The sequence below is a fragment of the Neltuma alba genome, unplaced genomic scaffold (assembly GCF_004799145.2).
Source record: "Neltuma alba isolate B1F8T4 unplaced genomic scaffold, ASM479914v2 tig00008056_pilon, whole genome shotgun sequence".
Lineage (NCBI taxonomy): Eukaryota > Viridiplantae > Streptophyta > Magnoliopsida > Fabales > Fabaceae > Neltuma > Neltuma alba.
In genome coordinates this window covers 4,292-67,624 of record NW_021634936.1, presented here as the reverse complement: position 1 = coordinate 67,624, position 63,333 = coordinate 4,292, and the positions used below count along the sequence as shown (strand labels likewise).

The following is a 63,333-nucleotide window of genomic DNA, read 5'->3' as shown; positions in this document are numbered from 1 at the left end:
AATAAGATCTGAGAGTATATATGTCAGAATGAACTTCAAAATAAATTGAGCTTCAAAATTTTGACCTCTTATAAAAATATTTCGAATTTAAGGTTTAATAGGAAATTAAGTACATGATTCATGTAATGTAACGTGTTTATACTCACACACGCAAATATCAATTTATGAATTTTTGAGACAAATTGTTAATTCTAGTTTTGGATTTGTGAAGCCTTCAAATTTTGTCGGCTTCAACAGTTCCCAACGGAATCTTAGAAATTCACCACTTGACAAGCATATAATGGACATTGACCCGTAAACCTTGGTGGACAGGCGTGTTATTTGAAAAAACTTGTTTCTCGATAATTTCTTTAAATTTCGGTTTTCGCCTCCCTTTATTTCTTTAAACAGAATTTGAGTCTTTCGTACTACATACAATACATTGTCGTATGTAATAACTAAAATGTAACAGTATAGTTATTAAAAAAAATTTAGAATTTTAGGGTTAAAATTGATGTGAAGATTTTCAGCCATACATTGATAACAAAGCCTTAGTAAGGGTCTCCAAATCAGGAAAGAAATTTTCACTAACTTTTCTCTTCATTTTCTTTTCACTTAATCGCTCTACTATTATATGAACCTAACTTTCAGTGGTTGAAATTCGAAACTATATAAAACTGATTATAATATTAAATTAATAAACATTAGCATTGCAAACTTTCACATCACTTTTAATACTATAAATTTATCTATCTATTTTATTATTTATTATTTAATATTATAAATTACATTTTTACTGAATAAATGTCACATGTTAAAGTGAAGATGTTCGGCTTCCAAACCTTTGCGAACATCGGGTCAAGAAGATAATTTAATATTTCATTTTCTAAGAATTTATTTGGCTCTAATTTATTTTCTTTGTTTCATTTTCGTTTCAATCAAATAATTAATTGGCAAAAGGCAAGTCTTCTGCCCCGTTTGTACGCTAATGAAGACTATCTGTAAATGAGAACTTTGCATTGGGTTTATTATAGTGATATAATCATTATTCCCCATTTTCATTGTTTCAAAATATTTTTTTCTTTATAAATAGTTGCATAAACATTAAATCTATTCTGTTGTAAAACTACAAGAAATAAGGAGAATGATAGTAGAAAAGAAAGCAAGAAATAGAGAAGACAATGGCCTTTTCTCTTTACACTTTGGTTCAAGGTACAACAAGTGCCTCATGCATGCCCTCTATTTATAGGCTTCCAAGCATTGAGGTCCTATACTAAGGTTATAAAGGAATAAAGAACATTATAATGGCATTAATAATGAGAAATTCCTCCCAAGTCATTCATTAGGGAGGTTATGTAGTTTATGACACTCGAAGGGAAAGAATCCTATGAGAATTCTAAAGGTTAGGGGTTATGGATATCCACTCATGTAATATTCATAACACTCCCCCTTAGATGTCCATAATGAGTATTGTGCCTCATTAAAACCTTACTAGAAAACCCATTAGGACAAGAATCTAGTGAAGGAAAAAGAGTATACAATATTTACTACCCCTGATGATAACATCATTTTAAGTCTCTAAGTCTGCGCATTCCAATACCATACACTAACTTCCCAAATGTTCTAGTCGGTAGTGTCTTGGTAAACAAATTAGCAATGTTGTCACATGAGCGAATTTGTTGAACATCTATATCACCACTTTTCAAAAGATCAGGAGTGAAAAAGAACTTTGGAGAAATATCTTTTGTTCTGTCTCCTTTGATATATTCTCCATTTAATTGAGCTATGCATGCTGTATTTTCTTCATATAATACTGTTGGAATCTTCTGTTCGAGGGAAAAACCACACATTTTTTGAATATGTTGAGTCACTGGCCTCAGCCAAACACATTCTCGACTTGCCTCATGAACTGCAATTATTTCCGCATGATTTGATGAGGTAGCTGATAAAGTTTGTTTTGTTGAAAGCCATGAGATAACTGTACCTCCACAAATAAATAAATATCTTGTTTGAGACTTGCCTTTATGTGGATCTGATAGAAATCCTGCATCTGCATAGCCAATTAATTGCGATTCTAATTCATTAGAGTAAAATAATCCCATATCAATTGTCTCTCAAAGATATCGAAATATATACTTAATTCCATTCCAATGCTTTCTTGTTGGGGAAGAACTAAATCTTGCCAATAAACTAACAGCAAATGCAATATCAGGTCATGTTGAATTAGCAAGATACATTAATGCACCTATGGCACTAAGATATGGTACTTCAGGACCAAGAAGTTCTTCCTCATCTTCTTGAGGACGAAAAGGATCTTTATCCTTATCTAGTGATCTTACAACCATAGGAGTAGATAATGGATGTGCCTTATCCATATAAAATTACTTTAATACTTTTTCAGTATAAGTTGATTGATGGAGGAAAATTCCATTTGCTAAGTTCTCAATTTGCAAACCAAGGCAAAACTTTGTTCTTCCAAGATCTTTCATTTCAAATTCTTTCTTTAAACAATCAACTGCCTTTTGAAGCTCTTCAGGAGTTCCAATTATATTTAAATCATTCACGTAGACAGCAATTATAACAAACTCTGATCCATTTCTTTTTATAAAAACACATGGGCAAATTGGATCATTTTTATAACCTTCTCTCAACAAATATTCACTAAGTCGATTATACCATATGCTTCCAGATTGTTTTAATCCATATAAGGATTTATGCAAACGAATTGCATAATTTTATCAAGAATTCTTACATGCCTTCGGCAATTTAAATCCTTCAGGGATTTTCATATAAATCTCAGCATCTAAAGAACCATATAAATATGCCGTAACAACATCCATTAAACGCATTTCAAGTTTTCTATGGACTACCAAACTAATTATATATTTTAAAGTGATTGCATCCACCACAGGAGAATATGTCTCTTCATAATCAATACCAGGTCCTTGTGAAAATCCTTGTGCTACAAGCCGTGCTTTATATCTAACGATCTCATTTTTCTCATTTTATTTGCGCACAAAGACCCATCTGTATCCAACTGGTTTCACACCATTTGGTATATGGACTACAAGTCCGAAAACTTCATGTTTTGGAAGTGAATTTAACTCTGCTTAAATTGCATCTTTCCATTTTGGCCAATCATCTCTATGTCTACATTCTTCAATTGATGTAGGTTCAAGATCCTCATGTTGATTAATTATTTCAACAGCAACATTATATGAAAAAATATTGTCAACAACTATGGTCCTCGGTTCTATCTTTTTCCTGTAGTAACACAACTTATCTAGATCTCTTCATTATTTTCAGGTACCTGAGCCTCCTCTAAGGTCTTTTGATTAGTTATGTTTCGGTCCTCTCCTATAGGACTTGCCTCCTCAATTTAACTATCATGACCATCATGATTATTTGCTCATTTTTTCTTTCTAGGAGTTTTATCTTTGGAACCGATTGGTCTACCCCGCTTCAAGCGTGGTTTGGTTTCACTTGCACTTTCTAGTTGTCTTGCTAGGACATCAATTCTAATTGGAACATTTTTAGCTGGAATGTGAGATTTAGTAATTCTTTTAGGATCAGTAAATGCATTTGGCAGTTGATTTGCAATGTTTTGCAAATGAATTATTCTTTGAACTTCAAGGTCACATTATTGTGTATGAGGATCTAGATGAGATAATGATAATGCTTCCTATATAATTTCTTTATCCAGCTGCCTATTATCTCCCCCTAATATTGGAAAAATTGTCTCATCAAAATGAAAATCGTCAAAACATGCTGTAAACAAATCTCTTGTTAATGGTTCTAAATACTTAATTATAGAAGGAGATTCATAGCCAACATATATCCCTAACCTTCTTTGAGGTCCCATCTTTGTGCGCTGTGGTGGAGCAATAGGGACAAATACGGCACATCCAAAAATTCTAAGATGGGAAATATTTGGCTCTTGACCAAAAGTCAATTGTAACGGGGAGAATTCATGATAACTTGTTGGCCTAATGCATATAATTGTTACTGCATGCAGAATTGCATGTCCCGAAGTTGAAATAGGAAGTTTTGTTCTCAAGAGCATTGGTCTAGCAATCAATTGGAGGCGTTTAATGAATGACTTTGCTAGGCCATTTTGAGTGTGGACATAAGCAACAGATTTTTCTACTGTTATTCCAATTGCCATGCAATAATCATTAAAAACTTGAGATGAAAACTCACTAGCATTATCAAGATGAATTGTCTTAATTGCATGGTCTGGAAACTGTGCTCTTAATCGAATTATTTGAGTAAGTAATCTAGCAAATTCTAAATTACGTGTTGATAACAAACACACATAGGACCATCTTGTAGATGTATCTATTAAAACCATAAAATATTTGAATGGTCCACATGGTGGATGGATAGATCGACATATATCTCCTTGGATACGCTCTAGAAATGCGAGAGATTTAACTCCTATTTTTGTCAATGAAGGCCTTATAATTAATTTGCCTTGAGAACAAGCAGCACATGAAAATTCTTTAAATTGAAGAATCTTCTGGTTCTTCAAGGGGTGTCCATGTGAATTTTCAATAATTCTTCGCATCATAGTTGATCCAGGATGGCCTAACCAATCATGCCAAACAATAAATGTATCTTTATCAGCAAACTTCTGGTTTACTGTAGCATTTTCAATTGTACCAATATTTGTAAAGTATAAACCAGAAGATAATGTCGGTAATTTTTCCATGACATATTTTTCTCCATTTCTTACCATTGTAAGATGCAGATATTCAATGTTCTTCTCATTTATAGTCTCAACATGATATCCATTTTGGCGGATATCTTTAAAACTTAATAAATTTCTTTGAGACTTAGAGGAATATAAAGCATCATTAATAACAAATTTTATTCCTTTGGGTAATATTATAATTGCTCTTTCGGAGCCTTCAATTAGTTTTGTATTACCCGCTATAGTATTGATGCCTGCACTATTTATCGTAAGATGAGAAAAATATTTTCTATCTTTGAGTATGGTGTGTGTTATAGCACTATCTATTAGGCATATATCTTCATTCTTGTGCCCAACAAAAGGAAGAGAAACATCAATATTCTTCACCAAAAGAAAAAAAAACATTCATTAATATAAATTCGAAGTACATCATGATTAATAATACTCTTAAAAGAAGAGAAAATAAACACAAACCAAATTAAAAAGCATAAATAAAGCAAACTAAATTATCTAAATTCTTCTAATCATGATTCTCAAAGAAATCAGCCACATCTAAATGTGTCATAGCATCAAGGCCATTAACATTATCTAGCTCATTGATATCATCATTTTTGTATGCAAAATTTTCCTCCACATCATCAGTTTGAAAAGTCAAATTTGCTTCCACATTATTTGAACTTCTTTTTATAGAGGCCTGATAAAGTTTTATAGATGCTTAGGTGTACGACAGGTACGTGACCAATGTCTTTTCATGCCACATTGGCAATATTGATTTTCAACAAACTCTTGAAGGGCCTATTTTATCTTTTTTCTGCCCATCACCAAGTTTCTTCTTTTGGTGGGTATTTGGGTTATTATTGCTTCCCCCACCATAATAACGGTAATTTATGCGTCCCCTACCACGACCCCGGTCTCGACCATGACCACGACCATGACACGCCTGCGCCATGTATATGACGATTATTGCGTACAGTCACATTCGCTTCAGGAATGGAGCTGATCTAGTGGGACGAATCTCATGATTTTTTATTAATAGCTCGTTATTTTTGTTCAGCCACAAGAAGACATGAGATCAATTCAGAATATTTCTTAAAACCCTTTTCACGATATTGCTGTTGCAGGAGCACATTTGAAGCATGAAGTTGAAAATGTTTTCTAATAAGTCCTCATCTATTATTTTCTCACCACATAATTTCAATTGAGACTTATTTTGAAAACTGCTGAATTATATTTAGTCATAGATTTTAAAATCTTAGAGCCTCAAATGCATCCATTCATAATGAGCTTTAGGCAAAATTACCCTTTTTTGATGATCATACCTTTCTTTTAAATTATTCCACAATTCTAACGGGTCTTTCACCATCAGGTATTCAGCTTTCAACCCTTCATGCAAATGGTGGTGTGGGAAAATCATGGCCAGCCTTGTCATGGCTAGTTGCTTCATTTCCAGGTAAAATAGTACTTCCTAGGACTTTTGGCATCTAGACAATAATTTTTCCAGTGATGTCAAGAGCCGTAAACTCGAGTTTGGTAAGATTGGCCATGGATCAAACTAAAATGATAATAACAAAAATTAGAATTATAATAAATTGATGCACACTGAACAAATAAATAAAAATATTAGAATTCAAAAGTCACCCCATAAATAAATTATTCTTTAAAATTATAAACAAAATAAATGAATAAATAAACAATGACAAATAAACATATATGAGAAGAAGAAAAAAGATAAACAACACAAATAATTAGTTACCATAATAATATAGAGACAATGTGTATAAATATATATAGGGGGAAGGGAGAAAGCAGTAATATAAATAAATATATAAATATTACAATAGACTAACTAATATATAATAATAATTTAAATTAAAAACAAAGAAAATGCTACGGTGAATGAAATGAAATAAACGAAATCAATAAATTTATAAATAATGAAGCTAAATTATATAAATCACATTATATAATCACATATAATATTATTAGGCCTTATTATAAATAAATTATATAAACAACATAAATAAATACAAACAAATATAATGATAAAAAAAATATAAACAGTGTGTAAATTATATATATGTATATGGAGTTAGTAAATATAGATAAAATAACAGTAAATTATATATATAATGTATATGAGAGTTAGTACGATATAGAGATAAAACAACATGGGACACTATAATTATATGTATATGAGAGTTAGTACAACACTGATAAAATAAGTAAAACACCATAGATACCAAATGGAGATGATACATAAATTACATCAATTATTTAAAACACACATAATATTTTACAATATGACAACAAAATAAAATGACTTAAAATAAAACAGAATGTTAACATAATATAAAGCACAAAAAGGAGAAAAATAAAAATAACATTATGTTAACATAAAATTAAAAAAATAAAAATATATAACATAATGAAAAAAAATTAAAATGTAAAGAAAAGAACAATAGGGGTAACATTATATAATATAAACATGATAATTAAAAAAAGAGATAATATAAAGTTAATATGTAGTCAATAATAGATATATTATGATAATTGAGTAAAGAGATAATTAGACGATGAGAAGAGTGCATAATCTTACGAAGGGTTTATAACCTCAATTTTCAGAGTAAGGTCGTGCTGATACGTGTTGATGAGTGGACATCCAAGGGAGAGTGTTATGAATATGCATGAGTGGATGTCCACAACCCCTAACCCTTAGAATTCTAGTAAAGTTTTAATGAGGCACAATACTAATTATGGACATCAAAGGGGAAGTGTTATGAATATTGCATGAGTGGATGTCCATAACCCCTAACCCTTAGAATTCTCATAGGATTCCTATCTTCAAGTATCATAAACTACATAACCTCTCTAATGAATGACTGGGAGGAGTTTCTCATTGTTAATGTCATTATGATGTTCTTTATTCCTTTGTAACCTTAGTATAAGACTTCAATGCTTGGAAGCCTAAAAATAGAGGGCATGCTTGAGGCATTGTACCTGAATCAAACTGAATGAGAAAATGCCATTGTTCTTCTCTATCTCTTGCTTTCTTTCTTACTCTTAATTCTCCTTATTTCTTGTAGTTTTACGACATTATCTTTAATTTCCCCCTTCATTTCTAATATCAAATACATCTATAATTTCTTTGTAAAATTGGGTCAAAGCCTCCAATTGAAAATTTTATTAGTGAAAAAGACTGAAATGAAAGTACCGATATTTTGTATGTACAGAATTTGCAAAGTAAAAAATATCGGTACTTTTTGTGTATAAAAAATTATTACGTTTTTCACACAAATAGAATGTTAAATGGAGGTTTTTTCCCCCCTAATTTTCTCATACTTGTATGGGTATTATTTTATAACGTGTATTGTAAGGTACATTCAGAGGGAGGAGAAAAGTCTCACTTTCTCTATCACCGTATGGATTGCTGGCCAATAACAAGAAATTTATAACTTGTTTAACGGTTTGAGGGGTATTGAGGTTAGAACCATTCAAGTACAGTTGATGATAAAGAGTTAATGAGGCTTGACGAAGCAACTGAAAAGAGTGAATAAGATAATTTAATATTGTTTTTTATTTATTAACATTTACTTGACTGGGGGTTTTCTTTGATTATTTTTCATTCCAATCACGTCGCAAAAGGGCAAGTCTTCTTCCCGTTTGGTACGCTCGTGGAAAAATAATCTGTAACTAAAAAACTTTTTAGGGCACATATTTATTATATATATTGATATAATCATTATTCTTTACTATTTGTCATTTTTTTAATGATTTTTTTTAAATAGGCGTATAAGCATTACATTTTATCAAACAAAATTATTTTTTCATTTTCCCTTTTAATTTATAATATCAAACTTTGGTATACTATTTCTGTGTGTGTACTCAAAATCAAAATTTTGGGACAAAAATGAATTAATGGCAGCTGAACAATGAAGGACCATTTTGAAATTTCTCAATTCCAAACCTTTTGGCACGCCATTCAAGTAAGCCGAAAAAAATCTGACAAAAAAATAATGTCAATTTTTTTTTTGGGGATAATATGGTAATCTCTCATATTTCTCCCTCCCCTTCTATTTAAATACTATCTCTGATCCTTAATATAATATCTAATTAACTTGTTTGAGGAGATCAAGAAAGTTAATAAATTACCTTAATATATTTATATTTATCTTGTTACTTTTATAAATTAATATATAATCTAATGATATACATAAGTATTTTAGAGAAAATATAATTGGGTCTTATGTTAAGTATTAGAATAGTAATTTTGAAATTAATTACTTTTTCAAAAGAATATGTTATAAGGTCTCTCATATTTCACTTTGTTCAAGTTCTTAATTGAAACTGTTTTTGATTTGGCATAAAATATAATTATCAAATTGAAAATTGACCGGCCTTAAAAAATTTCATATTTCTTGACTATATTAGTAATTATTAAATTATATATGAACACTAATTTCAAAACTTTTCACCACAAATTTTTAGAAAAGTTTAATCAACGTTCGTTCAGTTAAGCACGTTTTGTTTAGTCAAGTGAATATTTGAATTAATTTATCTTAAGTGATTTTATATTTTCAAAATAAGTATATAAGAGGAATATTCCGTTGTAAAATGTAAAATAGATTTTTTTAGTTAATTCTCTTAATAAGTCTTTCTTTTTTATCCAAGGAACATAATTTTTTTTTTTGGTAGCCTCTAGATATAATGAACTTATTTTATTTTCCTTAATTATAAAAATTTCTATTCCGTTTAAAAGATTTACGTAATACGTTAAAATTAAAATTGAGTTGCACAAAATTTTCTTTTATTTTAATATTCATTTTCATTGACCATGACAGCCTATTAATTATTAGTCATTAAATAAAATAGTTTAATTATTTCTTGCAAAAAATTTTTTTTCAATAACTTGCAAGTATACAGGCCCTAACCCTGGGAATATTATTCTATATTAAAGCTATAATACAAAGAAAATTATATTATGAGTAAGGGTTACAGTGATGTTATCAGCAAATCTGTTCGTCATGGCCAACATGTCAGTGAATGTATTATGCGTTAAATAATAGAACTCAAAACCTTGACTTATAACTCTGTTATGGTAAGGAAAAAAAAGGCTTATAATTCTGTTTACAACTAGGAATTATAAGAATTAAATACACAGTGCACTAAAATTAATTTGTGTTTACAAGCCCATGGTTTATATACTGAAGCCAACCAGTTTTTAATGGCGACAATAATTCATTTTAGTTTTTTTTAATCAATTCTGATTATATTTTAGTTCCCATCAAATTCTTCAATCCAAGTTGGAAGAAGAAAGTGACTACTTGAGGCAGCGAGTATTATGACAAACCTTTTATTAAGCGTAGCTCTGCCTATAAAAGAAGCCTCATATGTTAGAGACCATATCCTTCACTCATTCGTATTCATAGCCTTCTAACTTCGCTCATGGCATTTCGAATCATCATCTATTTCTACTTGTTTCCTTCTTTCTTTTCCCTTTCTTCTTCTCTCAACCCCCCATTATGTAATTCTCATGATTCCATTGTGCTTCTTCATTTTAAAAACTCTCTCTCTCTTGATCATTCTGCTTCAATGCGGTGTGATGAGTTTTATGATGCTGGCTATATGCGGTTTAAGAACTCATCTTACCCAAATAGCTTCATGGGGAAATGATTCAAACTGTTGCTTGTGGGATGGGATCACGTGTGACTCCATGTCTGGTTATGTGATTAGCATTGACCTTAGCTGTAGTTGGCTCCAAGGTCAACTCCATCCAAACAATAGCCTCTTCCAACTTTCTCATCTCCAAACACTCAACTTGGCTTTCAACAATTTTAATGGGTCTTTGCTATCATCTCAATTTGGTGATCTTTCCAAGCTCATGCATCTAAACTTAAGCTGCTCTCATTTTGCTGGTAAAATTCCTCCTAAAATTGCAGAATTGTCTAAGTTGGTCTCTCTTGATTTGTCTTGGAATAAATTTTTCTTGTATAATGAGTCGTTGAGTTTAAGACTTGAACCATCCACTTGGGAGAAGCTTGCTCTAAACATGACTGATCTGAGAGAACTTGTTTTAGATAATGTAAATATGTCTTCCATTGCACCAAGCTCCTTGTCTTTGAAGTCACTTAATATTTTGAGTCTTGAAGATTGCAAATTTGATGGGCCTATTCCCACAAGTTTTGGGAACCTCACTCAATTAACTGATCTGAACCTTGCAAACAACTATTTTAGTGGTGAGCTTTCATTTCTTTCAAATCTTCAGAGTCTCACTTCATTGGACCTTAGTGACAATTATTTTAGTGGTCTCTTACCAAATTCCATAGGCCATTTGAAGTCTCTTGATTTTTTGGGTCTTCATTATAACCAATTTCATGGGCCTATTCCTACAAGTTTTGGGAACCTCACTCAATTAACTAATTTGAACCTTGCAGGAAACACTTTTAGTGGTGAGCTTTCATTTCTTTCAAATCTTCAGAGTCTCACTTCATTGGACCTCAGTGACAATTATTTTATTTTAGTGGTCTCTTACCAAATTCCATAGGTCATTTGAAGTCTCTTGATTTTTGGGTCTTCATTATAACCAATTTCATGGGCCTATTCCTACAAGTTTTGGGAACCTCACTCAACTAACTGATCTGGACCTTGGACAAAACAATTTTAGTGGTGAGCTTTCATTTCTTTCAAATCTTCAAAGTCTCACTTCATTGGACCTCAGTGACAATGGTTTTACTGGTCTCTTACCAAATTCCATAGGCTATTTGAAGTCTCTTGATTTTTTGTGTCTTCAGTATAACAATTTTCATGGGCCTATTCCTGTAAGTTTTACTAACCTCACCCGATTAACTTATTTTGACCTTGCATTTAATAGTGTTAGTAGTGAACTCTCATTTCTTTCAAATATGTCAAGTCTCACTTTATTGCACCTCGGTTACAATTATTTTAGTGGCTTGTTGCCAGATGTGTTTGGAAATCTTTCAAATTTGAAATCTCTTGATTTCTCTGACAACAAGCTGCAAGGTAATTTTCCCGAGTCAATTTTTACCCTCACATATCTTTCTTATTTGAGTCTATCATCAAATAACTTGAGTGGCTCCGTTAATTTTTACCAATTTTCCAAGCTTCAAAATCTAGAATATCTTGATCTTTCAAGCAACAAGTTTCTCTCACTTACCTTTGATAATAATCTTAACTACACCATTCCTAATCTTGATGTCTTACATTTAGATTCTTGTCATATCACTATCCTTCCGAAATTCATTGGCCTTCCAAATTTGCAGCAATTACATCTTGATGATAATAAGTTGCAAGGTCTTCCTGAGTCAATTTTTGGTTTCCTAAATCTTTCACGTCTAAGTCTGTCATCAAATAATTTGAGAGGCCCTATTAGTCTTCATCAATTCTCAAAGCTTCAAAATCTAGAATATCTTGATCTTTCAAACAACAAGTTTCTCTCACTTAGCTCTCATAATGATGTACACTATACCATTCCTAATCTTGCACAGTTAGATCTATCCTCTTGCAACATCAATGACTTTCCTAAACAGCTAGGAGACCTTCAAAATGTGCAGCGGTTAAATCTTTCCAATAACAAAATTCATGGAGATATTCCCCAATGGTTCAATAATGTGGGGAATGGTACTTTGGATACTTTGGATCTCTCTCATAATAACTTGACATCAGTTGAACATCTTTCAATGAAAAACTTGAGGTTTCTTGATCTCAGCTTCAACTTGTTGCTAGGAAATCTCCCAATTCCATCCTTTGATGTTGAATTCTTTTCAGTGTCCAACAACAAATTTAGTGGACACGTTTCTTCCTCATTTTGCAATGCAAGCTCACTTGAGATGCTCAACTTATCTCACAACAACTTGTCAGGCCACATCCCAAAGTGCCTTGTTGCTCTCCCAAATCTTGAGAGTTTAGATCTGCAGATGAATAATTTTGTCGGATCTATACCAGACAACTTTTCCAAGGGCAATTTTTTACAATTTTTGCATTTGAACAACAATCAATTTGAAGGACAGTTGCCTTTGTCTTTGACCCATTGCAAGCTATTAGAAATTTTAGATGCGGGAGCAAACAAGATCAATGACAGATTTCCTAATTGGCTTGAAGGCTTACCAGAGCTACAGGTACTCATTTTAAGAGATAATAAGTTCTACGGTGCCATTCATAGTTCCAACACCAAACATCCTTTTCCCATGTTAAGAATTTTTGATGTTTCCAACAACCATTTTGGAGGATCTTTGCCAACAACATACATCAAGGAATTTAAAGGAATGATGAATGTTGACTTTGTTTCAGCCAGACTAGATTACTTGGAAAACTTGTATGGATCTCGTTATTATCAAGAATCAGTGATGATCACATTGAAAGGTGTTGATTTGGAGTTGGTAAAGATCATAACTACATTCACATCCATTGATTTGTCAAAAAACATGTTTGATGGAGAGATTCCACATGTTCTTAGTGAGCTGCATTCACTTAAGGGGCTTAATCTCTCCCACAATAAAATCACTGGTCCTATTCCTCAATCCATCGCAAACTTGACAAACCTAGAATCGTTGGATTTATCATCAAACTTGCTTAAAGGTGAGATTCCTCTTGAACTAGCTGATCTCAACTTTCTTGAAGTTTTGAATCTTTCACAAAATCAACTTGTTGGAGAAATACCAAGAGGTAAGCAGTTTGATACATTTTCACAACATTCTTTTGAGGGAAATTTAGGACTGTGTGGATTTCAATTGTCAAAAGCATGTAATCATGATGAAGGGAAATTGCCACAATCAACTTCATCAAGTAATGACAAATTTGGATTTGGTTGGAAACCAGTGGCTTTGGGATACGGATGTGGGATGGTGTTTGGAATATTCATGGGTCAAGTTGTTTTCTTAACTGGAAAACCTAAAGGGCTTGTCAGAATTTTTCAAGCTAGGCCTAAGAAACAAGCAAAAAGGACAAGGAAAAGAGCCCATCAGAATCAAAGAAGAGTGAATTAGACACAAAATGTGGCTTCATGTGATATATTGCGTCATCTTTTTTTTTTCCCATGTTTCCACTACGGTTATTATTTCATGCTTCTTAAATATCTTGTGGAATGTAATGTACTGTATATTTTAATGCAAGTTATTGTCTTTCCCCCTTTTTTTTTTTAATGAATTTCAAGTCATTTGCCTTCACTTGTATGCTATGTACTATTTGATCATCATGTGAACAAAATTTTCCACATATTAGCAACTTTTTTTCCTTTTGGTGCAGACATGTCATCAACTTATGTTATTTGAATTAGTTATCAACCATTCAACCTTTCTCATTTAATTAATGATTTAAAGAAACTTATAATTTGTTTGTTTCCTTAATTTAAAGTTCTATTAAAGGGTTTTAGGCTTTTATAAATATGTGAAAATCACTTTCTACTTCAAGATGTTATGATCGATACATGATTGTTCAGAATAATGCTGCAATGAGGAATTTAAAATAAGCAAAATGATTTTATTTCAAATTTTAAACTCTTAACAATTTTTTCTTCTCCTTGCCAAACTCTTAAAATTGAAAATATGACAAAGCAAAACACGAGCCTCAATTGCTTTATTACTTAACAGTTAACATTCAACTGGGCTCGTCCTCTCATGAAAACCTTGGGCCTAAAACCATTTTGGCCCATCAACGACGTCATGACCTTTTTTTTTCCTGTGAGTTTATAAATTCTTCTATTCGTTTCTTTACCCCTTATTTGGATTGAGAGAAAATTAGAGAGGAAAAAAATTAGATAAAAAATGGAGAGAAATTAGTCTTTTTCTTATTTGGATATGAGAGAAAATACGAGAGGAAGAAACCCCTTGCTCGGAGTGAAATAAAATTATGGAGGAAAAAAAAAGTAGAAAACTAGAGAGTAAAATATGAGGAGAAATGAGTTTTCTAAATATCAATGTAATGAATTATTTCAAAATCAATTCTAATTGAATTGGACCTCTTCCTAACAAAATTCATTTAGTTGATACATGTATCCACCAATTCAACATAGGCACAAGATTTTTCAAGATTGGATAGGAGAGAAAATATGGGAGGAAGGAAAAGTGGGAAAAAATAAGGTAAACTCCATATATCATTTTCTCTCCAAATATGGAGAGACTTGGGAAGAAAAACAAGATTTTCCTGATTGTCCCTCCTCTCTCTTCCTCTCACATTTATTTTCTTTCATATATTTAAAAAATTATTCACTTTTTATTTTTTGTCTTACAAGAACATTTTTATTAAATAGTTTGCTTTTAAAATATAATACTATGAAAAAATATATAAACCAAATAATTTGATTTGAAATTATTTGATGATGCTAACGTTAGTATAATATTCTGATTACAATATTTAATTTGATTTAATTTTAAATATGATATATTTTGATAAGGATATTTCAGTTATTTAGATATTTACTCATTTTTTCCTCCCTATTTTTCTCTAATCTATCCAAGCAAGAGGGTGGTAACATCTTCTCTGTAGTTTTTTCTTCTCTCTATTCCTCTCCTCCCAACTTTTCTTCCCATTCCAGTAGAGTAGAAAGATGGGGGAGTAAATAAAACATGCCACACATCTCATTTGCTCTTCAAATTTTCTCTTTATATATTGAAAGGTTTGGAAAGGAAAATAAGATTTTTGTGACTGTCCCTCCTCTCTTTTCCTTTCCATATTTATTTTTTTATTATATTCAAAAGATTATTCACTTTTTATTAAATAATTTGGTTTTACAATATGACAATATGAATATATATATATAAACCAAATAACTTGATTTTAAATTATTTGATGATGCTAATGTTAATATAATGTTCCTATTGCAATATTTAATTTGATTTAATTTTAAATATGATATATTTTGATAAGGATATTTTAGTTATTTAGATATTTACTTATTTTTTTCTTTTCTATTTTCTCTCGTCTATCCAAACAAAAAAGGCAACAACATCTTCTTTTTAGTTTTTCCTCCTCCCTATTTTGCCAGTTTTGTGTTTCACTGTTTCATTTGATATCATTAAAATCAAATTAAAAATAAGGGTCAATGAAATATTGTAAATACTAAGTAGGAAAGAGGACCCCAAAAAAATTATAATAAGTGCTTGAATCCACCAATTTCTCCCAAAAAAATAATTTTCAAGTATGTATTTATATATATATATATATCTATGTATATAGAAGTTCATTCATACATTTTTTTCCCTCATTTTCCTCCCAATTTTCAAGTCCTTCAAAAAACTTCAACCAAGTTGATTCAAACAATCAAATGGTCATAATTAAAAAGAGGGTCTTAAACTAAACCGTTCAACAAGCCTTTATACAAGGGCGTCCCAAATTATGTGGTGAATATAATTTTTTAAAATTCGTATATACTAATATAAGGTGTTAAATTGGCAAACTCCTCAGGTCAAAAAAAAATTGAAGACCCAAAAAAATACAAGTGTTGATTCATATGAAATAAAAATATTTAGTTAAATTAAGCACAACTTACTTGGACAACTAGGGGTTCCGAAAAAGTTGGGGTATGAGTCTTTCTTTCTTTGTTGTTTTTTTTATTTTTTTATTTTTTGGATACATGAGTCTTTCTTTGTAAGGCTTGTTTTATTTTTATTTTTTCTAAAGTTTGTGTGAGAGGATGCAAAGAATTGTAGAAAAAATAACAGCAAGAGACATTTTTCAATATTCTTGCCATAGTTGTAAATGTAAGAGTTAACTCTTAAATCGATATCTCAATATCTTTTGTCTCTACAATTTATAAATTTTTTTAAGTTATTGATTGCATATTAAAGAGAATTTTTATTCCTGAGATGATGACTAAAGGGATATTTCGAAAAATTAAAACATATTTATTACAAATAATTAAGTTAATAAATTTGTTTGATATATATAAATTAGTTATTTAGCTTTACCGTTTAGGACCAAAGAAATAATTTTTAATATAAGAGTTTGTTTAACTTTTATTTTAATCATAAATATTAAACACCAATTTATTTTGTCTCTTATATTTATCTATTTTTTCAAGGTAGTTCTTATAATAATGGTTGTGCTAACCAATAACATTTAATTAACAATAATATCTTAGGAAAGACAATATTTATTTATTACAAATAACTAGCTTAATTAGTTTTCTTAATCCACTCAAATTAATCAACTAGCTCTTATATTAAAAACCAAATGTAGTATTATTCTCTTAAGTGGTTATAAACTTTTGAATGTTTTATGATGGGAATATTAGCCAAATGCAAAATAAATTTAATTATATAAAAATTAGATTTCAAATCTTGAATTCAAATTGAAACTTTTCAATATGAATAACATTGAATGGCGATTAAAACCAACATAAGAAATACTACTTGTTATTTGATGGCAAAAGAAAAAGAAAAACTTGTTATTTAAATGATCACATAATTTGATCAGTAAATTTATTTAGTAACATTTTTTGAAACAAAAAGCAAATCTTGAAACATAAATATTGTCATTTTTTTTTAATGAGAAATATTGTCATGTTAAATCTTAAAAATTAGAACTATAACGCGTCGGGTAAAATTCAACGGGTTTAACGACCGGCAAAACGCAACGCGACTATGAACTCCGACGAATTTCACTCTGCAGATCTCGTGCGAAAATCTTCATCCTTGCTTCAGAGGAGAAGAAACAGAGTCAGTGGATTTGAGTTTTGAAACCCTAGCTGAAGTCGGCATCTCAAACGAAGATCAGGTGCTCAAATGTCCGTTACTCTTTTTCAATTTTGACCAACGTTCATGTAATTTCTCCCACTTTCTGTGAATTCCTTGTCACTATCATAGCATAGCTGGTAATCGCGTAATCTAGTTCGGATCCTTACGATTCGAAGCTAAGTTTTATGAGATTATTTTTGGAACTCTTATTCTCTGCATAATTGGGATCAATCCTGTATGTTAAAGATTTAGCTCCGGGGTGAGACCATGACCATAATGACTTTTGGTGACTTTATGATGTTTTATAGTGTAGAGGCAGACTGGCTATCTGGGCAGTGGAAAATGCACCGTGGTCCAGTGGCAGTGGAGGAGCAATTGCTACAGAGAGCTATTAAAGAAGAATGCCCTTGGGAAAACCTTCCAAAACGACTTCAAGTAACTCTTTCTTCTAAAGAAGAATGGCATAGAAGGCGAGATTAACCTGATTAAGGTCCTTCTAAATCTATTGCTTTTGTTTACTTGCCTCTATGAATTGTTTAATTTAGTTACCTGACATAGACGTCACTGTCCAAACAGCATCCTTAAATGGGTTTCTTTTTCAAATGCATTTTTAAAGTACCTTATTTCTTTTTCTGGCCCTGGAAATTTAATGCAGGATTATAGAATACTGCATAAGGAAGAGACTCCAATGGAATAGCTGTTTCGCTCGCAAAGTTTGTAAAGAAAGGGAATATTATGAAGAGATGATGCGTTACTTGCGGAAGAACTTGGCTGCATGTGCTCTATGGAAATTCTATTTTTAGGAATAGTTTCCAATACACTATATTTAATTGTCTTTTTACCAAAAGGATAATATCTGTTTGTCTATAACTCCGCATATTAAAAATAAAATAAAATTAAGTTAACATATATGTAGAACTGCTTGGATGTTGTGTGAGGCCCTCAATTTCTTTTCGTTTTGTTGTAGGAAATGTGCATTTAGTTAAGATATTAATATAGGGTATGATGTCCATATCTTATCCCAGGATATACATGCATAAACATACTAATGAATTAATTAATATTAAACCCACGCTTCTCAACAAAATTTCTAATATTGTATGAGAGAATTAGTTAGCTCGGTCCAAAATTTGTAATATTGTATGAGAGGATACCTATGTGTAGCAACAAGGGGGGAAAAAGATGCATATGTTCATCATACTAGGAATCTCGTACAAAACTTCGTTTTTCTGTGTCTTTTTTGCTCCAAAAATATGAAGATAATTTAAGCAAGGAAACCAATATGCTAATCAAGGAAATTATGTCATGACTTGTCTTACAGTTGATTGTTCCCTTGCAAATAATTTACAAAATTTTTTATGTTAAATTTTGTTATAGATTCGCAACGAGTTTACGAAATTTTTGCTCTACTAGAATTTGTGACAACAAAAAAGACTACACTGCAAATTTATTTTTTTCGAAGTCATTTACTTTTTATTACCTTTATGAGATTGACCCCATATATTATGTAGAATATGAAAAACTTAAAAAATGATATAATCATTATCTTCAAATATATTGAATTTCTTAGTCCATTATTTTCTTTTAAATGTAATTGTAACGAATTTTCTTACTTCAAATATATTGCCTTTTAGCCTATCAAAATAACCATTATGCATTGATTTTTGACTATCTTTGTATGCCGCGTTTAGTGGTTCATTATGTGGCCTATTGGTGCCTTTTATTTAATTTCTTTCCTTCCAATGTTCCAATCTTTTGACTAAACGAAATAATTAATAATTTTTGTTTTGGCTGACAAAAGGAGGGCAATCTATATATCCTATAAATGTGGCTATTCTGTGATTGGGCCACATGGCTCTCATCTATTAGCTCATGTTTTTTAGTTGTTTGATAAGTCCCCAAGCGTCTCTTCCTCATGAATCACTGAAAGATGGATCGACTTCACGCTTCGTCGACTTCTATCCTTCATTTTCATATAATATATTGGCTTATTTTAATCTTTGCGGGCTAGACACGATCATCTTCAAGTTTTCTCTCCCCATTTTGCTTTTCGAGTATTCTCTTTGCTTCTTCTTTGATTTCTTTTCTTTTATATTAGACTTTATGTTTAAGTCCAATCCTTTGATACCAGAGGTATTTTATTCTTCTCCAAATGAACACGAGGGTTCCCACATGTTGGATGATGAAACAACCCGATCAAGACCTGTGGGGATTTGGCCTACCATGTTAAGAATAGTGGTAAGACAATATATTGTTCTTAGGTTTTTTACTATTGTTTTTGCTTTCCTGATTTCAGTGAAGCTGAATTTCAGTTAATGTTAAAGGAGCCAGAGGAATGTAGGGAGACCTCCTCTCTATTTCTTTTTTCATAACAGGGAGACCTGCTTTCTGAAGTGACGTAGGATGCTCCGGTTCCGCCACAACGACGTGCATGTTTCTCTACCCAATGAAAACATACTTTTAGCATATTTGAAACTGAACATCAGTGCTAAAAATTTTTCATTAGTGGCTTAAACACTGACAGAACATTGAATGGTTCAACTCCTTTCCAAAAAGACTCTGAAAATCACTCGCTTTTTTTTTGTTTGAGTGAGGCATAGTTACTAGATTGATGTTCTATGCAAAATATTTAAATGTTGTCTGAAATAAATTTAGTTATTAATTTTGTTGATTGGAAGAAAAATACTTCGGCCCATGACTTGATGTGTTTTCTGCTTATTTCTGTTAGAGATATATCTCAAGCATTTGGGATGAAGTTGTGCTATCGTCAGAATAAGGTTCCTCCTTCAAAGACAACGTGTATGAGAATTTTGTGGCTAGGGATATGATTATCGAGCAACTGATGATCCTGACCATCATGTCCTGTTCACAAAAATAAGTTTAGGTGGGTTCTTCATCTTCACAGCTAGATTTTATATATTTTGCACATTAGCTTCGAGATCTTACATTGTGCTTCTTAGAAAAAGAAAACAGACACTCGGTCTGGAAGTATTCCAATGCTGGGCTGTTCCAGGCTTAGTTATTAAAGTTCTCTTCACTTGCTCTGGCTTTGCATAGATAAGATCTTTGGTATGCTAAATCTTATCCATCAAAAATCGTTTTGTGCTTTTATTTGGTATTAAGTCCAGAAAATTTGTAGATCTTGCAATAATGGTCATTGGCTTTAAATAAGCTAAATTCCAAGGTTATTGGCTTTATTATTTTCACTGGTGGCTTTCTCCGGGTATTTTATTTTCTAATACTGTCATTTTCTGCTTAAATCTTACTTGATGTCTTGTATTCTTTGTTGCTCATTTTAATAAGAATATGTCTTTTGTTTTGGTTCTATGCTTGAGTCAATATTGTTTTTCTGCATTTTTGTTTCCTTCATCCCAACAATGAGAAATGCTGTCTAAAAGTCTCTAGCATATTGCCCAACCTTTTTTCAGTTTACAGATATCTCGGTCTCAGATCACAGTAAGTAAACAAAAAAAGTAGCACTTCAGAGTGTCGACACAATTTTACGGCAACAACCCTACCCCTTCCAATCTAATTGGAAGCTTTTGACAGTATATGACTACGAAGCTGTGAAGGCAATGATTCGATCTCTCTGTTTTGCCGGACTTTCTCATTTGTTCCTTTAGTGTATTTGGAGAAAGCCCATCTAGATTTGGACGCCTCTTAGTGAAAAAATCTGCCATTTCCGTTCTTGAAGCCTCTCAATGTGTAGGAATTTTCAATCTTTTATCAGAAAGGAGGCTATTTCAGCTGCCAGAGGATTCTTCTAGTGTTGCATTAGTTCATAAGAGATTTGCACTGTCTTTTGAAGGGTAAGAGCATCGGGGCGGCTCTTCTAAGTCTTCCTATCATTGTGGAAAAATCAGCTGTTTTTCTTCAATTTTTCAGATACGTAGAATCATATTTTTGGAAACCAAATAATATTTGGCAAATATTGTACTTTTTTTTTTGGTAATAAGATATTGTACTTTTTTGACCAAGAAACCCAAATATTATACTTAACTATATACATATACTGCTTAACAAAAGCCCAGGACAAGTGGTGAGAGGATTTGCTTTTCTGACAAAAATGTTGACAATGGCCGAAGTGTTATGCTAGATACAAGAGGGGAAGAAACTGAAATTTTTTGTATTGGACACGTGAGAATACAACAAATAAGACAAAACAAAAACAAATAATTGTGTCAAAAGTACTGCTCTGCCATAACAAATCGAATTCTTCGATTGCCATGAATTTTTTTTTGGGTAGGGCCTTACATTCACTCCTTTGACTAGCATGGTGGAAAGTGGAAACTCTTGACTGTGTGGACGTGAATGACAAAAATTGCTGGCATAAATTAAACTAAAATAAAAAGAGAAAAGGGTAAATAAACAATGAGTTTGAACCATAAACATGGAGATCTACAATAATGGCAAAATCACCCAAAAAAAGAATACTCACTAAAATTTAAAATGACAAATGCTTCTTTGATCTTTATAAGACAGATCTAATGCGTTTTATACAAATCAATGAAAATACTAATGGTAAGACTAGGATTATGATTTTGATAGATTTTTACATGTTAAAATCATTATAAGAGTAGCAAAAACTATTAAAGGAATAGTCAGCATAATTTATTTGTCATGTTAAAATTTAATAAGTATTTTTTGTCATTATTTTCTGCATTAATTACTATGTTGCATTAACTATACAAGTTAAGAAAGAGGGATGACCCATGTCCTGTGGAAGATGTTTCATACGAGAGAAATGCATCTATAGCATGATTGTAAAGGGTGAAAGTTATTCCCTGTCACTTCATTTTCCAATACATTCAAAATGGTGCAAGTCTATGTAATTATACAATTTTCTGAGTTATTTCACAAAGTAATTTAAAAGTCTTCTCGTTTTTATCATTTCAAAAAATGATTTATGGTCTTTTTATTTTTTAATGGTACAAATTTGTGTAATTATGTATAGTTCTCTAAATTATTCCACAAAGTGATTCAAGGCCTCTTTGTTTTCATTGTTATTTGGCATCTCTTTATTTTCCCAGATATTAGAAAGATGCAAGTCTTTGTAATTATATACTCCCTCCGTTCCTTATTATAAGAGACATTTGGTGCTTATGGCATGTTCCTATATATAAGAGACACTTAAAAGTTGTCTTTACTTTTTTGTGTTGATTTCCTATTTTACTCATATTTATTGTCTCCAACTCACACTCTCTCTCCCTCCCACTTCTCTTTCTTTTAATAAATTACCAGTGTTCTCTCTCATGTTCTCTCTCCTTATTAATGAGAACATTTTTGGGAAAAAAATTATACTTTTTACATATTAATTGTTCTTAACTAATTTTAACTGTTTTTTTTATCAACGTAATTCGGTTATTCGTCTTTTATAATAAAGAACGGAGGGAGTAGTTGTTTGAATTATTCTACAAAGTGATTTAAGATCTCTTTATTTTTCAAGATAGATTTTTTTCCTTTTAAGGTGAGTTTTTGTTTTTAAGAATAAATATGAAATGATAATGAAAAGTAAACAAACTACAAAAATTGAGGCTACGTGGCACATGTTGATGGAGGATTAGACGAAGTTGATTACAAATGTTTGCATTGATTTTTTGAATCCTATTTTCATTCATTTTACATTTTATTTTTATAATTATTCTTCAATTTTCATCATAAATTAGAGACTATAAATTTTGTGTAATGGACCTAAACCCATCTAAATCCATGCTTCCATTTTTAATAACTAAAGACAATTTCTAGTAACAGTGTCATTTGTAATGAAAATTAACAAAAACTGGAAACAATTAGTGAAAAAGGTAGGACTTTATCTACCGACCCCGGTATGCTCGTACAGACAATTGTATGTAGGACTATCAAAGGTAAAAAATATTAAGGACTTTAAAGTATTGGTATTGGACACCATTATTATTTATATGAGATAAGTAAGATACCTTATTCGTCGGCAAAAAATATAACTTCGTCTGAAAATAATGTTCTTTTGGTCTCCCTAAAGCTTAAAAAGACTCCTTCGGCTTTATGTTTGATTTTAGAAAACTACTTATAATAAAAACATATATATATATATATATATATATCAGTCAATTTAAGATATAAATATAAATTTATATAAAATTAAAACATTCTCAATTTAAGATTGTGGTTAAACTATTGAGTTATGAATGCACGAAAGATACCCCACTTATTTTAAATTAAATCTCAACAATCACATGGGCATGCTACTTTTTACAGGAAACAAACGTTCCTAGCTGCATAATAATTGATTAAATTTTTTGTAGTTTCACAAAAATAAAGTAAAAGTTAAACTTGCTGACTCATCGCCACGTTGTTTGACGATTGGAAAATATTCACGTACGCAATTATGTATGTACTCTTCTGGTCCTATTTATACGACAGAGGGAGAAGATATTTTTTGGTCTTATTTATAGGGTAATGAGAGAAATTTTTTGTGTAGATGTACAATTTTACCTCTAATTTATTATTGTGTTAACTTTGTTTACATGAAGTATAATATATATTAAATGGGGATAAAGTTGAAAAGGTATTAAATTTTAAATGAGAGTTAATGAAGTTTAAGGTTTTTCTTGATATGTGTAAAACATGTTAAAAATACCTTATAATAGGACCAGAAGAGTATGTATAATATTATCAAAGCAAACAAGATATAATGTCATGGTGAGTCCATAGTTAAGCAAAGTGAAGTCATGCGGTGAAAACTTGGAAAAGTGAGGTAGGCTATGCGAAATTAGGGGGACAGAGAAAATTTGCGTCACAATGCTTTCCCATGATGTTTTGTTTTTTTTTCAATATAAATATATTTTTGACAGATCTCAGCGGCCTAAAGTTATAAATAGGATTGAAATCGCAACCTTAACTCAGAAGGAAGTGTAAAGCATGCTCACTTAAAACATTTACTAGAATTTTTTTTAATTAGACACATTTTTCTGAAAAGAAATTCATAAACGAGTAGTCTGCAATTCGGGAAGAAATTTTACTCTCTGGAGATTAAATAGACCATGTAGGTGGGATGATTTACCTTACAGTGGATGTCTTTGGTGCAAGTTTAGGACGGCCCAGCTGCACCAGACTAAAGAATAAAAATACTACTTAATAACATACCCAACTAACTAATTTGAAAAGATTAAAAAAGTTATTCAATTACTTTAAATTACTTTAAAGTATTTGTAATTATCATTTTTTTCCAACTAATTTGTCTCACTTATAAATCAATATATAATATTATATGCTACAATTAGATAATTTAGTAATTTTTTTAATCTTTTTAAATTAATTTACTAGGTCTTATATTAGGCAAACCAGGTAGCATTTATCGCCACGTTAACGTTAGTAGTAGGAACTCTCATCACTTAATCATGAGGTCGGGGGGTTCGATTTCAACCCTCGAGAACAATACAGTAACCTAATTGGGAGAGATTTGCCTTTTGCTCTCACTACAACATGAGAGATTAGTCTCTATCGTAGGTGGACAGTATATTCCTTAAATCCATCCTTTCCATCTACATTTGCAAAAATTCTAAACCATCTTAAAAGCATATTAAGTATGTAACCTCGGTAAGCCAGAAATTCACATCAAGGTATTCAACCAACAATTCCAACTTTAACTTCAGTACTCATAAACTTCAAGTAATGTATACCATTAAATAGAAACCACGTTTAAAAAAATAAAACAGAGAGAAATATGTAATCCCAGAAATTAACACCATGGATCCAAAGAAAATAGGAACCACAGTTCCTACCAGGATGTGAAATGGAATAATCTTGCTCTAAGTCCAATCATAGCATCGCCGGTCATTACTGCAATGGCTACCGGAGATGGGACATTTGGACTTATCTTAAAAGCAGTACAGTGGTAATACCCTCACATCACAAACAAAATGGCCCCTAGAAAAGATCACACAAAAAACGATTAAAAATAAAAATAAAGAAAAACCACATAGACCTGTTTCAACGCACAGCACTGCCAATCAATTTGGGATCTCTTCCTCATAGGATATATCTATTTCTTAATCAGAAAACCTAAAATGCTCAACCATATCTTGCATAATACTACACAATCATGGGCACTAATCCATGCAATGAATTAGCAAGAATAACAGACATACACATCATACAAAGAGTCCATGTTAGGGATTTGAAGAGTAAATAGAGTAAATCAGAGAAATTATGATTTCTTTCTCATCTCAAATACATTTTACAATAAGCATTGTATGCACTGACTTTTTCTGACCAGATTATTTATCAGTTGACTAACACAGGCCACGTACAATGCGATTTTGAGCAACCCAAACCATCTTCTCATGTATTCTTAAAAGTCCAAACAGCTGCAAACACATGCAAAATAAATTAACAAAGCTTTTCACAGAATGATCCATTAAATGAGAAACTGGTTGACTGAAGATCTAGGGGACAAGAAGGTGTTGGTTTTGTCTTCTGAATATCCTCATCAGTGCTGTGTTTGGTGGAACTTCTTGTTTGAGGACATTTCTCCTTCCAAAGAAGTTTCTCAGCTTTACAACCTAGCCACTCTCCAAATTGCTAAGGAGTTGTTGTTGGGCCTGTCCGCTTTGTGGTTAGCTTGCAAACAACGACACCTGAAGTTGCAGGAAAAGAATGCTCATGTTTGGATATTAGTTGCAGACAATGACGTTGGGAAAATTTATTTTAGAAAATCCAGTATAGCAAAAGAGACCTTCAGCTTGTGTGGGAACAACTGAAGTTTGATAAGCAGACATTCAATAGAAAGCGGGTTTGCAAAATTGGGTTTAGACCTAAGCTAAAATGTTGAACAAAATACTACACAATTATGGGCACTAATTCATGTAATGAACTAGCACAAGAACAACAGAGTTATATAGTATATAATGAGTCCATGATAAAGATTTGAAGAAAAAACAAAGTAAAATTATGTTCCTTTATCATCAAAAATGCACAGGACAGTAAGCCATCCACGCACCCAACTTTTTTAGCAGATTGTTTATCAGTTGACTAACATAGAAAAAGCACAATTGGATTTGAGTGACCCAACCACATTTGCATATATTCTTAACAGTAACAGCTGCAAACACATGCGAAAGAAACGAACACAGCTTTTCACAGGATGACCCGCTAAATGAGAAACTGATCAATTGAAGATCTAGAGGACACGAAGCTGTTGGTTCTCTCTTATAGCAAACATCTTATAAATATTCTTAGCAGTGCTATGTTTGGTGGAACTTCTTATTTGAGGGCAATTTTCCTTCCAAAGATGTTTCTCAGCTTAGCAACCTAGCTTCTTTTGAAAGTGCTAAGGAGCTGTTGTTGGGCTTGCGCCTTTATCATTGACTTGTAAAACCTACAATCCCTTTAGTTCTAGCATTGTGCTCGTTTGAGGAGCCTATAGATCAGTGTTGCCTGTTATCTCTTTTGTGGTTTTGGATAATGTTTACTTTGCCTATGATGTACTGGTTTTAATCTTTCTTAAGGAATGTATTCCATTTGGCCAAAAGAGAGAAGGGGGGAAAAACAAACAAAGAAAGATAAGAAAGTGAATACACCACTTACACATGAAAAATAATAGTGAAAAAGGGAAACTTAAACATGAACTACTCAGAACAAAATCCATCACCGTTATCTTGAATAATCACCAAACGAATGTAACCAACGAAACCCCCATCCTCAAGATTTTTTGGGAACTAAACAGAAAATTTGAAAATGTAAGAGAACAAGACCTTGGGGTAAAATTTATATAAATTATGATCCCTTTCTCATCTGAAATGCTTAGTAGGCTAAGTCTTATATACACTCACTTTGCTCACTTATCAGTCGGCTAACACGGGCCAAATACAATATGCACCAAAACACTTCCTCGTATATTCATCATTAACAGTTCAAACAGCAGCAAACACATGCAAAAGAAATGAACACAACTTTGCACATAACGGACCCTTATATTTCACTACTTAGATGTGAGAAAATATTGGCCATGAATAAGGAATCAAACACAAACTCCTCAGAATAAATCCATACTGTTAAGACTAAGCAGAAGAATTCCATCACCACAACTCCAATTAAACAACGCACTTCCCCATGTGAATTTCAGAGACGAATAAGATTTAACCAGCCCAATGCCCTAAACGAAAACATCAAATGACGATCAAGTTTTGACATGGAGATCAATCAACAACAGGGATTACGGAAACAGAATATTATTGCTATCGAAGGTGAATCTGTAGAATTCACAAAGAGAATTCATACTAAACCATCCCATTCTCGAAATGAATTTACTTTAATGAAAAATCAGAACAACATGGGATGGACTAAAATTCATAATAGAATTTTCATTTTAAAAGGTATCATAGTTCTAGAATAAAACTCGCCTATGGCACGACATGAAATGGATTAACAAAAGGGGCAGGGAGAGATATTACCCGTTTCATCTGCTTTGACCTTTCTCTCGGAAATTCCTTTGTGGGAACTGGGAAAGCCACAAAGGAGGTGGATTTGGGTGCTCGTAACCGAGAGGATTGTGCTGCTCCTTCCGTCACTTCCTCCCTCCATCTGAAGTGAAAGATCTGGTAAAGGTGCATTAACCGGAGGACTGGGAAATGGGCCGGCCTTTCACGGGCCGCTGGAGCCATTTTACAAAACTCAGCCTTTATGTACGAGGCTCAGGCAGCGCGAAATTTTAGGCCAGTTTACAAAATTTCATTTTTTTTCAATACTAAACAATAGCAACATCATTGATGTGATCTTCATTGTTAGAGATAATACCACATAAAATATAAATCAAATCATCATTTAAAATTTAAAGGAGTTCATTTTCTTAATTTAATCATAGCTATTAACAAACTAAAGTGTCAAATTAAGGTCTAAATAACTAAAAATAAAGCAAATCAAATTGTTATATTGAATTCTAATAGAAAAATATCCATTATCATATAAATATATTGATATTTTCACATCAGGTTAGACCATGTCATTTATAAGGGACTAAGATAATTTTAACCAAATACTAGCTAAATAAAAAATGAAAAAATATAATTATCAAAATGATTTTAAAATATATCAAATAATTAAAAAAATACACAGGTTTAAATAGGTTAGCCCTCGGCCCTATAGTCACGAAGATGGAGCCACTGAGACTATAACATTTGAGAAGTCAGATATATATTATTACTTACCAAACTATGTGTTTTGAAGCAGTCTCAAAGTTGTGAAGGATGATTTAACTCATCAAGTTTATACTCATGAAATTGACTAAAAATATATTTAAGTCACAACACAAAACTAGAAAAATTGTAACAATAAGAGAACTTAATTGAGAAACATCCTAACCATAAAGATCAAACATAAGAACAAAATACTACTTCCGGTTCTAATTATAAGATATTATTTGTAGATTATAAATAAGGTTTTATAATTATGACCGGAGGTGCGATAAAGATATATTTGAAGAATTCCTCTTTATAGCAACCGAAAACACCCATGTAGGCCAGAAATATCATTCCAATGGGGCTTCTTAATTAAAAATTAACACACACACACATAGAAGCTCATGTGGTACATCATCAAAGGGCTACCCTGCAAGTTCTCAAGCAACATTGAGTTTCTAATTAATACAAAAGTATATAATAGTAGGGAGAATTTTAATGAAGTCTTAAGAAAAGAAAATAATTATTAAGAAGTCCTAATAACAAGTAACTAATATGAACATATTATATCTTTCCCTATTTTGAAACTTATTATTAAATTCTTTTTAGTTGTTAATATAAATCCCTTTCTTGAAACCTGATTGTAATTCTCCCATAATATTGATCTTCAACATATATTGTAATTCCTTACAATATACTTGAGCAACAATGATCGAGTGTATGTTGAAGTGGTCAATGATGTAACTCAAACACTCAGTTTGAGGACAACTAATTTAAAATGTTAGCTGGGAATTTATATATAAAAAGTGTATAAAGGTTTCATTAAAATTAGAAAGCACTCCTTCAGTTCTAAATGTAAAACTCATTTGTAGTATAGTTTACACTAAAAAATGAATATTATATTTAGGATATGAGTGGGTAAAATTTATGAAGTTTGTGTGATAGATGAAATATGATATTTCAATATTAATAAAAGATAATGCATTAATTAAAACCAAAGGTGTCATCTACGCCAAATTTATAAATGTAAAGAAATTCCTCATTGATTCTAAAAAATTAAAAGCATTATTTGTATATGTGTTTTTAAATATATATATATATATATATCTATATAGAAAGAGAGAGAGACAAAAATAGACTATCAATGCATGAACTCTAGTTTGATTGATTAAAAAAAAAACAAAGAAAGACAATTCAAAGTCGGTGCTGCCACAATCAGTTTGATTGATAAATGAATAGAATCTTAGAAATTAAATTTTGGTTTTGGGATTGAAAAGTCTTCAAATTTTGTTGGCTTCAACAGTTTACAATGACGGTCAACGCTAACCTCTGAAAAATTTTTGTTTCGCTGGTCCCGGAAAAAAAAAATTGTATTTCTCAACAAGTTCTTTAAATTTATGTTTTGACGAGTAGTCAATAAGATAATTGAGATTGAGAGATCCAAATTTTGTTTTAAAGCTATAAATGATTTCAAATAGATTGGTTTGAGGAATTGTGACCCAAAACAGAAAACAACAAAGAGAGAAAGGATGAGATTGAGCGATACAAGCTTTTTCTTATTTATGCCAAAAGATTCTCATCTTCATTGTCAAGTAGTTTGGTCTCAAAAATCAGTTCTTTAGAGCAATCCTCAATTGAGAAGTTATTCACATGACTCGAATAGTCTTTTAAAATAATTATCTTAGCACTTTCTGTTAAAATGAAGAAACTGATTTATACATTCACAAATCTCTTTCATTTTCATTTTGTTCCATTACTATATTATAGGATCCAGAGTTGTTGAACAAGCTAATCCTCAAATTCTTTTGGCCCAGCACAACTCCAATCTTCACAAGCTTTGGCAAATCCTTACACATCTTAGATCTCTACAGAAAATCCCTTCTTCAACATGAACCCACTCACCCCCACAATCATTCCCAAACCAATCAAATCAAGCAAACACAAAGAAGACGACGAAATCATCATTCCCTCTGCAAGAGAGCTTCAAGAAGCTGGCATCACCTTCAAGCCAAGCAGAATCCACAGCCTCAAAGATGTCTCCTTCAATGGCGGAATCCTCAGAATCCCTTCAATAATACTCGATGACTGCACAGAGACAACCTTGTTGAACCTCATAGCATTCGAACGCGTGCATGTAGGAGCAGGCAGCGAGGTTTCTTCATTTGTCTTCTTCATGGATAACATCATCGACAAGGAGATTGACGTTGTGATTTTGGAGCAAAAAGGGATTGTGCAGAATGCTTTAGGAAGTGATAAAGCTGTGGCCAAGCTTTTTAACTCACTGTCTAGGGATGTTTCTGTTGATCGTCAGGGAGGAGGTTTGGATATAGTGCAGGTGAGTGTGTGTAGATATTGCAAGAAGCCATGGAATAAGTGGAGAGCTAATCTCATTGAAACTTACTTCAGAAATCCATGGGCGATTGTGTCTCTTGCTGCTGCAATATTTCTGTTTGTGTTGACTATTGTTCAGACTGTGTATACCATTCTTCAATTCTATCAACCAGACAGCTCTAGTTCATCATCTCCTCCTCCAGCTGGGCCATGTCTTCCACGACGACGACCCCAACCTCATTTTTGAATTGGAGTTCTGATTTTCTTGCGGTGATTAATACACATAATCATTGATAGTTCATAGCGTCTTCTGAAGGATTTAAATTACTTTCGGTAAAAATCATGTAGCCCCTTTTGCGTCTGATTTGGTTCTAATTATGAATATGAGCCCTTTCTATCCATTTTCCTTAATTAAATCCAGACTACTTTTATTTTTTGTTTCAAATCAAATGGCTCTTTATATAATACCATGTCAAACTTTATATTTTTTTTGTGATCGTTATTACAAGTACTTCTAACATGTCCTTAATATAAAACAGGTTTTATTTAAAGTAATAATATTTTTATCCTATATCCCGAACAAATTATAAAACTTTTTAACTATTTGAACAAATGGTTCGAACTAATGACATTTATTAAAGATAATTTTGATATCTTAACGAGCTAACATGGCTCTTTCTTCTCAGAGGAAGGTAAGAATAAAGTGCACAAAGGGAAAGATCAATTTTAGCCTCTTATATACCTAGGTTTCCTTTTATTTTCTCAAATTCTAAACCCATAATAATTAAAGTAGTTACTACTTTGTTAAGATGAAATAAACTAATAAAGTAGGATAATGACTGGTCATGTTATATAAATTGGCAAAAAAAATGACGATGTTATATCAATGAATTGTCTCATTCCCATTGATTATTGTAAAATATAAAATCTATAATAAGACATATTATTTTTATGAGATAAACAAGATATCTTATTCGTCGGCAAAAAATATAACTTAAAATTCATCTAAAAAATAATGTTCAATTTTTTTAACAAATTATAACTAAATGCAATTTGGTCTCTCTAAAATTTAAAAAGACTCTTTCTGCATTATGTTTGATTTTAGAAAACTACTTACATATAAAAACTTACATATATATATATATATCAGTCAATTTAAAATATAAATATAAATTTATATAAAATTAAAACATTCTCAATTTAAGATTGCGGTTAAGCTATTAAATTATGAATGCACAAAAGATAACCAGCTTATTTCAAATTAAATCTCAACAATCACATGGCCATGCTACTTTTTACAGGAAACAAAAGTTCCCAGCTGCATAATAATTGATTAAATTTTTTGATGACTTGTTGACTCATTGCCACGTTGCTTGACAATTGGAAAATATTCACGTACGCAATTATGCCAACTCAGAATTTGACAATGCCTGTATGTATGTATAATACTATCAAAGCAAAGAAGATATAAGGTCATGGTGAGTCCATAGTCAAGCAAAGTGAAGTCATGTGGTGAAAACTTGCAAAAGTGAGATAGGCCATCCGACGTTAGGGGGACAAAGAAAATTTGTGTCTCAATGCTTTCACATGATGTCTTTTTCATATAAATATATTTTGGGCAGATTTCAGCGGCCTAAAGTTATAAATAGGATTGAAATGGCAACCTTCACTCAGAAGGAAGTGTAACACATGCTCACTTAAAACATTTACTAAAATTTTTTAATTCGACAATTTTTCTGAACAGAAATTCATAAACGAGTAGTCGGCAACTTGAGAAAAAATTTATCGAATCTCTGAAGATAAGGGGATGTTTGGATAGAAACCAAACCATGGTTTCAGAAATGCTTTTACAGTTTACAAAGTAAATATATGGAGGAATTTGTCTCGTTTTGCGGAAAAGTACTTCTAAAACCATGGTTTTTATATTGCCAAACACCCCCTAAATAGACCATACAGGTGGGATGATTTACTTCACAGTGGATGTCTTCGGCGCAAGTTCAGGATGGTCCAACTGCACCAAACTAAAGAATAAAAGTACTATCTTTAGCACTTGATATAAGATCGACTAATTTAAAAATATTAAAAAAGTTACTAAATTACTTTAAAGTATTTATATTTATCGTTTTTCTTTTAACTAATTTGTCTTACTTATAAATTGATATATTACATGATAAAATACGGAAGTATTTTATAGAGATTGTATAACATATGATATAATTAAGTAATATAATTGGCAGATGCTTTTTGCTCTCACTACAACATGAGATTAGTCTCTACTATTGGTGGATAGTATATTCCTTGTGCCTCCTAAAGGACAGAGAGAATACAAGAAGCATTTAAATCCATCCTTTCCATCTACGTTTGCAAAAATTCTAAGTCTACACTATCTTAAAGCATACTAAAGTATGCAACCTGGGTAAGCCAGAAATTCACGTCAAGGTATTCAACCGACAATTCCAACTTTAACTTAAATACTCGTCAACTCTAAGTATGTACACCATTAAATAGAAACCACGTTTAAAAAAAAAATAAAACAAAAAGAAATATGTAATCCCAGGAATTAACACCATGGATCCAAAGAAAATAGGAACCACAGTTCCTACCAGGATGTGAAATGGAATGATCTTGCTCTGCGTCCAATCATAGCATCGCCGGTCCTTGCTCTAATGACTACCGGAGATGGGACACTTGGACTTACCTTAAAAGCAGTACACTGGTAAGGTTAATCATAATACCCTCAAATCACAAACAAAATGGCCCCTAAAAAAAGATCACACAAAAAACGATTAAAAATAAAAATAAAGAAAAACCACATAGTCCTGTTTCAATGCGCAGCACTGCCAATCAATTTGGGATCTCTTCCTCATAGGACTTATCTATTTCTCAATCAGAAAAACTAAAATGCTCAACCATATCTTGCATAATACTACACAATCATGGGCACTAATTCATGTAATGAATTAGCAAGAATAACAAAGACATACACATCGTACAAAGAGGCCATGTTAGGGATTTGAAGAGTAAATAGAGTAAATCAGAGGAATTATAATTTCTTTCTCCTCTCAAATATATTTTCCAATAAGCATTGTATGCACTGACTTTTTCTGACTAGATTATTTATCAGTTGACTAACACGGGCCAAGTACAAGGGGATTTTGAGCAACCCAAACCAAATTCTCATGTATTCTTAAAAGTCCAAACAGCTGCAAACACATGCAAAATAAATTAACAAAGCTTTTCACAGAATGACCCATTAAATCAGAAACTGGTTGATTGAAGATCTAGATTCTGGAGGACAAGAAGGTGTTGGTTTTGTCTTTTGAATATCCTCATCAGTGCTGTGTTTGGTGGAACTTCTTATTTGAGGACATTTCTCCTTCCAAAGGAGTTTCTCAGCTTCACAACCTAGCCACTCTCGAAATTGCAAAGGAGTTGCTGTTGGGCCTGTGCGCTTTATGGTTAGCTTGCAAACAACAACACCGCCCCCCCCCCCCCCAACCCCCCAAAAAAATTGGATATTAGCTGCAGAAAATGACGTTGGGAAAACTTATTTTAGAAAATCCAAACAACTGAAGTTTGATAACAAGACATTCAATAGAAACTGGGTTTGCAAAGTTGGGGGTAGACCTAAGCTAAAATGTTGAACAAAATACTACACAATTATGGGCTCTAATTCATGCAATGAACTAGCACAAGAACAACAGAGTTATATAGTATATAATGAGTCCATGATAAAGATTTGAAGAAAAAACAGAGTAAAATTATGTTCCTTTATCATCTAAAATGCATAGGACAGTAAGCCATCCACACACCAACTTTTTTTAGGACATTCTTTATCAGTTGACTAACATAGAAAAAGCAAATTGGATTTGAGTGACCCAACCACATTCGCATATATTCTTAATAGTCCAAACAGCTGCAAACACATGCGAAAGAAACCAACACAGCTTTTCACAGAATGAGCCGCTAAATGAGAAACTAATCAATTGACGATCTAGATGGCATGAAACTGTTGGTTTTCTCTTATAGCAAACATCTTATAAATATTCTTAGCAGTGCTATGTTTGGTGGAACTTCTTATTTGAGGGCATTTTTCCTTCCAAAGATGTTTGTCAGCTTAGCAACCTAGCTACATTTGAAAGTGCTAAGGAGCTGTTGTTGGGCTTGCCCTTTATGGTTGGCTTGTAAAACCTACAATCCCTTTAGTTCTAGCATTGTGCTCGTGTGAGGAGGCTATAGATCAGATGTTGCTTGTTATCTCTTTTTTGTAGTTTTGGATAATGTTTACTTTGCCTATAATGTACTGGTTTTAATCTTTCTTAAGGAATGTATTCCCTTTGCCCCCCCCCCCCCGGCCAGGGGTGGGGGGAGAGGACAAAGAAAGAAAGATAAGAAAATGAATACACCACCTACACGTGAAGAATAATGATGAAAAAAGGAAAATTAAACATGAACTACTCAGAACAAAATCCGTCACCGTTATCTTGAATAATCACCAAACGAATGTAACCAACGAACCCCCATCCTCAAGATTTTTGTTGGAACTAAACAGAAAATTTGAAAATCTAAGAGAACAAGACCTTGGGTTAAAATTTATATAAATTATGATCCCTTTCTCATCTGAAATGCTTTGTACGCTAAGTCTTATATACACGTACTTTGCTCACTTATCAGTCAGCTAACACGGGCCAAATACAATATGCACCAAAACACTTCCTCATATATTCATAATTAATAGTCCAGACAGCAGCAAACACATGCAAAAGAAATGAACGCAACTTTGCACATAAGGGACCCTTATATTTCACTACTTACATGTGGCCATGAATAAGGAATCAAACACAAACTCCTCAGAATAAATCCATACTGCTAAGACTTAGCAGAAGAATTCCATCACCACAACTCCAGTAAAACAATGCACTCCCCCATGAGAATTTCACAGACGAATAAGATTTAACCAACCCAATTCCCTAAACGAAAACATCAAATGACGATGAAGTTTTGACATGGAGATCAATCGACAACAGGGATTACGGAAACAGAATACTATTGCTATCGAAGGTGAATCTGTAGAATTCACAAAGAGAATTCATACTAAACCATCCCATTCTCGAAATGAATTTACTTTAATGAAAAATCAGAACAACATGGGATGGACTAAAATTCATAATAGAATTTTCATTTTAAAAGATATCATAGTTCTAGAATAAAACTCGCCTATGGCACGACGTGAAATGGATTAACAAAAGGGTCAGGGAGAGATATTACCCGTTTCATCTGCTTTGACCTTTCTCTCGGAAATTCCTTCGTGGGAACTGGGAAAGCCAAAAAGGAGGTGTATTTGGGTGGTCGTGACCGAGAGGATTTTGCTACTCCCCCCGTCACTTCCTCCATCTGAAACGAAAGATCTGGTAAAGGTGCATTAACCGGAGGACTGGAAAATGGGCCGGCCTTTCACGGGCCGCTGGAGCCATTTTACAAAACTCAGCCTTTATGTAGGAGGCTCAGGCCGCGCGAAATTTTAGGCCAGTTTACAAAATCTCGTTTTGTTTTTTTCCCCAATACTAAGCAATGGCAACATCATAGGTCCGTTTGGATTAGCGCTAGAAAAGCAGTTTATTATCTGTTTGGCTTATAGAAAAGTAAAATTAAGTAAAAGTTAAATTGGATAAGCTGAATTGTGTTTGGATTGGAATTCAGAAAAACTAATTTGCAAAAGTGAGATTGATAAAAGATTGTTTGGATTATGATTGAGTAAAAGTAAGTTTGTTTGTAAAATTACCAAAATGGGTATGAGTTTTAATAAGTAATGAAACATGATTAAAAATGATTTTACATAATATAATGAATTAAAATTAATTTGTTATTAGACCTAGATATCCATTTGGTATTGAATATCTCGCATCAACCAAATAATATTTTATTTAAAATACAATTTTTTTTTGCCAAGAGAAATTTTATATAATTTTTTTTTTTTAACTTGAGACAACTTTTACATGTGAGTTACCTCAAAAAGGCAATTTTTTAAAATACACTGTTGTTAGATAAAATTTATAAATGAACTTAAAAGAATTTTACGTATTATTAATACGAATATCATATATTTATCATAATTTAAAGTATATTAATTTTCAGCAAATAAAATATAAAAATTTGTACTCAAATAGCAATTGGCTGACAGAGGGGAATAAACGAAGAGGAAAGGTTAGAATTGGAAGGTGGACCCCACCTACATATATAGTTCCAACGATAAGCCCGATTTGACTCTCATAAGCTACAAATATCAGCTTATGTAAAAGTCCGTTTCAATCCAGCTTTTTGGGCCCAAGTCAGATGACTTATAAGCTCTGCCAAACACCCTCCAACTTTTCAAATGGGCTTATCAGAAAAATAAGTAGCTTTTAGAGCCTCAATCGCTGATCCAAACAAGCACATCATTGATGTGATCTTCATTGCTAGAGATAATAACACATAAAATATAAATCAAATCATCATTTAAAATTTAAATTAGGTCATTTTTTAATTTAAATCATAAATATTAACAAACTAAAGTGTCAAAGTAAGGTCTAAATAACTAAAAATAAAGCAAATCAAACTGTTATTTCGAATTCTAATAGAAAAATATCCATTATTATATATATGTATTGATATTTTCACATCAGGTTAGATCATGTCATTTATAAAGGACTAAGATAAAAAATGAACAAATATAATTATCAAAATGATTTAAAAATATATCAAATAATTAAAAAAATATACATATACTTAAACTGGCTAGCTCTTGGCCCTATAATCGCGAAGATAGAGCCACTCAGACTATAACATTTGAGAAGTCAGTTATATATATTACTATCTCTAGTTCTTAATATAAAAACTATTTAATTAATTTGAATAAATTAAGAAAACTAGTTAATTAAGTTAGTTATTTATAATAAACAGGCACTATTTTTTCTTAAATATCCTTGCTAATATAGTATATTGGCTAAAACTACAATTATTACAAAGACTACTTTGAAAAAAAAATGAATAAATATGAAAGATAAAGTAGATTGGGATCTTATATTTATGACTAAAATAAAAATCAAATGAACTTTTATATCAAGGACAGAAGGTAGTATTAAATAAACGTCTTGCCAAACTATGTGTTTTGAAGCGGCTTCGAAGTTGTCGAGGATAATTTAACCAATCAAGTTTAGCCTCATAAAATTGACTTAAGACACGCTTAAGCCATAGCACAAAACTGGGAAAATTGTAATAATCAGAGAACTTAATTGAGAAATATCCTAACCATAAAGATTGAACATAAGAACAAAATATAAAGATATATTTGAGGGATTCCTCTTTATGGCAACCAAAAACACTCATGCAGGCCAGAAATATAATTCAAATGGGGCTCCTTAATTAAAAATTTATATATATAAGCTCATGTGGCACATCATCAAAGGGCTACGCTGCAAGTTCTCAAGCAGCATTGAGTTTGTAATTAATACAACGGTATATAATAGTAGGGAGAATTATCATGAGGTATTAAGAAAAAAAATAATTACTAAGAAGTCCCAATGATAAGTGACCTACATGAACATATTATCATTCCTTGAATTCTTTTCAGTTGTTAATGTAAATCTCTTTCTTGATACCTAATTATAATTCTGGAAAATAATTACTGAATTTTACTTGTAAATTGTCGAATTTCACTTGTTTACTTACACTCAAATACTTACATTTTGGGTTGTGAATTTTTGTGTTTCTTGTAAATAGCTAAATTTACGTTGTAAATTCATAAACTTTTATTGTAAATGACTGAATTTTACTTGTAAACTGTCAAATTTTACTTGTTCACTTATACTTGGACACTTGCATTTGTTTTGTTATATATATTTTTATTTGCATCACATGATTCAATAGCTTGTTTAGCTTGGTGTGTATATTATTTTTGGTGTGCCAAGGGGTCATAGGTTCAAACCTTCCTTTAGCCATCTTTTTTTTTTTTTAAAAAAAAAACCTTTTGGCTATCGGAGCTATAGTAGCAGTCACCGGAGGTCCAATCTCTGGCAGCGGCCACTTGACCGTGGTGACTATTAATATTTATTTTTTTAAAAAAATAAAAGTGAGGGGTATTATTGTAATCTTACTCTTAATTTTAATTTCAGTTTGGTCCTTTTGTCCTACAGTGATATTTTGAGAATATTTTGGGGGCTGAATGATATAAATTCTCACCTGTAGTCCTTAAATGAAATTTTCCCATTAAGTAAACTTCGGTTGATTTACATGTACTTTGAAAATTTTTTGTTTCGCTGGTCCAAAAGAAAAAAAAGAAAATTTTTATTTCTCAAGAATTTCTTTATAATTTAATATTTCATTAAAAAAGTTAGCCTTTTAAAGCCCGCATATCTTAAAATTATCATATTATTAAAGTTCGGCCCTCAGCGTATAAGCTCATGGCCTAAAAGGCGGGCCCTTTTATGTTATTTTTTAAAATTTAAATTCTTTTCAATTATTTTGAAATGAAAAATAAAGCAATAAAATTTTATTCAAATTATAATATTAGTTAAATAAGCTAATGATGTATAAAGAAAAACATTAAACACTAATGAATTATTATCCAAACTAAAAAAAACAAATAAAATAGGAAAAGCATTAAGATAAAAACTAAGCAACTAAAGATTAACAACATCAATATGATTATTAGGTTCATCTTTATCACCATCATCAATATCAATAACATTTGATTGTTCTTCTTCACTAGAGGTGGGCTTTTCTTCAGTGATAAAAATATCAAGGTTTTTGTTTTCATCACCTTTATCTAAAATAAAACTATGTAGTAGTTACGAGTATAAATAAGAGCTTAAATATTTGTTAGAACAAGAGAATTTCTATACTTTGTTGAGACATGTGAGCCGATGGTAAAAGAAGATTCACTAGCTACTATAGTAATTAAAATGCTAAGAATATCAATTGCCATCCTTGAAAAAATTGGAAATTGATTTTAACTGTCATTCACCAATTCAAGATATCTAACTATTTTCAATTATATGGATTAAGTATTGGTTCTTCTAAATAATTTTCTAATTTAGACTTATCCATAAAAGACTAATATATAATTGTATAAATATCTTGATAATTAAAAAAAAAGTGGATTTAAAAAGGCTGGCCCTCGATTCCAACTGGCTGGCCCTTTTATTTTTTAGCTTTAAATGACTAATCCTTTTAAGCTCAATTTCCTTTTGGATCTCCTAAAAGATAAACCCAGCTCTTCACTTAAAAAAGGCTTAAACGAGCTGGCCCGATGGACTTAGCCCATTTTAACGGCTCTAATTGTAGGGATACTATATTGACCAATATATATAATATCATTATTTTTCAGTTCTCAATATATTCTCATTGTTTTAAATTTTTTTTTTAACAGAAAGGGGCATGAACATTAAATTTTATCAAATAAATTTATTTTTTTTATTTTTCTCTTTCATTTATAGTGTCAAATAAACTATCATATTCTATACTTTCTTGCATATATATTATTTATGGGTTAATGTGCAAATTTATCCCAATATTTTAAGATCATAACAATATTATTCCCATACCATATATTAATGATCAATGCTATTATTTTAATAAATAATATTAATTTTTTAATGATAAGGAGTAATATTGTTACAATTTTAATATTTAAAATAAATTTGTGCTCAAAGTTAATAAAAAATTTCAGGCCGAATTTACACTTTTCCTGTTAATTATATTGTATTGGGCATTTGTATGATATAGGATTTGCATTGGGTGCTCATCAAGCTGATGAGCACCCAGTGCTCATCAGGATCTGGACCGATGAGGAGAAAAGGGAGAAGAGTGTGAGAGAGAAAAGAGGAGCAGTAGAGGGAAATATTTTTTTAATTCTTAGAACAATGAATCAAAGCATATAAATAGGATGACACGTGTATTAAAATTATTTGACGTGGGGCATTCTTATTGGAGAGAGTATGTATGGGTGGTACTCTGGAAGTACCTAAGAATTCCTCCCTAACAACTGTCGTTAATTCTTTTTTTTTGCCAAAATTTTGCTTTTGAGTGGTTCTAATTACTCAGACCGTCAATCACGTTATAATACACAATGCAAAATAATAGATAATGATAATACACACAGAGAAAGAAATGGTGTAACATATGCTTGATATTAGAGATGAAAAGGGAAAATTAAAAACAATAATTTTACTTGATAAAATTTAATGTTTACGCCCCTATTTAGAAAAGAGGCATTTAATTTCAAACAATGAAAAATAGGCAATAATGATTATACGAGTATCAATCATAAATATATGCCCAAAAAATTTGTGAACATTGGATCAAGGTTGTTACTCAACAGAATTAAATACAAAAAAACTTCTTAAAATCATTAAATTAATTTGAACTCTCAAAATATCTCATTGCATGATATTCTACTTGTTCAATTATTAAATTGTCCTCATTTTATTTTTTTATGCATAAGCCATCAATAATTTAAGGTGTAATTATTAATAACTATTACAATATGTACTAACAATTCATACATTAAATCTTTATGATGTGCTGAAAAAATGTGTTGTTAATATCTGCTACGATAGTTATTAATCGTTATGTCTTAAATTGTTAACAACTGCTTTTTTAATTATTAATGCATATTTAAAAAGAAAAAAATAAGAACAATTTAGTAATTAAACAGGTAGAACTTCTTAACAATAAGTTTTCTTGAAATTTCATATTAATTTAATAATTTTAAGAGCTTTTTGTATTTAATTCTTTCAAGGGAGATTTTAGTATAGTTTTTCCAAAGAGTTTTTAATGACGGATTATTTTTCTATATGTACCCAACAGGGTAAAAGTCTAGAAAACTTGTCTTCTGTGATGTGATTGAAATGAAAATAAATCAAAGGAAGCTAAGCCAAGTAAATTGTTAACAAATGAAAGATATCAAATTATCTTCTTTACTCATTTGAGTTGACACGATTGTTTGTTTGAGTCAAAGTCAAAATTATGATAGTGTTATCATTTTTTGTCCAGCTGTTACAGGAGGAATTTTGGACCGACAAAAACGTGTGGTACGCTCATGAGAAGACTAACAAGAATAAGGTTTGGTGAAGAGGGGCACATGATGCTTTTTCAACCTTTTTTTTTATCTGTTCAAATCTAATAATTTATATATTATTATAATATGAGAGAGAAAATGAGATAACCAACATCGAATGGAAATAAACTATTTTTTTTTTATGACGAACTAATAAATTTATTTTTATCGCAACAACAACAAGTGTGGTATTGAATTATTCTAATTTAAATGCCACCTCAAACACACGAGTTTCTTGTAATAAACTATGCCCATATGGTGACAGTGAATGAAGACTTTTCTCTTCCTTTTGAATATATCATACGGGCCTGCATTCGGTGCTCATCACTTGATGAGCACCCAGTGCTCATCAAGTGATGAGAAATCTGGACCGTCCATATTTGATCTGGACGGTCCATATTTAATATTTTTAAATAATTATTTTAAAATAGAAAAAATTATTTTTTAAAAGTATGATAGTTAAGAGATTATCTTTATTTTTATTCTATACCTATTAAAATAATTATTTTTAAAAAATAAAAATAAAAATAAAATAAAATCTGGACCGTCCAGATCGGATCTGGACGGTCCAGATCCTGGGTGCTCATCAGCTTGATGAGCACCCAATGCAAATCCGTCGCGGACCGTCTTCTTTCATTTATTTTGCCCACCGACACTAAATTTGCGGTAGGCGCATTTCGGCAGTCGATGGGCTTCTGCAAAATGCTTCGAGTCGGGCAGAACGCTTCACCAAGGGAGATCAAGTTGGCTAACCAGAGTATGGTCCCCTTCACGTGTCAGGGTTGTGCCCGTGATTTTCTCAGCCAGTAGTAGTGCCGACTCTGAAAAGGATGAAAGGGGGCTTGGGGATTTTGAAGATAGAGACGAAGGAGATCATTTTGACAGCAACAATTTGATGTTAATATCCCCATGCTTGAGGAAGAAGCGAAGGATGCAGTCCGATAACACTAACTATTTGTCTATAGTTTTGACGATGGGTGAGTGATTCAAAGTTAAAACCCAAGTTGTTGAAAATATGGCTTTTATTTGCACCCAAAAGGAATTAATGAATAGTACGCCTATTAAATTGGGAATAATAATGAACTATTGGAATTTTTTTCTAATTTGCCTGAATGGATGGCCGTCGTATTTGCTCAAGAGTCAAGATCCTCTACAATATTCTTCAAGTCTGCAAAATACTATTGAAATGATGCATTTTGCAGAATGCAAATTTTCCCAAGCCACAACGGTAGATCCCAGCCAGACTCCGATTAATCGACTTGATCTCTCTGGGTGAAGTGTTCTGGCTGACTTGAAGCACCTCTCAGAGGTTTGCCAGCTGCCGAGGTGCGCCTGTCGTAGATCCGATGTCGGTGGCCGAAAAAAAGAAGAGTCTAGGATTGATGAATGGAGAAGGGTGATGGTGCGAGAAAGAGAGAAAAGCGGTAGCAGAGGAAAACACATTTTTAGTTTTTTAAAATAACAAATTAAAGGATATGAGTAGGATAATATGTGGATTAAAATTGTTTGAGGTGGAAGATTCTTATTGGAGAGAGTACATATCAGGTGGTACTCTGAGAGTACCTAAGAATTCCTCCCATGTAGGATCACTTTGAATATTATCACTTTCAAACCTTTTAGCTCGCCATTCAAATAATAACTAAAAAAATTTGTTGTATTCAAATGATGTTCAAATTTAGTTACTTTTAGCTAAAGAGTATGTTATAAAAGATCTCTCATATTTCACTTTAAGTTCTTAATTGAGATTTTTGTTTATTTGGCATAAAATAAACATATCAAATTGATCTGCCTCCCAAAATTCTATATTTCTTAACCAAATTAGTAATTATATTAGATTATATACGATCACTAATTTTCAGAAATTTTCAGAAAAAGCTGAATCAACGTTCCGTCAGGCTTAAATGTGGCCATGTACTTGTTCTTTACGCGTTTTCCTGTTCTTTAGATTCATTTTCATTTCATCAATCAATCACAAAGTCAAGTCTTCTCCCTCGTTTGTTACGCTAATGGAAAAAAATCCTATAATTGAAAACTTTTGTAGGGCATTGACTATATTGAGGTAAGTTAACAATTATCCCTGCGTTCTTATTGTGTCAAATGCTTCATAATAAAAATGAAGGCATAAAAATTCAATTTCATCAAATAAAATTATTTTTTCCCCTTTCACCTCTAATTTAGTCGAGTACTCTTATGATCGGTGTAGTGTGCATACAGTTTCATGCATAGCTTATATATTTATATGATTTTATTGTATATAATACTCCTCTTTTCCTATTTTTAAGATATAGAGAAAATTCTTGTTTGATCTTATTTATAAGATGTATTATTAAATTTTTCATATGAAGGTACAATTTTTTTTTGCAAACAATTTTATTTTATTTGTCATTTATTATTGTGTATATTTTATTCTCATATGGTATAATGTATATAAAAAAGAAACAAAATTGAAAATTTATTAAATTTTAAGATAAAGTGAGTACTACTTTTAGTTTTTAATATTAGAATTAGATAACTAATTTGTGAATATTAAAAAATTAGTTAAATTGATTATTTGTAATCATATATTTTCTTGCCTAAATATTCTAGTTAATCATGTGCATTGGAGTCGCTTTATCATGGAACCTTTAATATATGCAATCATAATAAGAATTATTTTGAAAAAAATAGATAAATATGATAAATAAAAATATTGTGGTTTTATATTTATAATCAAATTAAATTTATAATTAGATTTTATATTAAAGATAAAAAATGGTAATATTTAAGGTTTTTTTTAATCTCAATAAAACATGTTAAATATGATTTATAAATAAGATCCGAGAGTACATATGTCGGAATAAACTTTAAAATAAATTGAGCTTCAAAATTTTGACCTCTTAATAAAAATATTTCGAATTTAAGGTTTAATAGGAAATTAAGTACATGATTCATGTAATGTAACGTGTTTGTTTATACTTACGCGCGCAAATATCAATTTATGAATTTTTGAGACAAACTGTTCAATTTTATTTTTGGATGTGTGAAGTCTTCAAATTTTGTCGGCTTCAACAGTTCCCAATGGAATCTTAGAAATTCACCACTTGACAACCATAAAATGGACATTGACCCGTAAACCTCGGTGGACATACGTGTTATTTGAAAAAACTTGTTTCTCGATAATTTCTTTAAATTTATGTTTTCGCCTCCCTTTATTTCTTTGAACAGAATTTGGGTCTTTCGTACCACAATACAATACATTGTTGTATGTAAATAACTAAAGTGTAACATTATAGTTATTGAAATTTTTTTAGAATTTTAGGGTTAAAATTGATGTGAGGATTTTCAGCCATACATTGATCATAAAGCATTAGTGAGAGTCTCCACATCGAGAAAAGAATGTTTTTACTAACTTTTTTGTCTATTTTCTTTTCACTTAATATCTCTACCATTATATTAACTTTTAATGGTTGAAATTCGAAACTATATAAAAATATTATTATAATATTAAATATAATAAAAATTTATAATTACAAACTATTCGCATCAAATTTTAATACTATAAATTTATCTATCAATTTTATTGTTTAATATTTAATATTATAATAACATTTTTACTGAATAAATGTCACATGTTAAAGTGACGAGGGAAATTAATGAAGATGTTCCGCTTTCAAACCTTTGCGACATCAGGTCAACCCAACATATTGAAGAGAAGAATTTGTGTCATAAGGAGTCAACTCAAATAGGTCAAGAAGATAATTTAATATTTCATTTTCTAAGAATTTATTTGGCTCTAAATTTATTTTCTTTGTTTTATTTTCATTTCAATCATAATCAATTGGCAAAGTCAAGTCTTTTGCCCGGTTTGTTACGCTAATGGAAAATCAGTCTGTAAATGAGAACTTTGTTGGGGTTTATTATAGTGATATAATCATTATTCCCCATTTCCCATTGTTTCAATTTTTTTTTTTATAAATAGGGGCATAAACATTAAATCTTATCAAGAAAAATTATTATTTTTTAATCCCCCCTCATTTTTAATATCAAATACACCGATACTTGCTTTGTAAAATTGGGTCGAAGGCTCTAATTGAAAATTTTATTAGTGAAAAAGACGTAAATAAAAGTACCCGTATTTTGTATGTACAGAATTTGCAAAGTAAAATATCGGTACTTTTTGTGCATGAAAATTTATTATATTTTTCACACAAATAAAATTTTCAATGGAGGATTTTTTTTCCTAATTTTCTCATACTTGTATGGGTATTATTTTGTAACGTGTATTGTAAGATATATTCAGATGGAGTAAAAAAGTCTTACTTTCTCTATCACCATATGAATAGCTAGCCAATGACAAGAAATTTATAACTTGTTTAACGGTTTGAGGGGCATTGAAGTTAGAACTATTCAAGCACAGCCGATGATAAAGGGGCATTGAGGGTTGAGGAAGCAACTGAAAAGAATGAATAAGATAATTTAATATTGTTTTTTATTTGTTAACAATTTACTTGGCTGTGGGTTTTCTTTGATTGTTTTTCATTTCAATCACATCGCAAAAGGCAAGTCTTTTTTCCCGTTTGGTACACTTATGGAAAAACAATAACTGAAAACTTTCTAGGGCACATATTTATTATATACTTTTCTAATCCTATTTATAAGGCACTTCTAATATGCTTTATACGTACGAAAAAAAATTCAAACTATATTAACTCTTCATTAAAATATAGTAACTTTTCAACTTTATCCATATTTAATATATACACCTTTAAAAAAAATAACTATATACATTATAGTAAATGAAGGACAATATAGTACATTCATGGTAAAAATTTAATGAAGTGACTTATAAATAGGACAAAAAAACTTTCTCTCTCTGCCCTGTAAATAGAACCAAAAGAGTATATTGATATAATCATTATTCCCTATTTTTCATTGTTTTAAATGATTTTTTCTAAATAGGCGCATAAGCATTAAATTTTATCAAACAAAATTATTTTTTCATTTTCCCTTTTAATTTATAATATCAAACATATGGTATACTATTTTTGTGTGCGTATATACTCAAAATCAAAATTTTGGGACAAAAATGAATTAATGGCAACTGAACAATGAAGGACCATTTTGAAGCTTCTCACTTCCAAACCTTTTTTTTTTTTTTTTGTGACCAGATTACTTCCAAACCATTTAGCACGCCACTCAAACAATGCCAAAAAAAAAAATCTGACAAAAAATAATGCAAATTTTTTTTATTTGATAGTATGGTAATCTCTTATATTTTTCCCACACCTCTTGTATTCAAATCCTACCTCTTATCCTTAATATTAGATCTAATCAATGTATTTGAGAACATCAAGAAAGTTAATAAATTACCTTAACATATTTATATTTATATTTATCATTTCTCTTCAAACTAATTTGTCACTTTTATAAATTAATATATAATCTAATGGTATACATAAATATTTTAGAGAGACCATATAACATGTAATTATGTAACTGGTCTTATATTAAAGATTGTGGTAGTAATTTTGAAATTTAATGACTTTTTCTGAAGAGTATGTTATAAGGTCTCTCATATTTCACTTTATTCAAGTTCTTAACTGAAACTGTTTTTTATTTTAGCATAAAATATAATTATCAAATTAAAAATTGACCGACCTCACAAAATTCCAAATCTCTTGACTAAATTAGTGATTATTAAATTATATATGAACACTAATTTTCAAAATATTTTCACCATAAATTTTCAGAAAGGTTTATTTAACGTTGAGTCAATCACGCTTGGCGTGTTGCCAGGATCATTTGTTTAGCCATTTCTAAGTCTTTTATTTAAGTCTAAGTGAATGTTTGAATTAATTTTTTGCAAGTGATTTTATATTTACAAAATAAGTATACGAGAAGAATATTGTGTCATAAAATGTAAAATAGCTTTTTTTTTGTTTAATTCTCTTAATAAATCTTTCTGTTTTTTTAATGTCAAAGGAAACATAACTTTTTTTTCTCTAGCCACTTGAGTATGCTCTAAACTCTACCCCCTCTCGATATATATATATATATATATATATATATAATATAATGGACTTATTTTTATTTTCTTTAATTATAAATATTTTCATTCCGTTTAAAAGATATACGCATTTTTATTTTCCTTAATTATAAATATTTCCATTCCGTTTAAAAGATATACGTAAGCCTTCTCTAAAATTAAAATCGTGTTGCACAAATTTTTCTTTTATTTTTAATATTTCATATTCATTCACCATGACAGTACCATTATTTATTAGTCATTACATAATATATTTTAATTTTTTTTTTGCAAAAATAGTTTTTTTCAATGACTTGCAAGTACAGGCCCTTACCATGGGAATATTATTCTATATCAAAGCCATAATGCAAAGAAATATTCTATTATGCGTAAGTGCTACAGTGAAGTAATTAGCAAATCTATTTATCATGGCCAACACGTCAGTCAATATATGCGTTAACGAATAAAAATCAAAACCTTGACTTGTAATTCTGTTATGTAGGAAAAAAGGCTTATAATTCTATTTACAATTAGGAATTATAAGAATTAAATACACAGTGCACTAAAATTAATTTGTGTATTTTACATGCCCATGGTCTATATACTGAAGCATACCTGTTTTTAATGGCAAGAATAATTCCAATTTTTTCCCACCAATTCCTCAATCCAAGTCGGAAGAAGAAAGTGACTTGAGCGAGCGACCATCATGACAAACATTTTATCATACGTAGCTCTGCCTATAAAAGAAGCCTCATCTGTCACATACAATATCCTTCACTCCTTCATATTCATAGCCTTCCAATTTTTATTATGGCATTTCAAATCATCATCATCTGTTTCTACTTGTTCCTTCTTTCTCCTTCCCTTTCTTCTTCTCTCAACCCCCCATTATGTAATTCTCATGATTCCATAGCGCTTCTTCATTTTAAAAACTCTGTCTCTCTTGATCATGTTGGTCCAACGGAGTGTGATTTTTATGATGATGATGGCTACACCTATACTCCAAAGACAGCTTCATGGGGAAATGATTCAAACTGTTGCTTGTGGGATGGGATCACGTGTGACTCCATGTTTGGTTATGTGATTGGCCTTGACCTTAGCTGTAGTTGGCTCCAAGGTCAACTCCATCCAAACAATAGCCTCTTCCAACTTTCTCATCTCCAAACACTCAACTTGGCTTATAATGATTTTAGTGGGTCATTGATATCATCTCAATTTAGTAATCTTTCTACTCTCATGCATCTCAACTTAAGTTCTTCTGGTTTTGTTGGTGAAATTTCTCCAAAAATTGCAGAATTGTCTAAGTTGGTCTCTATTGATTTTTCTAAGAATTTAATTTTCTTGCATGATGAATTTTTGACGTTAAAACTTGAACTATCCACATGGGAGAAGCTTGTTCTAAACATGACTGATCTGAGAGAACTTGTTTTAGATGATGTAAATATGTCTTCCATTGCACCAAACTCCCCGTCTTTGCTCATGAATTTTTCATCCTCTCTGGTTTGTCTTAGCCTTTCAGGTACGACATTGCAGGGAAATTTAGCTAATAACTTTTTTCATTTACAAAATCTTCAAAAGTTAGATTTGTCGTGGAATGATCTCATGGGACAACTTCCATATTCCATAGGCCATTTGAAGTCCCTTGATTTTTTGAGTCTTTCGTATAACCAATTTACTGGGCCTATTCCTGTAAGTTTGGGGAACCTCACTCAATTAACTTATTTCAACTTTGTATTTAACAGTTTTAGTGGTGAGCTCTCATTTCTTTCAAATATGCCAAGGCTCACTTCTTTGGACCTCAGTCACAATTATTTTAGTGGTTTCTTGCCAGATGTATTTGGAAATCTTTCAAATTTGGAATTTCTTGATTCCTCTGACAACAAGCTACAAGGTAATTTTCCTGAGTCAATTTTTACCCTTATAAATCTTTCTGATTTGACACTATCATCAAATAACTTGAGTGGCTCTGTTGACTTTTACCAATTTTCCAAGCTTCAAAATCTAGTACATCTTGATCTTTCAAGCAACAAGTTTATTTCACTTACATCTGATGATAATCTTAACTACACCATTCCTAATCTTTGGGCCTTACATTTAGATTCTTGTCATATCACTATTTTTCCAAAATTCATAGGCCTTCCAAATTTGCGACAGTTATATCTTAATGATAATAAGTTGCAAGCTCTTCCTAAGACGATTTTTGGTTTCCTAAATCTCCATGAGCTAGGACTATCATCAAATAATTTGAGAGGCCCTGTTAGTCTTCATCAATTCTCAAAGCTTCAATATCTAGAATCTCTTGATATTTCAAACAACAAGTTTCTCTCACTTAGCTCTAATAATGATGTTCACTATACCATTTCCAATCTTACCCACTTAGATCTATCCTCTTGCAACATCAATGACTTTCCTAAACAACTAGGAAACCTTCAAAAATTAAAGAAGTTAAATCTTTCCAATAACAAAATTCATGGAGATATTCCCCAGTGGTTCAATAATGTAGGGAAAGGTCTTTTGGATACTTTGGATCTCTCTCATAATAACTTGACATCAATTGAACATCTTTCAATGGGAAACTTAGGGTTTCTTGATCTTAGTTTCAACTTTTTGCAAGGAAATCTCCCAATTCCATCCTTTGGTGTTGGATTATTTTTAGTGTCCAACAACAGATTCAGTGGACACATTTCTTCCTCATTTTGCAATGCAAGCTCACTTTGGATACTCAACTTATCTCACAACAACTTGTCAGGCCACATCCCAAAGTGCCTTATTGCTTTCCCAAATCTTGTAAGTTTAGATCTGCAGATGAATAATTTCGTCGGATCTATACCAAACAATTTTTCTAGGGGCAATTCTTTGCGATCTTTGCATTTGAACAACAATCAATTTCAGGGACGGTTACCTTTATCTTTGACCCATTGCAAGCAATTAGAAATTTTAGATGTGGGAGCAAACAAGATCAATGACAAATTTCCTAATTGGCTTGAAGGCTTACTGGAGCTACAGGTACTCATTTTAAGAGATAATGAGTTCTACAGTGCCATTTATAGTTTCAACAACAAACATCCTTTTCCCATTTTAAGAATTTTTGATGTTTCCAACAACCGTTTTAGAGGATCTTTGCCAACAACATATATCAAGGAATTTAAAGGAATGATGAATGTTGACTTTGTTTCGGCCAAACCAGATTACTTAGAAAACGGTTATTTTAATTATCAAGAATCAGTGATGGTCACATTGAAAGGTGTTGATTTGGAGTTGGTAAAGATCATAATTACATTCACATCCATTGATTTGTCAAGAAACATGTTTGATGGAGAGATTCCATATGTTATTGGCGAGCTGCATTCACTTAAGGGGCTTAATCTCTCCCACAATAAAATCACTGGTCCTATTCCTCAATCCATCGCAAACTTGACAAACCTAGAATCATTGGATTTATCATCAAACTTGCTTAAAGGTGCGATTCCTCTTCCACTAGCAGATCTCAACTTTCTTGAAGTTTTGAATCTTTCACAGAATCAACTTGTCGGAGAAATACCAAGAGGTAAGCAGTTTGATACATTTTCACAAGATTCTTTTGAGGGAAATTTAGGACTGTGTGGATTTCAATTGTCAAAAGCATGTAATCATGATAAAGGGAAATTGCCACAACCAACTTCATCAAGTAATGACAAATTTGGATTTAGTTGGAAACCAGTGGCTTTGGGATATGGATGTGGGATGGTGTTTGGAATATTCATGGGTCAAGTTGTTTTCTTAACTGGAAAACCTAAAGGGCTTGTCAGAATTTTTCAAGCTAGGCCCAAGAAACAAGCAAAAAAGACAAGGAAAAGAGCCTATCAGAATCAAAGAAGAGTGAATTAGGCACAAAATGTGGCTTCGTGTGATGTATTGTAATCTTCTTTTTTCCCCCATGTTTCCACTATGGTTATTATTTCATGTTTCTTAAATATCTTGTCAGTGATTGGAATGTAATGTACGGTATATTCTAATGCAAGTTATTGTCTTTCCCTTTTCTTTTTTTTTTTAAATGAAGTTCAAGTGCTTTGCCTTCATTTGTATGCTATGTACTATTTGATCATCATGTGAATAAAATTTTCCACATATTACCAACTTTTCTTTCTTTTTGGAACAGACATGTCATCAACTTATGTTATTTGAATTAGTTATCAACAATTCAACCTTTCTTGTTTAATTAATGATTTAAAGAAACTTTTAGTTTGTTCATTTCTTTAATTTAAAGTTCTATTAAAGGATTTTAGGCTTTTATAAATATGTGAAAATCACCTTCTACTTCGAGATTTTATGATCAATACATGATTATTTAGAATAATGTTGCAAGCAGGAATTTAAAATAAGCAAAATGATTTTATTTCAAATGTTGAACTCTTAACAACTTTTTCTTGTTTTTGCCAAACTCTTAAAATTAAAAATATGACAATGCAAAAGAGGAGCCTCAATTGCTTTCTTAATTAACAGTTAACATTCAACTGGGCTCGTCCTCTCATGAAAACCTTGGGCCTAAAAGCATTTTAGCCCATCAACAACATACATGATCCCTTTTTTCGTTAGTTCATAAACTCTTCTATTCATTTTTTCCCCTTATTTGGATTGAGAGAAAATTAAAGGGGAAAGAAAATTAGATAGAAAAATATGGAGAGAAATCAGTTTTTTTTTTCTCTATGGGAGAAAGGAACCCCTTGCTTGGATTAAAATAAAATTAGAGAGGAAAATATGAGGAGAAATGAATTTTTTTAAATAATAATGTAATCAAATTTTCAAAATCAATTCTAATTGAATTGATCCTCATCTTGATGAAATTCATTTAATTGATACATGTATTCACCAATTCGACATAGGCACAAGATTTTTCAGGATTAGATAGGAGAGAAAATATGGGAGGAAGGAAAAGTGGGAAAAAAAGAGAGGGTAAACTCCATAACTCATTTTCTCTCCCAATATGGAGAGACTTAGGAAGAAAAACAAGATTTTCCTGATTATCCCTTCTCTTTCTTCCTCTCACATTTATTTTCTTTTATTATATTTAAAAAATTATTCACTTTTTATTTTTTATCTCACAAGAATTTTTTTATTAAATAATTTGCTTTTAAAATATAATACTATAAATATACATATAAACCAAATGACTTGATTTGAAATGATTTGATGATGCTAATTAGTATAATATTCCTATTGCAATATTTAATTTGATTTAATTTTAAATATGATATATTTCGATAAGAGTATTTTAGTTATTTAGATATTTACTCTCTTTTTTTCTTATTATTTTTCCTCTCATATATCCAAGCAAGAGGATGATAACATGTTCTCTCTAGTTTTTCCTTCTCTCTATTCCTCCCCATTTTCTTTTCTCCCAACTCTTTTCCCATTCAAGCAGAATAGAAAAGTAGGGGAGAAAGTAAAATGAGCCACGCGTCTCATTTGCTCTTCAAATTTTCTCTTTATATATTAAGAGGTTTGGGAAGGAAAATAAGATTTTTGCAACTGTCCCTCCTCTCTTTTCCTCTCCAAATTTATTTTTTATTATATTCAAAAGATGATTCACTTTTTATTAAATAATTTGGTTTTACAATATGATAATATGAATATATATAACAAATAATTTGATTTTAAATTATTTGATGACGCTAATGTTAGTATAATATTCCTATTTTAATATTTAATTTGATTTAATTTTAAATATGATATATTTTGATGAGGATATTTTAGTTATTTAGATATTTGCTCTTTTTTTTTTTCCATTTTCTCTTGTCTATCCAAACAAGAGAAATGACAACATCTTCTTTTTAGTTTTTCCTCCTTCCTATTTTACCAATTTTGTGTTTCACTGTTTCATCTGACATCATTAAAATCCAATAAAAAATAAGGTTCAATGAAATATTGAAAATACAAAATAGGAAAGAGGACACAACAAAAAAACAAAAGGATAATAGGTGCTGGAATCCACCAATTTCTCCCAAAAAAATAATTTTCAAGTATGTATTTATATATATATAGAAGTTCATTCATACATTTTCCCCCTCATTTTCCTCCCAATTTTCAAGTCCTTCAAAAACTTCAACCAAGTCAATTCAAACAATCAAATGGTCATAATTAAAAAGAGGGTCTTAAACTAAACCGTTCAACGAGCCTCCATATAGGGGCGTCCCAAATTATGTGGTAATATATCTTTTAAAAATTCGTATATGCTTAGAATATAGGGTGTTAAATTGGAAAACCCCTCGGGTCAAAAAAAGCGGGAGACCCAAAAAAGTACAAGGTGTTGATTCAGCACAACTTGCTTGGACAACTAGGCGTTCCAAAAAAGTTGGGGTATGAGTCTTTCCTTCTTTCGTTCTTTTTTTTTTGGGATGCATGAGTCTTTTTTTTTTTTTTATAAGGCTTGTTTTATTTTTAATTTTTGTTCAGTTTGTGTGAGAGGATGCAAAGAATTGTAGAAAAAATAACAGCAAGATGTTATAAATAAAGAAGAAATTTAGAAAAGAATCATACAGAGGAAGAGATGATCAACAAAAAAGAATATTTCTCATTCCATTCAAGTGTGTTCAATTCATTATATATGGCCTCTATTTATATGCATAGTTTTATGCCTTTGATAGAATCTACAGATTACATAATAATATGAGATAATTGTGAGATATAGAGATAATAAGATATATTATAGATTATAGGAGATATAGGAGATAATGGGAGATATATGGGCATCAACAAAGATATTATTATATTCATAATACTTCTCCTTGGATGCCCAATATATATGAATGTGCCTCATTAAAAAACTTCAATGAGGAAAAACCCTATGGGACAAAAACCTAGCAAAAAAAAAAGAATACACCATTTATTGATACACTATGTAATGTTGCCTCATTAAAAACCTTGTTAGGAAAACCCAGTGGGACAAAATCATAAACAAAGAAAAAAGAGTACAATGTGTATCAACTCCCTCTTTTAGCAACAGTAGTTGACATCTTCGAGCTTGCAAAGTCTAATATAATGAACAACCCTTCCAAATATTATAATGAGATAACATCAAATATGAATTTCATAATCTTCTGAAAATCATGAGACGAATAGTCTTTTTATAGTTTACCCACACGTGGATCATACTATGATCTCTTGACATGAGGATAAAAAAGGAATACTCTATCTATATAGCCATTAAGATTAGTTTTGGGTACCTTCAGATAAAATAATATTACCTTCACAGTATCCTTAAAGTAACGAAGAATATTTTTAACTTCATTCCAACATCTTCATGTTGATAAAGAACTATATCATGCTAATCAGCAAATAATAGCTCAGATTCTGTATGGCTAGATAGATATATAAATGCTTCAGTGACACTAAGATATGGTACTTCTGGACCAAGTATTTATTTATTACCTTTTAGAGGTCTAAATCGATCTTTAGTCCATATCTAAAGATCTTACAACTACCTAAACATATAATGGAGGTGACTTATCCATATGTATTCTTTCAAAAGCTTTCATTTCAAATTTTTTCTTTAAGTAATTCGCAGCTTTTGAAAACTCATTAAGAGTTTTGATACTATCATCATAAATAGTACTGATAACAAACTCATTTTGAATCATTTCACAAACAGAAAAGTTAAAATATGTTTACATCATTCCTTTAATTGATATTAACCACATATGTCTCATATAAAGATTTACTTGAATAGTGTTCTTGAGAACATAATTGTGTGCTTCTAGAAATTAAAATCTTTTAAGGAGTTTCATACGTTATGATCCATATCTATTCATGTATTTGATCGTTTGAATTTATACAAGGATTTGAATCCTTCAAGGATTCATATAAAATTTCACTGTAAAGTGAGTCATTCGTTATAGTTATATATTTCTAAAATGCATGTGAAAAAAACTTCATTTATTACTAGACTGCCAGATTGATAAGGCATGTAATTTAATCCACCACAAAGCATTATTTCTCTTTACATTGTACAAATGCCTATTTATATAATACTAGCATTACACTTTAAGTACATAGGCTAGGGATACACAAATCCCTGTTATATTACGTCTTTTCTTTTGTGTTAGCCAACCATTTTTCTGTTTATATCTCATGATAGATTTATATATAAGATCCTCATTTGATCATGTGATATCATCAATAAAATTATTGTCGACAATTTTATTCCTTTATTGGTCCTAGTTTCTTTTATGACATAACATATCAAGATCTCTTTATTGCTTTTAGACACTTAAACCTCTTCAAGGGTCAAATAGTTATGTCTTAACCTCTTTTGCAATTCTTTCCTCCTTAGTATGATCATCATGACCATTTTCTCTTTTTTCTTTTCTTTTGGAACCGATCATAATCACATACTTTTAGTATCTCTTCAAGAATAGGAGCACTTTTAGCTGGAATATAAGAATTAAGAATTCTCATTTGGATCAGTAATTACGTCTAGCAGATATTAATAATATTTTATAAATGCAATACGTTATGAACTTCTAGTTTATACTACTATATTTGAGGATCCACATTTGATCGTAAAAATACATTCTATGTATTCTCTTTTCTAGCCACACATTTTCTCTTCTTCATATTGGGAACATACAGTGTAGATCTCCCAGATCTGTAAGTCTCCTTTAGAAACATTATTTTGTTTTATTTAGAGACAAACAAGAATAAGAAGATTCTTATCCAACAGTGATTCCAACTTATTTTTAATATCCATATATGTGCATTATTATGGTGGAATAATAGATATTGCACATTCTAAGATAGAAAATGTCTGGCTCCTGACCAAAAGCCAATTATAATGAGAGAATTCACAATAAATTGTTGGCTTGATGCATTTATGTGCAAAAAATATAAAATCAATCATCCCAATACTCAAATGGTAATTTTGTTCTCATAAACTCTGGTCTAGCTACTTATGGAGGCTTTTACTAAACATATAATCATCAATAACAAGAAGAACAATCACTAGCAATCTCAACGAGAGTCATATTCATTTCATAATTAGGAACTTATGTAGTCATTGTAATTATTTGAACATATTTACAAACTCTAGGTTGCAAATTGATCATAAACACCTGTGACCATTTTATAAATGCATCTTTCACTCATAGGGTATTAGTTTGGTCTACATGGCATCTAAATGGGCCTATATAAAGTTGATACATTATAAATCTGCGCGGATATGATTTTGAGCATAGCTAGTGATTTTCTTTTATTTAGTTCTTTTGAGAACAAACAATACGTAAAAATTCTTGAATCATATATCATTTTTAAAGAATCTTCTAGTTCTTTAATAAATGACAATGCATATTTTTTATGATATTTTACATTATTATGATTTGGGATGATCTGACTGGTCATGCCAAACTATAAATACATAAACTTCTGTTTTATTGTAAAATTATTCTCAATTATTAGTAAACTTCTTGTTACTATGTCATATTATTCATTTTTCACCTTAATATTTCATAAGGAATATGCTATCAATTATTAATTTTATCTTTAGGATAATAAATCATAATATAGCTCTTCTAGAGCGTTATTTTTCATCTTTTACCCAATGGTAAAAACTTGTGTACTTATAGAATATTGAGTGTTACTGACTCTTCTAGAGTTTTTTTCAAAAGAAATATGATATATAAAGAATTACATTAATATTAATAATAACAAATTCCATCCAACATAATTCACACTTGTATTTCAACAATCTCCCCCTCAATTGTCGCTACCAGAAAAAAGGCTTTTAATGATGGTTAATAGTGGTTTTTCATGGTGGTTTTGAAGGCAAAGTTGATAAAGTCGACGTTGAAAGGTAAACAAAACACGGCGGTTGAGAACTGTAGCGGGTTATGTAAAAAACCACTGTGGAAAACTAAAATTCCATAGCGGTTACATAAGAAATTGCCGTGAAAGTTATATTTCCATGGCAGTTATGTAAAAAACTGCCGTGGAAAATTATTCTAACAACGGTTTTATGAATAACCGTCGTTAAATTTTTTTTTAAAATTCTGATCGATTTTCATTTTTACCACTCTGCAGTTTACAGTTCCAAATAAATGTAGGCAGTGCAAAATACGCAGAACAAGACCATATGAACAAGAAATCAATTAGTTAGTTAATATATACAACAAGTATTGAAATTTCTTTTACACAAAGCAAAAATAGAGTAGAACTAAAAGGGAACCTAAGATCAAAGAACACGTATAGGAACCAAGAGAACCAGTAATCTTGAAAGAAAAGTAACTACTTCTGTCTATATAATAGAAATCCTAAACATGTATAAGAGGAAACCAAGAGAAAATATCTAACAATAAATTTTTTGGGGAATGACCTAACTATTTAAAAGTTTCAATATTTTGTACCAATGTTGTTGACAAAGTATCCCTCATCAAATTGATGTCATCCATGGGATATGGCGTAGTATTTTGAAATACCTGTTAATAAAAAATAACACAGTAAACTTAATCAACAATGTGAAATGAATTGAAGAATGTCATGCAACGTAACTTATCTTTACCTCGTCTAATTTCTCAGTCACTCCTGTCTCAATAATGTCATTCATGTAGCGGATGACATAATATCCATATTCAGTCCTTGTTGACAACGGTACTAACAAAATGAAATATAAAATTGAATATTAGACATTGTTGATTATAAACATTAACTTTAATTTATCTAAAAAGGTTTAAAAGTTAGTTCAAAACAACATACCTTTGGGAGAATCCATGTTGGTAGTTGTCTATTTTGTTTAATTGCCATAACATTGGAACCATGAAAAGCCTTATCAACAGTATAAAAAAATGATACGAGAGCATGTTTTTATAAACTTCATAAGTAATAAATATATAAACATAAACTAACGTGTCAATGACATCTTTGGTTTCTTTGGATGAACTTCCACAGAGTGAATCGAACCAGTAAATTTTGTTATCAAAAGGGGCACAAACAATTAAAGTCCAATGATAACTGCAAAAGACAAACCATGTTAATTATAATCCTACACATACAGCTTGTGTATCTCAAACACAATAATATACTTATCCTTCCACGTAATGTACAAATATATTAGCTTTCTGGTCTGATTCATTGTGGTCATCATATAGATTGACCTCGCTTCCACAGTATTAAGCTCTTTCTGCACCCTTTGAGGACACATAAAACCATATGTTCCTTCAAGTCCTCCGTTCTGACAGATTTGAGTAAAGTGTCTGTTGTTCAAATAAGAAACATTAGGACATACATAAAGTATAACATGAAATAAGAAAATGATATTGTAACTTACAAAATAGTGAGCTGCATGAAGACTATATCAAGCTCCTCAAAGTTGAGGAACTGAACGAGGCCTCTCTTGTCAACGATGAAGTCGTATGTTATATCTGAACCCACAATCCCCAGCGGCATCTTGAAAGTAATAGGCTTATCCATGTTTGGCACTACGGAATGAAGAACCTCCAAACTGGAATACATAAGCACAACATCACCAGGAAGAGGTAGGAGTACAGGATCTGATGATGCACTCGTTGTGGCCTTCTTCGTTGTCGCCTTCTTCACCATTGGCTTTGCAATAGGTCTCTTTGGCCACAAAATGAAATGTCCTTTAGCTTGGGCCAAGAGTCGAACCTCATCAATAGGATTGGGCACTGGTGTACTGCCCTGACCACGAACAATCCTCTCCACTGTCACCCTTGCTTGATCGCTCGGAATTTTGTTGTCGTGAATCGTTGTGCCCATGAATGCTCGACCACTAGTGACATGAATTGAATTTTCATAATCCACATAGAGAGTACACGGCATCCCATTGTCTTCGACAGGGTTAGGGCTAGGGTCAGGGTCAGACACTGTCAGTTGCTATGTCTGATTATTACTGCCCTTCCCGCTTTTTATCACAGGTGAACCCTGAAACATAATATGAATTAGTTAAGGCACATTAAATAAGTTTAAATGGATCAAATGAACCTTTAGAAGATTTGAAAAGATGTGTGATTATTACCTGGGAAGGTTCAGATACTCGGGCATCTGGAATCCGCTCGTGCCCATCATCATCAGAGTCTGTTGAAACTTGGCATCGAATTCGTCACGTATCTTTTGCATCTCTGCCATGTGTTGTTGACTGAGTTCAGCTCGAACTCTCTCTGTTTCTTCCTGTAATCGTTGGTCGAGCTCCTCTTTAGATACCATGTTAGCGGAGGATGATCTAGTGCTTCTTCGTGAAGCAGAGCCAAAAATTCTTTAATACCAATCCCTTTAGGGGTCCCTCTGACTCTGCCGGGATGGTCAGCCTTTCCAATGGCAGTGGCCAAGATATCCATCCGTCCTTGAGGGACGAATGTACCTTGGGATAATTGCTCCTCAAGTGTATCCTGTAACATTAAAGCAACAAATTCAATTTAAGATAATTGAAAAAAGCAATTAATGAAGCATAATTCTTAAATATTACTTACAATCCTCTCAGCAACAGCAGCAGACTGTGGAGTAATGTATTGACCCTTTTTAATCCTCGCCGCCTTCCATTTTTCTTGGCGAGAAGGATGCTCAATGGGTGGAATGTAGCCAGTAGGATCTGAAGCAGCAGCCATCTGTGTATTCTTCATTTGTTCCTCCATCATACTTCTTTCCAACCCACCATACCCTGCACGAGACATGGTATGTGGGTACACATTCTGCTCAGATATTTGTTTGTTCTTTTGACTCAATGCCTATGACAATGAAACAAATTCGACAAAGTTAGTTTAGTTAAATAAAATATGACCTGATTAAAAACTAAGTTTGAAGAAACCAAACCTGAAATGCAGGGTCTTCACGTTGCTTCACAAAACTCTCCCATGCCTCGTCACTAATAAACGAATATCGTTCCTTAGGATGCTCACCCTTTCTTTTTCCACGAATATAATGTTTTGTAAGCGTGGCTTTAAAATCCCTCCACCGTTATCAAGTTGCTTAAACAGACGGTCTCTCATTTGCTCAGTGGCGAGAATATCAAATGTCAGCTGCAATACAATAATAGCATAGAGTTATAAAGTAAATAAGCAATTATAATTGAAACAAGTAGAGAAAACAATTCATAATGTACCAATATATCCTCCCAAATGTTTTGCTTCAAATCTTTGTCCACCTTCTTCTAGCTAGGAATGTCAATCCCAATCTTACTGCGTGCGACATAACCCACATAACTAGTAAATTGAGCCCCAGTCTTTCCTATAGGCTTCAAATCATCATCAAACTCCACTGTAATCCTCATAGGCTGTGTGGTCTCATCACGTAAAGCCAAATGCCTCATACGGGTTGGCCCTCTACCCTTTCTCTGGCTAGTAAAAGAGCTGTCGTCGCCAGAACCCTGTTGACCGGATCCGTCCATTTCCTGTTTAAAGAACAACGAATTAATAAATGTAAGAATAAGAAATATCAAGTTAATAAAATATTAAGTATATTTAACAAAAAAATCAAATAATTCATTTAAGCCTTACAACGATTATCCTCCCAAATTCCTTCACAATGATCATCTCTAACAGCATAGTCATCATCTACCAAATCTAATTCAACTGTTTTAGGTCGAGTAGCTGTGAAAGGCGGGGTTTCATCAAGATTAAACTCTAAGTCACCATCATCTCCACCAACTCCTTGCCTTTTACCTTGAAGCACGATAGACAATTTCTTTTTTGCTAGATCGGGAACAAAAAACACTTGTTTTGCTTGACTTGCCAAAATAAATGGCTCGTCTCCATATCCAAACCTCTCAAGATCGACCAAAACAAATCCAAATTCTTCATCCACTTGCACAGCATTACTATTAACCCACTTACATTTGAAGATGGAAACTTTAAACTTGGTATAACTAACCTCCCATATCTCTTCTATTATTCCATAATAGGACATTGCCACCAACATTGGGTTTCTGTCTTTAGAACTAGCAAAATGCATAGCTTCTGCTACTACCATCCCACCCTATTTTACATGGTACTCTTATCATCTTGGGTTTTTGTGTAAAAAGAATAACCATTTATGTCATATCCGCCCCAACACAAAACCTCAAAAGAAGGCCCTGCACTAGCCTCTGTATTGTCTCAGAAGGATTGCCATCTTTTAACACTTCTTGCTTGAACCACTCTGCAAATGACTTATTATGTTCATTAGCTAGTTGCATATCGTTCTTTTTGGATTCAAGTTCTTCAGCATATTCTTGTGAGCATTCAAGTAAGGCAAAACTTCATCCGTGTTGTTTAAAATGTATAGATGTGCCTGCATTACAACTTCTCTTGACATAGACCTCACTATGACACCCTGTGTTCCCTTGCTTCTTCTCCCTGATCATGTCGAGATTGAGGAAGACCAACTGCCTTTACCCTATCAAGATATGCGTTACAAAACTCAACTGCCTCCTCAGCTACATATCTCTCAACAATTGATGCCTCAGGCCGATAAGGATTCTTAGAGTACCTTTTTAGGATTTTCATGTATCTCTCAAAAGGGTACATCCATCTTAAACACACAGGGCCACAAAGTCTTATCTCTCGCACAAGATGAGCTATCAAGTGGACCATAATATCAAAAAATGATGGAGGAAAATGCATTTCCAATTGGGAGAGGATCACATAACCTTCATTTTCTAATTCATCCAACTCAGCAGGATCAATGACTTTGCTGCAAATGGCACTAAAAAATACAAAGTCTTGTAATAGTATTTCTCACATCGGTTTTCATAATGCCTCGAATAGCAAGTGGAAGTAATTGTTGCATCAACACATGACAATCATGAGACTTCATTCCCGTTATCTTCAAATCTTGCATTGAAACAAGTTTGCTTAAATTAGAAGAATAACCTTGTGGCACCTTAATACTATTGACAAAACCACAGAAACTTTTCTCTTCTTTTGATAATGTGCGCAGCTGGATGTAAATAAGCCCTCTTACCATCTCTTTCTTGTGGGTGGAGGACATTTCTTATTCCAATTTCGACTAAGTCTCGTCTTGCATTGATTCCATCCTTAGTCTTTCCACTTATATGCAAAAGTGTACCAACAAGGCTCTCACACACATTCTTCTCCACATGCATCACATCTAGACTATGCCTCACATCAAGACTTTGCCAATATGGAAGATAAAAAAGATAGATCTTTTTTTCATATATTCCTCTCACCAGCAGTCTTCTTCTTCTTTTTACCAAAGACCACATTAATTCCCTCCACCGCTGATAAACTTCTTCTCCAGTTAATGGTCTTGGAGCCATTTCATATTCTTGTGAGCCATTAAATGCCTTTTTCAATCTACGGTAAGGGTGATACCGACTAAGAAACCTTCTGACCAAGGTATACCGTCTTCCTGCCATGTTTAAGTTGCATATAGTGGGTGCCTTCTTCGCATATTGGGCATGGCTTTATGTCCAT

The 63,333-nt window shown here is 31.7% G+C and overlaps 3 protein-coding genes, 1 long non-coding RNA gene and 2 other non-coding genes across 6 annotated transcripts; 3 read left to right on the top strand and 3 right to left on the bottom strand.

Moving 5' to 3' along the window:
* The first annotated feature begins 10,271 nt into the window (after positions 1-10,271).
* Positions 10,272-13,671, top strand: LOC114753656 (receptor-like protein 7). Its single transcript, XM_028942356.1, has 2 exons — positions 10,272-11,118; positions 11,630-13,671. The coding sequence occupies exons 1-2, from the start codon at positions 10,272-10,274 to the stop codon at positions 13,669-13,671; spliced, it is 2,889 nt and encodes a 962-aa protein (XP_028798189.1).
* Positions 13,672-25,058: 11,387 nt separating this feature from the next.
* Positions 25,059-25,210, bottom strand: LOC114753658 (small nucleolar RNA snoR2/U65). The gene has a single exon (XR_003741034.1). It is a non-coding gene; the product is annotated as a small nucleolar RNA snoR2/U65 (small nucleolar RNA).
* A 295-nt stretch (positions 25,211-25,505) lies between these two features.
* LOC114753654 (uncharacterized) lies at positions 25,506-27,862 on the bottom strand. Its single transcript, XR_003741033.1, has 2 exons — positions 27,789-27,862; positions 25,506-25,937 (listed from the first exon to the last, which is right to left on the bottom strand). It is a non-coding gene; the product is annotated as an uncharacterized LOC114753654 (long non-coding RNA).
* Positions 27,863-30,399: 2,537 nt separating this feature from the next.
* On the top strand, positions 30,400-31,089 carry LOC114753655 (UPF0481 protein At3g47200-like). Its single transcript, XM_028942355.1, has one exon. It carries the CDS (start codon positions 30,400-30,402, stop codon positions 31,087-31,089), a length of 690 nt encoding a protein of 229 aa, XP_028798188.1.
* Positions 31,090-33,385: 2,296 nt separating this feature from the next.
* Positions 33,386-33,537, bottom strand: LOC114753659 (small nucleolar RNA snoR2/U65). The gene has a single exon (XR_003741035.1). It is a non-coding gene; the product is annotated as a small nucleolar RNA snoR2/U65 (small nucleolar RNA).
* A 16,177-nt stretch (positions 33,538-49,714) lies between these two features.
* LOC114753657 (receptor like protein 27-like) lies at positions 49,715-51,808 on the top strand. The gene has a single exon (XM_028942357.1). It carries the CDS (start codon positions 49,715-49,717, stop codon positions 51,806-51,808), a length of 2,094 nt encoding a protein of 697 aa, XP_028798190.1.
* Positions 51,809-63,333: the final 11,525 nt, after the last annotated feature.

Bases quoted from the DNA above. Each gene is read 5' to 3' on its own strand.
- LOC114753656 (XM_028942356.1), top strand. From the start codon at position 10,272: ATGAGTTTTATGATGCTGGCTATATGCGGTTTAAGAACTCATCTTACC. The intron at 11,119-11,629 runs GTGAGCTTTCAT...GCTTGTTGCCAG, and splicing joins TGCAGGAAACACTTTTAGTG to ATGTGTTTGGAAATCTTTCA.
- LOC114753655 (XM_028942355.1), top strand. From the start codon at position 30,400: ATGAACCCACTCACCCCCACAATCATTCCCAAACCAATCAAATCAAGC.
- LOC114753657 (XM_028942357.1), top strand. From the start codon at position 49,715: ATGCCAAGGCTCACTTCTTTGGACCTCAGTCACAATTATTTTAGTGGT.